The sequence below is a fragment of the Somniosus microcephalus genome, chromosome 1 (genome assembly GCF_052327205.1).
Source record: "Somniosus microcephalus isolate GS21.2 chromosome 1, FLI_Smic_1.0, whole genome shotgun sequence".
NCBI classification, from domain to species: domain Eukaryota; kingdom Metazoa; phylum Chordata; class Chondrichthyes; order Squaliformes; family Somniosidae; genus Somniosus; species Somniosus microcephalus.
In genome coordinates, this window is record NC_140987.1 from 386,253,571 (window position 1) to 386,325,659 (window position 72,089).

The 72,089-nt window shown below is 41.9% G+C and overlaps 1 protein-coding gene across 1 annotated transcript; it reads left to right on the forward strand.

Moving 5' to 3' along the window:
* The first annotated feature begins 5,610 nt into the window (after nucleotides 1–5,610).
* siah2l (seven in absentia homolog 2 (Drosophila)-like) lies at nucleotides 5,611–51,731 on the forward strand. Its single transcript, XM_085997045.1, has 2 exons — nucleotides 5,611–6,199; nucleotides 49,917–51,731. The coding sequence occupies exons 1-2, from the start codon at nucleotides 5,834–5,836 to the stop codon at nucleotides 50,466–50,468; spliced, it is 918 nt and encodes a 305-aa protein (XP_085853171.1). The 5' UTR covers nucleotides 5,611–5,833; the 3' UTR covers nucleotides 50,469–51,731.
* The last annotated feature ends 20,358 nt before the right edge of the window (nucleotides 51,732–72,089 follow it).

Below are 72,089 nucleotides of genomic sequence, written 5' to 3' on the forward strand. Positions count from 1 at the left end.
TAAAGGGCAGGAGGTTTAGAGGGGATTTGAGGAAAAACTTTTTCACCCAGAGGGTGGTTGGAATCTGGAACTCACTGCCTGAAAGGGTGGTAGAGGCAGGAACTCTCAACATTCAAGAAGCATTTAGATGAGCACTTGAAACGCCATAGCATACAAGGCTACGGACCAAGTGCTGGAAAATTAGAATAGACAGGGCTTGATGGCCGGCGCGGACACGATGGGCCGAAGGGTCTCTTTCTGTGCTGTATAACTCTATGACTATGACTCTATGGTTCTGCTTTTTAATTTAGTCCCTAGCTGCTCATACTCCCTCAGCAGAACCTCTTTCTTTGTCCTACCTATGTCGTTGGTACCTACATGGACCACGACAATTGGATCTTTCCCCTCCCACTCTAAGTTTCTCTCCAGCTCAGAGGGGATGTTCTTTACCCTGGCACCGGGCAGGCAACACAGCCTTCAGGACTCACGCTCTTGGCTGCAGAGAACAGTGGGATACGTGTCTGCTATAACTTAAGCTGTAGGCATACCCAAGATTCCAGTGAATAAACAAAAATTACACAAAAGTGCAGTTGGCAATACTGGTGATTTGGAAATTACTGAAGCGGATTTGAGTGCTGAAAGCATGAGATTTATTTTCTATGGCTTCTGGGATATGACACCCAGAAAGTTTTGATTTTTTTACACGTTGGTGCACTTTTCATCATTTTGATGCCTACTCTAATTCTATCTTTCAAAGATAATGGCCCAGAAATTCGGGTCGGAGGCTTCCCGTGGGTGCAAGCCTTCGACCTGCACTTACCTAGCGTGCCGGCTGTTGAGCTGTGGGCCCGCGTGGGATTCCGATCCTGGGCCTCCTCCAACTGCCGGCGCGCAGTGCTTGCGTATCCCAGGGGCGCAGTTAGTTCAATGCGTCCCCTGGGATCACATGGGCCATGGAGAGCCAATGGTAGCAGGGATTGCCCATTCATAAAATTGACAGGAAGAGCTGTCAAAACCATAAATACTATAAGCCCCAAAACATCACTAAAACTTCAAATAATTTTTTTTTTAAATCACATTTTTAAAATAACTATAAATTATATAAAATAACTATTTTAAACAATAATTTAAATTTTTGAAAGAATTAATTACATTTTCTAACAGGGCTAAAAATAAACTTACTTTTCTTTAAAGTATTTAAAAATAATAAACCTGTGGAAAAAATGTTTTAATTTTAATTAATTCACCGCTTACCTTGTTAAAAGCAGGCTTTGCGCCTGCTTTTTATATGTGTAACTCCAGGAGACTTACCCTCCCGGAAAAACCTGGAAAGAAAACGTAAGTTCAATGCGCACGTGCTGCCTCTCCGGCGCACGCGTTCCACCTCTGAACCCCTTCTTTCAAGAGAACGGAAGTTTCGGTTTCCCGCGCATGCGCAGTGCATGCACGAAACCGGTACTTCCATTGGGCCTACGGGGTGAGTACCCCGTGCGTACTCACCGTGGAGACCCAAATTTCTGGGTCAATTTCTCTTGGAAGGGTTACAGTTACTTTAAATATGCAAACAAAAGTAATCGCATTGAATTCTATACAACTTCATAAGATAAAATTTAAATAATCAGATTAGCATCTCTTATTAGAATCAGCCGTGGCTCAGTGGGTAGCACTCTCGCCTGAGTCAGAAAGTTGTGGGTTGAAGTTCCATTCCAGAGATTTGAGCATAAAAATCTAGGCCGACACTCCAGTGCAGTGGTGAGAGTGCTGCACTATCAGAGGTGCTGTCTTTCGGATGAGACGTTAAACTGAGGCCCAGTCTGCTCTCTCAGGTAGACGTAAAAGATCCCATGGCACTATTTCAAAGAAGAGCACTGGAGTTATCCCAGTGTCCTGGCCAATATTTATCCCTCAATCAACATAACAAAGACAGATTATCTGGTCATTATCATATTGCTGTTTGTGGGACCAGTGACTATACTTCAAAAAGTACTTAATTGGCTGTAAAGTGGTTTGGATCGTGAAAGGTGCTATAGAAATGCAAGTCTTTCTTTTATTAAACTAGCAGATAGAGGATTGTCAAACAAACATGTTAAGCGTTCATACGCTATTATCACCAACAACATTTATTTCATTGCACTAGAACTAAAATTCATTGCACATTGCAATTATTTTTAAAAAGTACATGAAATTGTGATTTGCTACAACAGGCATAGCAAGCATACTGCCGCAAGTCTAAGGTTTGCAATCTATTGTATTCTTCTTGGTTATTAATGTTGCATCTTACATTTCCCAGTGCATGTTGACTGCTCTGATATGGATGTTGCAGGCTTTCTTCCGTCTACTCCACAGTAACAAAGAGACATGCAAATGTGCATGTAAATAAACTGAAAACTGTTTTCAAAGTTCCAGAACATAACTGTGACTCAACAACAACAACTTGCATTTATATAGTGCTTTTAATACAATAAAACATCCCAAGGCGCTTCACTGAAGTGTTATCAAACAAAATTTGACATCGAGCCACATAAGAAGATATTAGGATAGGTAAAAGAGGTAGGTTTTAAAGAACATCTTAAAAGAAAAGAGAGAGGTAAAGAGACAAAGAGGTTTAGGGAGGTAATTCCAGAGCTCGGGCCTAAGCAGCTGAAGGCATGGCCACCAATGGTGGAGCAATGAAAATCGGGTTAGCACAAGATGCCAGAATTGGAGGAGTGCAGAGATCTCAGAGGGTTGTAAGGCTGGAGGAAATTGCAGAGATAGGAAGGGGCGAGGCTATGGAGGATATAAAAACAAGGATGAGAATTTAAAAATTGAGGTCTCACACACAAATAAGCTAAAAGTCTGCATTACACATCAGTGGTAAATATAGGGACTTTTGTATATTTTTTTTAATTTGAGTAAAACTCATCATCACTCAATATTTTATTTCCAACCCCTAGCAATTCCACATGTGCAATAACAGGAATATTGAAATAATAAAGCCAGTTAATGCACTGACACTAGACAACTTCCTTCTTATCACATAAAACAGCTATAACTAGTTTTAAAGAAAATAAACCTTCACATCAGACTCCAGCCAGATATAGCCCAGCAAGTTGCTTTGAGGAAAACTTTTTTAACTGCTGTTTAGTGGCTAATTTGTTATATATGATTTCGAGGACAAAAAGGAAATCTATTCTCAGAAACCATCAGCTCATTTCTGACTCTTACGTTCATGCACAACCAGTGATGGGAGAAAGTAATATCTGGTTGACAACTAACAGTGGTCCCCCACCAAACTGATTTTTTTCCACTGGTATTAGAAAAAGACTTGGATTTATATAGCACCTTTCATGACCACCGGACGTCTCAAAGTGCTTTACAGCCAATGAAGTACTTTTGAAGTGTAGTCACTGTTGTAATGTAGGAAACGTGGCAACCAATTTGCGCACAAGCAAGCTCCCACAAACAGCAATGTGATAATGACCAGATAAAATGTTTTTGTTACGTTGATTGAGGGATACATATTGGCCAGAACACTGGGGATAACTCCCCTGCTCTTCTTCCAAATAGCGCCAAGGGATCTTTTACGTCCATCTGAGAGGGCAGACTGAGCTTCGGTTTAACATCTCATCTGAAAGACAGCACACTCCGACAGTGCTGCACTCCCTCAGTACTGCACTGGAGTGTCAGTCTAGATTTATGTGCTCAAGTCTCTAGAGTGGGACTTAGAAACCACAACCTTCTGACTCAGAGGCAAGAGTGCTACCCACTGAACCACAGCGAACATAGAGGTTATCATTATGAACAAAAAATGTTCTTAGAAAATACTGACAATTGATATATGATTTGAAACTAACTTTCAGGGTGGATAAAGGGGAACCAGTGGATGTGGTGTATTTGGACTTCCAAAAGACATTTGACAAGGTGCCACACAAAAGATTACTGCACAAGATAAAAAAATCATGGGATTGGGGGTAATATACTGGCATGGGTGGAAGATTGGCTATCTAACAGAAAACAGAGAGTTGGGATAAATGGTTCATTCTCGGGTTGACAATCAGTAACTAGTGGCGTTCCGCAGGGGTCAGTGCTGGGACCCCAACTCTTTACAATCTATATTAACGATTTGGAGGAAGGGACCAAGTGCAACATATCCAAGTTTGCTGACGATACAAAGATGGGAGGGTAAGCAGTGAGTGAGGAGGACATAAAAAACCTGCAAAAGGACATAGACAGGCTAAGTGAGTGGGCAGAAATTTGGCAGATGGAATATAATGTTGGAAAGTGTGAGGTTATGCACTTTGGCAGAAAAAATCAAAGAGCAAGTTATTATCTAAATGGAGAGAAACTGCAAAGTGCTACAGTACAAAGGGATCTGGGGGTCCTGGTGCATGAAACACAGAAGGTTAGTATGCAGGTACAGCAGGTGATCAGGAAGGCCAATGGAATCTTGGCTTTTATTGCAAGGGGGATGGAGTATAAAAGCAGGGAAGTCTTGCTTCAGTTATATAGGGTACTGGTGAGGCCACACCTGGAATACTGCGTACAGTTTTGGTTTCCATATTTAAGAAAAGATATACTTGCTCTCGAGGCAGTTCAGAGAAGGTTCACTCGGTTGATTCCGGAGATGAGGGGGTTGACTTATGAGGAAAGGTTGAGTAGGTTGGGCCTCTACTCATTGGAATTCAGAAGAATGAGAGGCGATCTTATCGAAACATATAAGATTGTGAGGGGGCTTGATCGGGTGGATGCGGTGAGGATGTTTCCACTGATGGGTGAGACTAGAACTAGGGGGCATAATCTTAGAATAAGGGGCTGCCCTTTCAAAACTGAGATGAGGAGAAACTTCTTCACTCAGAGGGTAGTAAATCTATGGAATTTGCTACCTCAGAGAGCTGTGGAAGCTGCGACATTAAATAAATTTAAAACGGAGATAGACATTTTCCTAGCTGATAAGGGAATTAGGGGTTATGGGGAGCGGGCAGGGAAGTGGACGTGAGTCTAGGTTCGGATCAGCCATGATCCTATTGAATGGCGGAGCAGGCCCGAGGGGCCGTATGGCCTACTCCTGCTCCTACTTCTTATGTTCTTATGTTCTGCTTCAAAAGCTAATGGCTGACATACATGTATACATTTTGTTGGATAAGCACGAGAACCACAATATTTCCAAATAGGCTCCTTTTACATTTTAAACAGCAATTATTGGCAATCGAATCATTCTTTTATACTTCTTTCACTTTGTTATTTTATAAGTTAGATTGTAATTCCCCAAAAGGCCAAACAAAGTTATCTTCAAATGCAGTAACACTAACTGACGCATGATTTCAGTGAGAAAGGGCCAGGTAAATGCACATGACAACAAAGTTGAAACGTGGGGCAACCACAGCGCTGATTCCATGCACTGTGGGAGTTGGAGTCCTTCCAATTCCGTTCCCAGAACCAAATGAAAACAGACCAGCTCCCGGCGAACTATAACTCCCGGGAAGCTTTGCGCGTTGTACAGGCTGACGTCTCCCCCTCACGTGATGCAGTCAATACGTAAACGACCCACCCCCCACTCCGAGCCAATCAGCGACACTGTTGTCCAGCGAGGCCGACTCTGATTGGCAGTAGTAACCAAGGGAATAAGCCCCACCCCCCTATTCGGTTACACGATGAAGCGCTGCCGCCATGTTTACGCACGGTCGTGAGAAGGGACGTTGGCTTCGGAAATAATAATAATAATGGCGTTAATAACAAGGAAAAGACCAGGCCGTGCGGCTGGCGGCGCGATTTAGCCGGGGAAATTGTTGTTTACCTTCTGAGAGTAACTTCAGTCTTCAAACTAAATTTAGCCGTTATTTTGAATGCGTTGCCTGCTGGAGCTTCGTTCGCCATGAGCCGACCCTCGTCAGCCGGCGGCGGGAAGACGGGGAAGCACACGGCGACGGCGGCGGCTGTGGCGGCGGCGGCCGCAGCGGGTGGAGGAGGGAGCGGCAATCCATCAATAGCGGCAGCAGCAGCGGCGGCCGCAGCAGGAGGATCCACCCCGCCGCAGCCCGAACTCACTTCCCTCTTTGAGTGCCCCGTCTGCTTTGATTATGTGCTGCCGCCCATCCTGCAGTGCCAGGCCGGGCACTTGGTGTGTAACCAATGCCGGCAGAAACTTTCCTGCTGCCCGACCTGCAGGGGCCCACTCACCCCCAGCATCAGGAACCTGGCCATGGAGAAGGTGGCTTCCACCATCCCTTTCCCCTGCAAGGTGAGTCCATGCTTGCGCGGGGGAACGGCCGGCAACTTTTGTTAAACTTAGGCAGTGCATGCTGGACTGCATCAGGTGTGTTTCTGGGCTCCTGTCGTTTGCAGTCAGATAGAAATCCTAAATGTTTTAATACTGTAGTTCTCTATCTGGCCATCTGTGACTACCTATTCTAGTTGCATATATGGTGCATGTGCTGTAGTTTAATGTATTAAGCGATTCGATGTATAAGCCCATAATATCTTGCTGTATAACCATGTTGGTGATAAATGTAGCTTGGCTTGTAAACAAGATCTGCAGAAGAGAGCAGTGTTAAGATTTCGACTTTGTCAAGTTGAAATTTCCCCCCTTCTGATTCTTTTGTGATTTATATTAAAACCTGTAAAAGTGTATTCCCAGCATTGATATGGCATCAATTACTATCACAGTGGATGGAGCTGATGGTTGCCTGTTCTGAAATTATTTGGAGTTCGATATATTTACGTGAATCCAGTGTTTTCTACGGACAGCTGCATGGATTTGACAGTTTGAGATTTTGATGCCAGAGTAAATTAATTATCCATCAGTAATCCTTTGTCACTGCTTGTGACATGCTTGCATTGGCTGTTGCAGTGGACTTTTTCCTGCTTTCTATATTCTTTGTTCCTCACGACTTGCTTCCACTGCTTCTTTCCTGGTTTCTGCTTTTCGCTCTCCTCTTCACTGATTCTTCGCATTATGCCTTGTTGATCTAAGTTCCTACTAGTGCTGCCATCGCAGACATCTGTCCCTCCTGGGCATTCAATTGACCTCCCCATCTACAGCAAGGGCATTCTTTGCTGCACCACATGGTGCTAGCTTTATTCAAGCTGCCTCATTTTCTTCTTCCTCCTCAACCTCTTGCATTGGGGGTGGGGTTAACTTTCCCACTCTTCAACCAAACCTCCCCTTATCGCTATGTAAAATATCCACACTATTGCAAGCTTGACACTCCCCATCCAGAACCTCATTGTGAACTTAATATTGCTGTTTTTAACAATATTAGGAGAGATAGGGTGGCAAAAATAGGAGTTGGAATGGCAGTGTTATTAAATAATTCTATAACAGTGCTAGAACGCAAGGATACTCTGAGGGTTGTACTACAACAGAATCCTTTTGGATAGAGTTAAGAAGTGGGAGGGAAATGGTAGACTTCTCATTACAGGCCACCAAACAATGGAGCTGAGGGTGATCTGCAGACAATTCAGGGAGATCTAAGAATAGCTGGGCAATACTATTGGATAATTTTAACTAGACCCAAGAGAGACTGGAATAAAGATAATACAAGTGGGGAATACTTTTCTGAATGTATCAAGACTTCTGCTTAGCTCAGCACGTTTCAAGCATTTTGTTTTTTTTATTAGGAAACGATATGGGGCAAATAACTGATGAGTAATTGGAAAATAGGAACCAGAACATTGTTATGTTCAATGTAAGAAAATAAAAAGGTTATTGAGTAAAAGCTAAAGGCACTGGGTTGGAAAAAGGCAAAGTTAAAGGATCTGGCCCAAATTAACTGAAGGGGGCCATCAAAGAATTGAGTTCAGTGGACAAATAGAGAGAGATGTAAACTAAACAAACTTAAGTGATAAAATTAGGGCTAACAACACTAATGAAAATCATGAGGAATATACAAAGTGTAGTGCGGGTGAGAAAAGGGAGATTAGAAGGGTAAACAGGAAATATAAAAAAGACTAGCAGATAACATCAGAAGACTATTCAGGGCTTTAATAAGCATGTCAAAATAGAGGGTAGGACTACTGGGAGATGAAAGAAGAGGATTACTTGTGGAGGATGAAAAGGGTAGTAGAAATATTAAATATTTTACATCTGTTTTTACAAATGATGGTGGAAGTGAGAATGTAGGTGTACTCGGAGGATACAATTGTTAGAGATAATTGTAGAAAAGGAATTCTGAAGAAATTGGCAGAACTCGAGGTGGATAAGTCACAAGGCCCTGATGGCATGCACCCTGTTTAAAGGAGTCAGTGAAGATAGAAGGGACATTGGCTACAATTTTTCAGTCTTTTGTTGGATATGCAAGTTGTGCCATGGGACTGGGGAGTAGCGAATGCAACACCTTTGTTAAATTGGTAAGTATAGACTAGTTAGTTTAATGTCAGTTGTGAACAAACTCTTAGAATCCATAGTTCAAGATAAAATTAGTGAGCATTTAGAAATGCATGGTTTAATCAAAGACAACCAGCATGGATTTGTTAATGGCAAGTCATGTTTGACATTTGCTTTTTTTTGTTGAAAAAGTAGCCTGATGAAAAAGGAATTGCGGTGGATGTAGAGTATATGGATTTTCAGAAGGCATTCGATAAGATGTCTCGCGAGGCTTGTCAGAAAAATTCAGGCCTGTCGTATAACTGGGAATGTAGCAGCATATATAGAAAGTTGCTGACAGCAGAATTTGGATAATTGGATGTTGCTTGGATAGGAGAAGAGCTTTGGGAATGGTGTACTCCGGGAGTCAATGCTGGGTTCACGTTTGTACTTGGTGTATATATAGATGATTTGGGTTTAGGGAGCGTAATCTTAAAGTTTGCTAATATAAAAGTAAGTGGTTTTGATAAACAGCGAGGAGGACTATAAAAGACTTCAGGAAGACAAATGGGTCAGCAAGATGGCAGTTGCAATTTAATGTGAACAAGTGTGAGGTAATGCATTTTGTGAGGAAGAACCAGGAATGTGAGTATCTACTGAACAGAAAGACATTGATATGTTTGATACAGAAATCATGGGATTCAAATCCTTTAAAGTGAAACTGTAAGTACAAGTAGATAAAAGCATTAAAAAGGCCAACAATGTGTTGGATTTTATAAATGGGGGACTCGGATACAAATTTAAAAAATAAGTAATGATAAATTGGGAGAAAACATTGGTTGAGCAAATGTTGGAGTACTATGTACAGTTTTGGGTGCCTTGTTCTAGAAAGGATATTAAAGCAACTGAGGAGGGGCTCATCAATTTAAAATTGTCACTGAGAAGGAGGAGAGAGCTTGGGAGACATTTCTTTATGCAGAGGGTTGTTGGAGCGTAGATTGCTTTGTCATGGGGAGTGGTTAAGGCAGAGACCATGACATAATTTAAGGGGAAAATGGATAAGTTATTGAAACTGTGAACGATACAGGGCTGTGGAGAGAGAGCAGGGCAGTGGGATTAGTTTTGGATTGTTCCTGCCATGAACTGGCATAAATATGATTGGATGAATGGCCTCCTCCAATGCAGTATACTTCATTGGCCCCTCTTGTTATTTCTGTTCCACTGATTTCTAACCAGCCCACAAAACTAACTTTGCCTTAGCCACTAATGATATCCTGGTGACTGCAGCTCAGTGTCCCTTCCTGCCGTGCTCGATTTCTTCAATACTGTAGACAAACTGTGCTGGCCCACCTCTGCTGTTCAACTCTGGCATCAGTTTCTTGTAGTTCCACTCCTAGCTGCCCCAGTCCGACCCTTTATCTTCCCAAATACTTTCTCCTCCTCCTGGTTCTGAGCAGTAATATACAGTACTCCATCCTTAATCACCTCCCATTTATAGAAAGAGAAAAAAGAGCTTGTATTTATATAGCACCTTTCCCAATCTTGGGAATCAAAACACTTCACAGCCAATGAAGTATTTTTCGAGCATACTCGCTGTTCACTGTTCTAATGTAGGGAAATGTGTCAGCCAATTTGTGCACAGTGAGGTCCCACAAGGGAAATGAGATACATGTCGATTTAATCGGGCTGTATATTCCGATCCCTACGGGTGTGAATGCGCTGTGTACACACCCGTAGGGGCATCGGAAATGCCGGTTTCAGGCATGCACCGCGCATGCGCTGAAAACCGGCGTTTCCGGATGCATGCCCTAGAGTATCTCCGCCCACAGAAAACCCTTAGAAATCTTACGCCTGGTAAAAGCAGGCGTAAGGCCTCCTTTTACCAGCATAAGAGTTGAAAAAAGTAAAAAAAAAAAAAAATTCACTCATTTATCATTTAAAAATACTTTTTTTTTAAAAAAAAAGGTAAGTTTATTTTTAGCCCTGTAAAAAACTTAAATTATTTTTCCAAAAATTTAATTTTTGTTTAAAATATTTAATTTATTGTAATTTCAACTCATTTTAAAAACGTGATTTAAAAAAAAAAAAAATTATTTAATGGTTTACTGTTTTTGGGGTGATCTCCATTCATATATTTGACAGGTCTATCTGTCAAGTGTATGAAGGGAGTTTCCCTTCTCCTATTGGCTCCCATGGCCCACGTGATCCCAGGGACGCTTGCGAACCGTATGTGCCTCTGGGATACGCGGGCCCTGCTCATTTCGAGTTAGAGAGGCCCAGGAACGGAAGTATACACACCTCGGGAGCCCTCGGGTAAGTCCGTAGATTTTTTTCCAGATCGGAGGCCTCCGCACGCAGGAAGCCTCCGATCAGAAAATACGGGCCAATCTGTTTTAGTATTGCTGGTTGAGGGATAAATGTTGGCCAGGAAACCGGGAGAACTCCCCTGCTTTTCTGTGAATAGTGCCACATGGGATTTTTTACGTCAACCTCAGAGGGCACGTGGGACCTCTGTTTAACGCCTCATCTGAAAGATGATACTTCCAACAGTATCGCACTCCCTCAGTACTGCGTTGAAGTGTCAGCCTAGATTATGTGCTCAAGTCTCCGGGGTGGGGCTTGAACCCACGACCTTCTGACTCCGTGGTGAGACTGCGACTACTGAGCCAAAGTTGACGCATTAAATTTCATCTGCCATTGTTCTATCTACTTAACTATTTTAACCAACTTGTTTTGTAATTTCTGATCTGCTTCCTGGTACCATAGACTCTGTTAGTTCGGTATCATTTGCAATTTGGCCCGTTCACTTGGATGCTGTTTCCATTTTCAGTTGCTCTTGATTTTCTGGACTCTGCTGGTCAGCTGGACCACCTGGGACTCCTCTGTTGATGGGACTGTGCTCTGTTGCTCTTTGATTCCTGCCTGCCATCAGAGGTTTCTATATTGACATACTGGCTTACCCACAACCATGGGCTCTCCAACCACTGTGCATATCATTGGATTACTTTTCGACTTTCCCTTGGCTGTAATATAGTTCTTGGACTACACTGCAGCTACCATGCAGACCCTGGCCACCGTTTCATTATTGTTTTTTTACGATCCCTGGGTATTCCCGATCTTAAAACAGACGCTGGACTTCCCGATTTGCATCCACACCCCAGACTTTCTGACCACTGTGAATCCTGGACTGCTCTCCAACCCACCTGCTGGCTGAAGTATATCCCTATCATGTTCTTGTACCAGAACTCTTCCTGCTGGAGTTCAGTGTTTAATGCCTTAATCCTGGTTGCATCTGTCTTCATTGCGCATGCAAAATGACTTCTGTCCTGGAGCCAAGGTCTTCTGCTTCTCCAACCTTAATCTCTTTGCTTCACTCTTGCCGTATCTCTACTCATCCTACACATAGGAACAGGAGTAGGCCATTCAGCCCCTCGAGCCTGCTCCGCCATTCAATGAGATCATGGCTGATCTGCGACCTAACTCCATACATCTACCTTTGGCCCATATCCTTTAATACCTTTGGTTAACAGAAAGCTATCCATCTCGGATTTAAAATTAACAATTGATCTCGCATCAATTGCTGTTTGCGGAAGAGAGTTCCAAACTTCTACCACCCTTTGTGTATAGAAATGTTTCCTAATTTCACTCCTGAACGGTCTGGCTCTAATTTTTAGACTATGCCCTCTAGTCCTAGAATCCCCAACCAGCAGAAATAGTTTCTCTCTATCTACCCTATCTGTTCCCCTCCACTCAACTGACCACCTCCATTCCACCTTGCTCCCTGGCCCACTTGTTGCTACTCCCCTGTTAAACTCCATTCCTTCTGCTACTCCAGACTCTTATCCCTGCTGGACATGCTTATCTTTGTTGAGGATTTTGCTAAAGGGTGACTGCTGGAGCAGAGCCAAACTACCAATGCCCCTTATCCCAGCATGTCCCTTGCCCATCTCGCTTCTCTGGCGCTAATCCCTTGAATTTCCTGTCTCTCCAGGTGTCTGCTTGATTCAGTTAGTAGCACACTCGCTTCTGAGTTAGAAGGTTGTGGGTTCACTCATTCAATCTGCACTCCAGGATGAGCACATGATCCCAACTGACAATTCAGTGGAGTATGGGGAATACTGCATTGTTGGAGATACTGTCTTTTGGATGAGATATTTAACCAAGGCCCCATATGTCCTCTCGGATGTCATATCCTATGGCAATATCTGAAGAGGAGCAGGGTATTTCCCACAGTGTTTTGGCCAAATTTCCACCATCTACCAACACCACCAAAAATAGATTACTTTTTGTGGAATTCTGCTGTGTACAATTTGGTTGCCACATTTGCCTACATAACTATAGTGACTGCACTTGTACAGCACTTTGTGATGGAATGGAATGTTAATATAAATGAAAGGTCGCCTTTCTTCACTTTTATTCCCCTCTCCAAATACGGCTTTTTGTCCGTGGGCTCATCCTGGAGGGATGCCTCGACATCCTGGGCTAAGCAGAAACACAGGATCACAGATGGTGACTCCTCCTCCTCACCAAGGCTGTGCCGCCTGGTTTCATGCTCCCCATATTCCCATCCCAACAATTCTCACAGTTTAGCATTCCTCTTCAAATAGCACTTTTCGCAGCCCTCTTGCTCTATGTTCAAAAGCCTCTCCTTCCTTCCCCCGTCATCCTTCGTGTTAACTGTTGTCTCTTTTTCAGCCCCCTGGCACGCACACACTCAGCCACCTCTTGACCATGTTATACATGGCATCGAAATCCCTTGGGTCTTCAACCGGGTTTTCTCTGGTCTCCTTTCTCCCTACTTGCCTGTCATCCCTGCACCATCGCCTTTTGTGGTAGGAAAAAGCACACTTCTCCCTGACTTGCACTCCACCACCGCATAACTTTCTTTATCTCAACGATTGAGACTCCTCATGGCTGCGATGGGGCCAGGACACAGGCCAGTATCCTGCGAGCCCTTCAAATTTTAGCAGGACTCTGCTGAGATTAATAACTGAGAAGGGGCGTACTCCAAGCCGGATGAGGGCAGGCATTTAAGACAAAAAGTAAGCAGGCGGCCAGGTTAAGCAGTCTGGTACACAAATTAAAGGAAAGAATATTAAAAATAGTAAAGTTTTAAAAAACTCACCAGTAATTCAGTGTAGTTTGTGCCCACTGTCGATTTGTAACAAGGATTGAGCTCCTGTGAATTGATATTTCAAGCTGCAGTGCCACAAGTGATGGTGGAGCTGGGAGATGCCATTACTGAGGCACTACAGCACTGCCACCAGTTGGAGGGTGTAATTACAATTTGGTAAGTTTACATTGGGTATTTCCATTATAAGTGTGCACGTAGGAATTTGCACGTGCAAAAGGGTGATACAAAAGTGACTAAAAACATAACAGATTTAATAGACAGAAAGTGTGTATAGACATGAAACTTTTGAATAAGAGATAGATCTATTTATATTGAAATTATCAACCCTGCATACTTGCCCACTTCTAATGATCTGAAGATGGTAGGAAAAGCAAACCGGAATTTCCACTTATAGGGCACGTTTAATGTTCTCGGGATTTCCCAAAGTACTTCACAGTCAATGGTTTCCATTTGCACAGGCAAGTATGGCAGCCAATTTGTACAGAGCACAGTCTCTCAAACTGCAGAGACTGATGATCAGCTAGTCTATTCTAGTGGTATTGATTGACAAATGAATGTAGGCCAGGGCATGGGGAGAACCCCCTGGTTGTCTTCGAATAGTGCCTTGGAATCTTTGAACGTTCACCTGAACAAGCAGACGGGACCTTGGTTTAAAGTTTCACTCGAAAGACAGTACTTCACAATGACGCACTCCCTCATTGCTGCCAGCCTTAATTATGTTCTCCAAGTCCTGGAGTGGTGCTTGAACTCAACCTATTGACTCAAAGATGACAGTCCTACCACAACCAAGCTGAGACCCAGTCTGTGGAAACCATGTGACTACCAAACCTCTGTTACTTATCTGGTAACATTTTGCTGCTCATCGGGAATGACTGCTTGTTGGACACTTTAACGCTATGTTTGTGTAATTAGCAGCCTTTTCTGATCCCACACCTGAGCTGCTCCTGGACCAACTCCATGCCTGGCCCCTTGCTCTCCGCCTAACCTCACTCTTCTGGGGAAGTGCCTAGCTTGACATAACAGCTCAGCTCAGATCAGGAAGGGAATGACGTATGGATATATGTAATATAGTCTTATCCTTATGAACCGTGTTTCCTTAGCAGCAGTCTTGGAATCAAAGCTTGCAGCCCAAGTCTCGAACATTTCAAGATTCAAATAAAGTCTTCATGCCACACTTTTTGAGAGTTGGAATGTAGACTTTCTGAAGCAAATCTGTGGAGATCTAAATTAAAGGAGTTTGGATAATCCCCATTTTAAAATATGAAGTCTCAGGAACTTGTATAAATAGAGCAGAAATTCTGCTTGTGGTGCACATAGATTGAACAGGGATGTCCAAGGCTCTTTCCTAAAAGAATTACTGGTTAATTATGTAGTGTGGCAGCACAGAGAAATAAAATTCATGGTCTTTGTAATATGTAACATATCTTAGTATTTGTACTTAATCCTATTCATGCAAAGCATCATGCTGTGGTGGCTTTGCTGTTTTAACAACTTGTTGCCAAAGTGTGCTGATGATTCTTTTTCCTGATATTAAGCAATGAAGCATTTCGCTGTATAAATATTGGGATGCTTGCAACTTCAAGTATTTTTGTGTGCTCTAAATTTTAAAAGTGCTCTAGTAATTTGAAAGCAAATCTCAAAACTAATTTGGTGGTTACTTGTTATAAAATTCCTACGGTCCTTGGCATTACGATGTCAGCTCCAACACTTGAACATAAACTGTGGGCTGTATGTTGTGCAGTGTCCTCCCACGTGCTGCTCGCACATTGCTTGCTGGATTGTTTCCAGCTTGAAAATCGTACTGGAACTTGAGGACATTCCAACAGGTTCAGGATTTTGCAGCACTGAACAAGGTACTTTATAAGTGGAAGTCTTGCTGGAATGTCATTGAGGACAGTAACTGTTTTTGAAACAAAGAAGTAAAACTATGTGGCTTTAATGGAGTCATGAAGGGTTAGAATGCACTTTTATTTTCCTGGGAATTTCCCATCTTCATTTGATATCATCTGGGTGGAACTGAGCTTTTAAATTGAATCTAGACCTAAAGCAACACAACACTTTGTTAGCCATGTGTCTGGCATGTGCAGAAACTGTCGCTATGCTTGTGTCTCTAAACCAAGTTGCAGAGATATTCATACAAGTCGAGTTTTTGTTTGTTTGATGTGGATTGCATGTGCACTCCCTGTAGGGACATATTCCACTTAAAAGTCCAGAGTGCTTAGGCGCAAGATGGCACAGCCAAGTCTTTCGTGACACTTGTATTCTTGTACCTGGCTGAAATAAATTCGGAGAATAAAAACAAATCACAATTCAGCAGATAGGATACCTGCCAGTAAACCAGCAAAGCAAAAGAAAAACGAATTGACCTCCGGATATGCCATTTCAGTGGAATATGATTTTTGTGGTTGCAAAGGGAATGGCCAGATTGCGCACATTAATAGCAGAATAATACATTTGGCCGTATTTTGCGACCCCCCCGTATGGGGTGTGTACGCGCTCGTAGGAGCCGCGCAAGTTCCGGGTTTTGCGATCTGTCAAGAATCTTCTTGGCAGATCCTCCGTATCCCCGGGAGATGGGCCTCTGCGGGTGGAGGCTTGCGCTATTTGCCCAGCCTCCGCCTGCTGAATGCTCGTGAAATTCTTACGCCTAGTAAAAGTGGTGGAACGGAACTCCCATAAGTATGAATGGGGATTCCCTTCTTTTATTGGTTGCGCTGACCCATGTGATTCCTGGGGCGCTTGTGAACCGCATGCGCCCCTGGGATACGTGGGGCTCTGTCCGCACATACCCGGAGAGGCCCAGGATCGCAAGTCTCCGGGCCACCAGGTAAATGTGTAGATTTTTTTTTACAGGTCGGAGGCATCGATCGCAAATTTTGGGCCATTGTTACGTGGTCTGATGCGCTTGTCATTCTAGCAGTGTATCCTCCAACTTACCATGAGTAATGCCATGGGTGTGGCACTAGCAAATTATAGTACAGTAATATTTATTTCAGCTTCACTAGGAGCTGGTCATATGCAAATGTAATCAACAACCAAATTTGGAAGCTGCTATTGTGAAACTGAGCCTTGCAGGCCAGGAACATTTTAGATTTGCTGCCCAGTTTTCAGTCGAGCTGATTTCAGTAATGCTGTTGTAAGTAGCTTCAACATTCCTGAGCTAGAAAGCAGAAACGGGCCAGATTCCTTCTCCTGATTGCTGTACTGTGGCTCTTGCTTGAATGTGCATAGGTGTTGGGTGAGACCTGAATTGTGCTTAATTATGATGTTTAGTGGTCAACTAGCCAGCTGGCATGGACTGTCTAGGTTGACGTGAAGAATGCTTTCCTTTTTGTAGTACCCCAGAGGATTGTACGGAACTGTACCCTGGAATAGTACTTGAAGTGCTACATTGGAGGATCAAAAGTGCAATTGTGAGGCTGCTGAAGAGTTATTGTAGAGCGGGACTGCATTTCTAAACTGTGTACAGTATAATGAAGCCAAAGTACTCTCTAATGCTTGAGAGTTAATTAGCTAGAGGTTTACTTTGATTAGAATTTTTGCCAGTTTTGACTTTTTTTGTAAAACAAATGTTACAATAATTTGTCATGTTAAAATTATTCTAAATACTTTTGGAGCAGTTCTAATTTTAGATTTATTCAAAAAGCATTGCTGTGGATGGAAGAAGCAGGCAAGAAAAGCTTGGAAAGCAGCCACCCAGTAAAGAACATCACTATGCCAATGATCTTTTTGTAATTCTTTCCCTTTTCCTCTTTTTCTTTTCTTGGAGACTTCTGTTTATCAAATTAAACCAGTCTGTTAACTGTTTTACAGGATAGGCTCGGCCCTTTGATTTTGAGTGGGAGTTGATGGTGACTTTTTGATAGGGTTTGAGATGGGTAGTTTGTGTTTGACAGCAATTGGGGTTGGTGTTGGAGGGGGCGGGGCTCGTGTTGGTGGGCAAATGCAGAGCCTGTGTCTTGAATGCCACAAGTGTTGCCTGGTTTGCCTCCAGCAGTCCTCTTGCCATCAGAGATGACACTGTAAGACAAATCATCCTTGGCTGTGTGCAAGTAGAGTTCAGATTTCAGTGGTAACTGTAAAATTATTTTGAGATATGTCATCTGAACGCTATAAACTTCTCTTGAATGCGCAGGAAAGTGATTTTGAACAGTGATATTGAGGGGATTACTAGAATTTACAGCACAAAACAGGCTGCTTAAAGTGCCTTTAAAATACTTCATCCAGCTAAACCTGTCCTGATTTAAATAGTGTGATCAGTGCTAAGTCTCAATTTATGTTCCATAGGATATTGAGGAAATTCCTATTGCTTTATATTATATTTCCGGTTTGATTCAAATTGTACCTTGTTTAGCACTGCAGCAAATATAATCATCTTGTGCCTGTGTCGTTTGGTACCACAAAAATGAGTGGTTTCTTGATAATGTAAAAGGGGTATTACATAACCAAGTTTATTTGTCAAATTTATCCTGCTTATATTTCAGTGAGATTCAGTGACGATGAATAATTATGCATCTACAAATTCCACATTTCTGGCTTTGCCAGTCTGGAACTCTCATTTTTCTCGAAGATTTGTGTAGACCAGCAATGCATTGGTGACTTGTACAAGTGGGCCTGGGACCAGATGCAAAATGGGAAAACATGACCTATGTACCACTGATGGCAACTATTTATATTTGAGGGTATTTGTGCTGTTTATAGTTGAGTGATTGGAAACACTGGTGAAAACCCTTTTTATGGTGAGCCTGTGTCTTGAATGCCACAAGTATTGCCTGGTTTGCCTCCAGCAGTCCTCTTGCCATCAGAGATGACACTGTAAGACAAATCATCCTTGGCTGTGTGCAAGTAGAGTTCAGATTTCAGTGGTAACTGTAAAATTATTTTGAGATATGTCATCTGAACGCTATAAACTTCTCTTGAATGTGCAGGAAAGTGATTTTGAACAGTGATATTGAGGGGATTACTAGAATTTACAGCACAAAACAGGCCTTTTGGCCCAACTGGTCCATGTGTGTGCTCCACACGAGCCTGATAGTATGTCACAATGAAAACCATGATCCAAAATGTGAGATCTTGAAATTACATTATCTCTTCCCGCTGTCCCCACTCCAACCACATTATCCTTGTCCCAGTGGTGGGGAAAGAGAAGCAGCAAACAGGAAAACTTTCTGGGCTTATATGCTTTATGACCAGCCTCTAGAAACTTTCAGCATCCTATGATCTTTTTTGTGGGTATGTACCTGTTTTCTGACAAAGTGGAAATCAGGAATTTATAGAATATTACAACACAATAATGGCACATTTTGGTTTATAAGCCTGTATTAATGTTTTTCTAAATGTGAGCCACCAATTTAATCCCACTCTCCTGCTCACATCCCTTCTGTCTGTCATTAAAAAAACTATGTCTGTGTACGCTTTCTGTCTACAAACCCTTACTTCCTGTTGTTGCACTCTCTTGTGCTTGTTACCATTATAAATTCTAAATACACATTAATGATTAAAACTGCCCATGTGAACTAGTCAATCTGGCCACTCTGTGGCGCTGTTTCACCCACAAATCACTCCATATGCTTCCTGAAAATATTTCACCTGAAAATTTTTGACTTGCTATTTTTTCTCAAGTCCAAAATAAAAATTGTTCAAAGCTACATAATTTGTAATAAATTCCTCCTTTTTCTGTCCGCTCCTGCCTTCTGCTGCCTCCCACCTGACGTGAGCTTATATTAAACTTTAAGACCTCAGTTAGAGTGCTGCGTGCAATATTGGGCTCCACACTATAGGAAGGGTATTGAGGCTTTAGAGACGGTACAATGTAGATTCACTAGCATGCTGCCTGGTATGATGAAATACAACTACAAAGAAAGACTTGGAAAAATTGGTTCTTTTTTTATTAGAACAATGCAGATTATGGGCCGATATGATAGAAATGTTTAAAATTACGAAAGGATGGGATGTGGCTGATAGTACTGGCTGTTCCCAGTAGTTGAGGGGTCAAGAATGAGAGGCCATGGATACAAGATGTAAGAAATTTAGAACCGTGGGCAGAAGTAACGTCTTCACACACTGAGTTGTGAGCATGTGCAATTCACTTCCAGGGTTAGTGATTAAGGCAGAAATTATATCAACATTCAAGATTAGTTGGATAGGATAGAAAGAAACGGTGCTAAAGAGATGACAAAAGTTAAAGGAGAAGGCCATCAATACCTTCTTGGGGCAACTATAGATAGCCAAAAAATGCAGTCTTGCCAAAAACCTTTCTTTTTAAAGGCCATACTCACGGAATGACGGTCATCAGCTAAAATTCCAGACTCCTGCATTACCATTCCTGTGCCAGTGGCAGAATAAATCCATTTAATATTCTCTCTTTCAAGCAGCCAGCAAACTCTCTCTTTGTATCCTTTCTATAATGGGGTGTCAAAACTGCGATGTAAGATTTTATACATAACTCTGTTTGGGTTAACGTTTCAGGTTGATGACGAAAGGTCATCGACCTGACATGTTGACTCTGTTTTTCTCTCCACAGATGCTGCCTGACCTGCTGACTATTTCCAGCCTTTTCTGTTTTTATTTCAGATTTCTAACATCCGCAGCATTTTGCTTTTGTTAAGCATTACCTCCTTTTTTTTATTCTGTGCTTCTAGATACAAAACTAAAGATTCCACTTGGCTTGTTTATGATATCTACTTGTTAATGTCCTGCATATATGTGCCATACTGCTCGTCTACTTCATTTCAAATGGTAACATTTGAAATGTGTTTTTTCCCCTATTCCTACTTCCAAAATATATTTCATATTGTTTAACTTTGAACTTCATCTGCCACCTGTCTGCACATCCTGTTAGCTTACCTATGTCCTGCAATTAGTCGCAATCCTTATCATGGTCCCCAAAGTGGTGTCATTTGCAAACATTGATATTGTTCCTGCAATTCCTAAGTCCAGATCAATTGTATAAGTACCAGTTTGGCTCAGTGGTGGCACTCCTGATTGAGTCAGAAGTTTTAGGTTCAAGCCCCACTACAGGGTTGAGAACATAATCTGCTGTAATGAGTGTAGAACTGAAGGCGTGCTACTTTGTCAGCTGTGCCTTCTTTCAGATGAGACGTTAAACGGAGGCCCTGTTTGCATAACCAGGTGAGTGCCCATGGTACTAATAGTTTGCTCAACATTCCTTCCTTGGCCAGCACCACCAAAAACAAATGATCTGGTCATTAATTTATTTGCTCTTTGTGAGATACTGCTATGCGGACAATGGCTGCCATATTTGTCTACATAACAGAAAGATAGATTATGTAGCAGACATGCAGGCAAGTACAAGAAACTTCGTGATATCCGGCACCGACGGGACTGGCGTGATGCCGATCTATGAAAACTTCCGGACAGACCAGCGCTAATGTTGAAGGATACGGAGGTTTTCATCTCTGTATCTGACAACAAACACTGTTGCTTAGCAACAGCTTGTAAACAGTCGGCCCGTACCGTGGAAGCGTTTCTGTAGCTTAGCAACAGCTTCAGAGAGGCTTTCCAGAGACTGACTGTTTTTAAAAAAAGAAAATGCTAGGAGAAGAAAAAAAACCTGCTAGAAGAAAAAAAACCTAACAAAACAGCTGCTGATTTCTGCCGTTAGATCGAGGTTTCCGGCCATACAACCTCCGGATAAACCAAAGTTTCCTGTAGCTTGCTGTAATGCATTTTGGGACATTGAGGTGTGCTGCATAAATGCTCTGTGTTTTCTGTCTCGCTCTCACTTTCATGCGTGCTCACTGCTGCCCTCTGTGCTGACCCAGATTCTCTCTATACAGGAAGGTTGGGACCTTAATTACCAGCAGCTGATATGAGGGCATCAAATATCAACATAATCCACGTAATGGTGTTTTCACTGCCTGATTGAACATCAGTACGAGTTCAGGTCATTCTGATTTACTGAGAAGGTGTATTACAATGCACCGATATACTATCTAATTTTTTTGTTATCTAGATACCATTGTTCTTTTACTTTTTGGAAGACTGGTGGTTCCAGTAGAACCACAACCAGTATGGGCACGGCCTTCTGTTGTGGGCAGGTTTGCCAGTATGTGTTCATGGGTAGGTTACATTATCCAAAGCAGCTGGTTACAAAAGTGTTGTATGAAATACTTTAAATAGTCGCACCTTTGACTATCTTGACTGGGAAATTAGAACATTGTCAGCATTTCTCCTCCTTTCTGCTTCTAGTTATGTAATGATGAATGGAATGGTGAGCTTGAGAAGGGTTATTATTCAGAAAAGGCTTGTTTTTTCACACATGTTTGGCAGTTTTGTCAGTGAGTTAACTTTTATATTTTCAGCTTAATTTATTCCCTGAACTGCTAAATACTTAACTGCATGCTGTTACCTAAATAGTTTGTAATGTAAACACAATGTATGATTAATCAGTTCATGGATATAGCACATCTAGATGCATGTCAGCTGAACATTTGCATATTTTGGGGTCGATTTTCATTAAGCTGTCTGGAAGGAGGCGGGACTACAACTTTCGGGTTGTAGTCCCGCCTACATCGACGTCCGGCCAATCCACGCGATTTTCCCTTGATTGACCTTGTTGAGCCCACCCAGCGGGCTCAGCAGGTCAATTAAGGGCCACCCGGCAACAGGTGACGTCACAAACTGAAATTTCATCTGTCAAGAGGTGTTGACAGATGAAATATCAGTGTTTCACAGCTGTTTGAAGCTGCCAAACACTGACAGTCTGACTTCTAACCTGAGTCCTTCTACACAGACTCAGTTAGAACTGTCACCGGCACTAAAAGCTGAAGGCTGTCACTTTTGACAGATCGCGGCCATTCAGCTTTCAGTGCCGGCTGAGTGATGGACTCCCGACGCCTACAGGAAGAAAGGCTGTTAAGCTAAGTACAGGTAATTTAAACTTCTTTACACACTTTAGACACGCCAAACACACTTACCTTTGCACTTATGCACCCATCACTCACCTGAACATCGACATTGCGACCCCTCCAAGTCCTTCAACCCGACGGCTCGACTGCTCTAACCTGGCGTGGTTTGGAGCCATCGGGAATCCCACACAACACCCCTCAAAATAGGGATTAGGCTAAAAACTGCCTGTTAACTACCTGTTAACAGGCAGTTAATTGGCACTAATCCCTTCCCGCCTCGGGTCGGCGGGTCCCAGTGCGGGGCGGGTACCCGCCTCCCCTGAAACTTACGTGGAGGCAGGTTTTGGGCGGGATGGTGTCGGGACCCTCGATTTTGGGATTTCCCCCCCCCCCCCCCCCCCCCCCACTCCTGAAACCCCGCCTGACAGCTCCAGGAAAATCTACCCCTTTTTTTTTGGAGGATTGTTGGTGTAAATATTTAAGGTTGTTGCTTAAACATTTTGCCCCAATCGCAAACCATTATTTAGTTTTCATCTGTTTTAAAATTTTGTCCAATGATTCTCTAATGCTCTAAAATGGCATTGGCTATTTCAAGGTTTCAAACATTCAAGAAGCATTTAGATGAGCACTTGAAACGCCATAGCATACAAGGCTACGGACCAAGTGCTGGAAAATGGGATTAGAATAGATAGGGTTTGATGGCCAGCGCGGACACGATGGGCCGAAGGGCCTCTTTCTGTGCTGTATAACCCTGACTCTATGACTAAGGTTTTGATTTAAGATTCGTGTTTCATTGCCTTATGGCTTCTGAAATGGGCTGAATGCAGCAAGGTAGGCAGAGCAAAAAGCAGGTGATCAAATTGTAAATATGGTGTTGGACAGTTGCCACATTTACAAAATGTATTGCGGAACGAATGTTGAGCAGCTTTAGATCTGTTCGAATGCTGCCATTCACCAACCTACGCTGTGCTTCTAAGTCTATTTTCAGACTGAATTCTCTTAATATAAACAATATTCTTGTGTTCCTCTTCCTTAAGATATTGCTGAGCTTAGAGAGTTGGAATTGTCTTGGCGCTATACTAACTGACTTTGGTAAATAAAAATGGGGGTGGCGTTCTACATTGTATCACTGTGATGTGAAGTTTCAACCCCTCAGTCCACGATTGTAGAGCAATATCCAGGCCCAAAGTCACATTTTTGTCTGGCTAATAAGATTTTTAATGTAGATTTATATCGATTTATAGCATGATGTTTTATATTTTATAAACTGACAGCAGTCCACTTTTGCTGATCTCTCTCCATAAAACACAGATTTGTATGTGGAAGTAAATTTTCCATCAATTGGCAAATACGTATAATTCAGAAATTCAGTTTAATTTGTCACTAAAACTGGTGCATGTTTAGCCCTCAATCTGAAATATGCTGGCGCATTTGTTGTAACTTAGCTAGTGCTGTATGTGGTAGTCACTGGTATTAATGATGCAGTAGTTTGATCCAGTTTTAGTTTATTAATTCTCGCCTCTAGGTTGCATGCATAGGTTGTGATGTGAACCAGGAAATAGCACACCAGGACAAATATCTACGGCTAATTGCTGATTTTGGGCCTTCTCCCAACACACTTACTTGTGCTCGTGCAAAAGGCACGCCTGTGTGAAGCTCTGTAGTGAATGGATGTAGCATGCTTCTCTTTTCCAGCTGGGTTATTACAGGAAATTGTATGGGATGCACATGCTCTGCAATAGGTGGGAAAACGTTATGCTAACAGACCGTACAACTCTGCTCGAACAGCACACCAAGATTTTGTACTGAGTATAAGCAGAGGAGAAACATGTTTGTTTTTAAAAGTTGCTTTAATCTCTCAAATGTGCAGGGGAGCTGAAAGAAGGTGGAAGGTAAGTAATGGCTTAAAATTTTATGGAAAATGAATAAAGATAGCAACAGTTTAAATTAGTTAGGAAAATCTAAAGTTTTAATGGACAGAGAAGTGGGGGGATGAGAAGGAAATAAAAAAGTGAGCGGATTTATGGAATGTAAAGTTAATATTACAGTCGTTTGAGCGTGTGTATTACAATGATGTTTTTAGTATCCCGCATGTGAGAGCTGTTGAAGCTTTTGCGTTTGTGAGCTTCTAAGGCATGTGCCATTTGAGTCTTGGGCACGTGCAAAGTTTAAAGAAATGTTCCCATTAATTTGCATATATTTCAAGTTGCTGATACTAACAGTGGTGATTTGATTAGGATTTATCCACTAATGAGGCAACTGTGCTAATAACTACCTTTTCCAAACCTCTATGGCCATAAAACTCAAATGGGACAAAATTAAAATAATGCTTTAAACGTTAGCTTTCATAAGGAATAGGGCACAAGTGGGTTTGTTTGCATTGTATAAATGGTAAAATTGAAAGGAACTTTCTAAAATGAAATATATGGTATTTATAAAGAAGCATTTGAGGATTTCAGGGCACTGACTAGAGGGCCAATGTCTTGTCACCTTTTAGGAAACTCCTTAACTGCCAGTAAAAATGGAACTAGCCAGTTTTTGATATTGGTCTAGATTTTTCAGTCAGCGGTGAATTAACGCTGCTAGCAGTTCATTACACTTACAGTTGCTTGCAAACTTTCAGTGCGGTACCCTCTACAGGGGACCTGGGACCTCTATGAACAGGCCAAGCAATGGTGTGTCTCCTTAACCAATCGGATTGAAGAATCCTTACTGAGTCATGCCGTCTAAGCCAGGAAGTATAAGTTGGAATATGTAATTCAATGCCAAATCATGTACAGAAAGTGAAATAAAGGGGCGGGGGAGGAAGATGGGATTAGGGGAAAGAGAGAATAATTAAAATCTGAAGGAATGAGACTCCACACTTTGAGAGTTAATTTTCAGTGCCAGAGAGGTTGTTTGGCAATAATTAAGACTTCTCATGCCGTTAAAAATTCACTTGCACTAGAGTGGACAAGCCCTAACTTTTTCTGGCGAGCTTAGTCGGTATCTCTCGCATAAGTACCGCAACTTCACATCCTTCCATATACAGGAAACTTTTTTTTTTACCGGCACCTAAATAACCGGAAATCTCTCTTAACTGGCAAAATTCAGGAGTAGGTTCAGGTAAGTTTTACTTCGTATTAGTGGCCGTGTAACCGGGGTTCCTGGATCTGTGGCCGTATAACTGGGGTTCCTGCACCTGTTGCCATGCAACAGGGACGCCTGGATCTGTGGCCGTGTACGGGGCTTTCGCACCTTAGTAAGTATACCTCTCTGTAATCCGGACTTTTTGATCAACCGGCACCACGCCGGTCCCGTCGGTGCCAAATAAAAAAGAGTTTCCTGTATTTGAATACCAAGTCTCGACAAGGTACCAATATAGTGAAGCTTCAGGAGGAGATGGGCAACTCGGACAGCAACTTCCTGATTTCTATGTTTAACTGTGCATGTGCAGATGTCGGAAGTTGCTGTCCAATTTATTCCTTAATAATGAGCGCTGATAGCCTCACCATTATTTCTACTGCAAAATCCAGGCCATTATTGTCTTATGCTATGCAATTTATTAAAGGGTACTCATAAGCAAGCCAAGTGGTGGTGTCAGAAATAACAACAGAAAATGCTGGAAACACTCAGCAGGTCAGGCAGCATCCGTGCCTGACCTGCTGAGTGTTTCCAGCATTTTCTGCTGCTGTTTCAGATTTCCAGCATCTGCAGTATTTTGCTATTGTGTTGTTGTCAGAGATCAACTGTGCCTTAGTAAACTCAATTTCTGTCCAAAGCTACAGTGTAATCTGTGAATTGCATCAAAGAAGACTGATACTTATATTGAACTTAATTACTTAGCATCCCTTATTGCATGCAGAGCAGTGAGATTGAAATTTCTGAATTCAGCACTTGATTGACAAGTGAAGGAAAGGTCACTTTCACAAGAATCTCTTGAGGGCATGATTGCAACAGTTCTTGTGTGCACCAGTATTTCACCAAGCTTAGTTCTCTGTTCTTGTGTTTATCATACGGAGGCATTTTTCAAATACATTTGGATAAAGTAAATGTTATTTAACAAATCTGTTTACAAATGAGATGTCGAAGCTTCTTACTTTTAGTGATGTTTGTCCGATGCACATTGTGAAATCATATTTGTGATCATTTAATTGAAGACTGGAGCCTGACTTTCTTGTGGCAATGCTATTAGATTTTGTTTCGGTGCCACACTCGCTGGCAGTTTCATTATTTCTGTTGCCTTGCAGCAGGCAGATTGAATTTAGTTTTATGGAGGTTTTGAATTTGGCAGACTTTCAATATGAAATTTAACTTAGTCTAACAATTTGCTAAAGGAAAGTGAAATATAATTGAAGATCTTCAATACTTCCAACAGCAAAATGAGTATCGAGATATTTTCTGACTGACTTGCATTTTACTGTAAACCAAAACGATCTAATTGTTTAACCTTTATTAGAGATTGAAGAATGGTGGTGTGGTATGGCATGACTTCATTCTAAAAGTCTCGACCACAAACTTCTGATGTTGAAGCTAGTTACAAAAGTGAGGAAAGAAAAAACACATCTGCTACATTTCTCTTTATTCCCAACCACTTTGCTTTATTTATTTTGGCTGCAGAGAGGGAGAGAGCTGAATTTGCATTTTTTTTGTTTCTTGTATTTAAAATGTATTGTGCTAAAGTAGAAACTTTAAAAAATGATAGCTTGTTACATTGAAATATATGAAGTATTTTTTCCATTTCCCAGTTTTCTCATTTCTTCTTCCAGCTGCTGGGGCCTCACCTGTTCTGTTCGATATATATAACCTGAAGTTACAGTCTCCGTGCCAATTGAGACCCAACTGAGAATCTCTCCGACTTTGACTGGGTTTAGGAAACATAGGAACAGGATTAGGCCATTGAGTCCTTTGAGTTTGTCTGCCATTCAATCAGATCACCTGGGCTGATCAGTAGTCAGTCAAGTTTAATATAGACAAATATATACTGCATATATTGGAAGTAAAAATAGGAGGCATGTGTATTGATTGGGTGGGATCGAACATGTCGAGCGGGGGCAGTTGAGAGACCTAGGGCATTAGTTGACTCCTAACTCGCCATATCTAAACCGTGTGAGGTGATAATAAATAAAGCAAATAGAATACTGCGCCAGGGTAGTGGGTAGAGGGTGTAGATTCAGGTTAAGGGAAAATCTAGGACCGATATCCGGAAACATATGATCAACAACAGGACACTGGACTTGCTCTGGAAGCAACTAGATCCCGTAAATGTAGAAAACAATAGTGTTGGTATTCTGCAAGGGTGTGATCAAATGAATTGGACAGATGATTTTGTCTGATCCTATCTTGTTATCTTTCATAATGGCATTGTCTCATACTGGATTACATTTCCCATTGTTGGCTGTTCTCTGGTATGTTGCCCAAGCTGTGCACTGTATGGTGGTGCAGGATTTTCAACTGTGCTAAGAGGAGCATAGCCCAACAATGCAGTTGTTTTCTTCTGCCTCCCTGTTCAGTGGTGTCACTTCCCAATGAGATACAGATATTTTACACCTAACAATGGTGGTTTCTGGCTGACCGGATGCAACACACCCAGCAGCCGGGCAAAATTTATTCCAATCTAGGCAAATGAGATGTTGTACATTTTCTCCCTCGTTAAGACTCGGGGCCCATTGGCTGACCATTTGCTTTAGTGAATCAGTTGTGTGTGTAATTGGTTTGAATTAAGTATATCGATTTTATTATATATAAAGGAATGTGAGCACTCCTTTTCCAAATGGAACTTGTGCAATGATCATTGCTTGAAATAAACGCTACATGAAGGTACTCACTAATTGCAAAGCCCTATCCTAAAATATCTTTTTATTTCTAAAATGGACATTTGCTTTGGGTAACGAGCAGCAGTTATTTAAAATAAATGTTGATGTCAATCATGCAATTTTCACTGTTCATTTCAAAGACTATCAACCAAAACCATGATAGTAAGGGCTAAATATATTCTGACATTGATGAAGTGTCTAGTTTATTGCCTGATTCTGTGGTGGATGTCCCAGTGGGTAAACCTAGGACAATCTTTGCACAGCATCAATAACTCTGCCCTCTTGAAGTCGGGTGCTTTGTCTCTTAGAGTAATGATTGAGAACATAGTTGGAGCTTGTTGTTTAAAGATGGAAAACCAATACCTCTGTCATTTGTTGTAAAATGTTCAGTAAATCTTGAGGCTTTCTATGATATGATATTGACCTTCAGCATCTCTGCAATATCACAGTTTCCTCTTTAGATGTTCACTGATAGACCTTGGGGGAGGGAAATTTTGTATGTGTGTGTGTGTATATATAATATATAATAGTGTGTGTGTACTGCAGTCATGAGTTGATCAGTATTCTGTAAATTCAAGCTCTTTGCATGTAGTACCAAAAGAAAATAACAGCTGCAGGGATAGTGCATTTTACCAGATTTAGAACATCCAGGTAGCGAATCTTGGATCAGGAAGGCTGAGTCTATGAAAAATCCATTTAAAAAGCGGTTGTATTTTAGTTAACTTTGGCAAAATGAAGCCCTGATTTTATAGAGAAACGTATATCTAATGAGTGTGGATAAAATAGATTCCAGTGTGGTTTCAGGAGTTCTGTGACTTGTTTGGTCACGAGGAAGGGCGAGAGCAACTTGCTCTGACTACTGCTTGGCTTTTGAACCGCTTTAGTGGATTGGTTTCAATTATATTTTGCTGGAAATCTTTTTGGGATGAATAGCCAAGCATGTCTGTTAAAAATTTGAGTCTGACGTAGTTCCCTTCTGATTCAGTGGCATCAGCGGTCTGAGCATCTTATTTTTAATCAGAGTTTGCTCATTCTGCTCTTTTTTTAGTCACACAGTAGTGTAACCCAGGAATGTAACCGTACCATCCTCTTTGTGATACAGGCTGGATATTTGTGTCTTTCATATGAATGCTTCTTCAATCTCTCTGAAGGTGGACTGAACAAACACTTGGTGGGGCAAGGCTCGAGACAAATTGATAAGCTGATTTATTTCACAGTGAGGTAGACATGGAACAGCAGATATGATCGGACTCAGTTCATTTAAACAGTACAACTTATCTGCATAATGATACAAAATGCAGACCACACATCCCTTCTCCACATTTGTGCAAAAGACACAAATGCTGGAGGAACAGTTGGAAGTTATCCTGATTTAAACAGGATGACTTCAATTCTAACTGCCCCGCCAACATTTCTGACTTCTTAGTCTCGGCAGAAGCCCTCGCAGCTTTTTTTAAAACCTGACTGCCGACACATAATCGTTGTTGGTCTCTGCATCAGAAATAACTTGGGCCCATTGTTTATTTGTGCATCTTGCTGGATAGAGCCAACGTGCTTGTACAGTTTGAGTCAACGACCTGAAACGTTGACTCTGTTTCTCTCTCCACAGATGCTGCCTGACTGCTGGGTATTTCCAGCATTTTGGCCTAGAAATTCAGTATAGCCACGTTTGGGGCGCTACAGCATGGCGTTCGCTAACTTTTGCGCCCGGCGCAACTTAGCGCCACCTTCGCCGATATTCAGTTGCATCGCCCCAAGAGGTTGCTGCTGCGCTAAAGCAGGCGATGCACGACTATCATTAGGCGCTAAGCCGGCGATCCGGGGCGCAAACACCGAAGGCGGGCGCAGCGCAGGTGCGGCGAGTTGCTCATTGAGGGCAGACAGTCAGGCGCCGGTCAGCACTTAAAGGGGGAGGGTGGAATTGCTTGGCTGCCACGCCCTGCACACTGCAGCCCTAAGGCAAGGCCTGAACACTGCTTCTGGAACAGCTCCATGCCCAGGAGAATGGAGAAGGCGAGGGAGAGAGTGCAGTGCTTCGGCGAGGGTGACCTGAGGCTGCTGGTTGGCGCAGTGGACCGCAGGCGCCATATCCTCTTCCCTGAGGGTGGCAGGAGGCCGCTGCCCGCCAAATATCGGAAAGCATGGAGGGATGTGACAAACCGGGTCACGTCCAACAGCGTGGTTGGCAGGACAGCAACCCAGTGCCGGAAAAAATTCAACAACCTCACTCGGGTTGTCTGGGTGAGTACCCTTTCCAGTATCCTCCTCATCCCTGCATGTGCACCTCACTTTATGGCCAAACAGGTCTGAAAGCCCTAATGGCCAGCCCTCATCCAGCAGCTATGGGACTGTCATGAAAAGCACTTGCGCAATCAGGACTTTAGACACTGTCAGGGCTATTCAACCATGGGAGGCAGTGCGGGCAAGATCAGGGCTTGACACTGTCCGGGCTATTCGACCATGGGAGGCAGTGCGGGCAAGATCAGGGCTTGACGCTGTCCAGGCTAATCGAACATGGGAGGCAGTGCGGGCAAGATCAGGGCTTGACACTGTCAGGGCTAATCGAACATGGGAGGCAGTGCGGGCAAGATCAGGGCTTGATGCTGTCAGGGCTAATCGAACATGGGAGGCAGTGCGGGCAAGATCAGGGCTTGACGCTGTACTTGGAGGCGGTCCTTTCTCTTGCAGGCCAAGCTGGCACATAACAGAAGACAGCAGCGACAGACCGGGGGAGGCCGTCCTGACCTAAAACAGCTGAGCGACCTCGAGCAGCGAGTGGAGCGGATCATGGCAGGCCGGCTGAGTGGCCCCGTCGCCACTGGAGATGCTGACCCTGTTCTGGGCACCAATGGTAAGGTCATCACCTTTTTGACCTCTCCCTTTCCACTTGTGCCTCACACCAGCATCCTTTGCCACTATTGAACCAATGCAGTGCACAGCAGCACTCATGCCTCCCTCGCTGCCGCCCTGTCCTCGCTCTAAAGCAACTCTTGTGCCTCCCTGCTTTCAGATGGTGACTCGCCGCCAGGTGAGGAGGCGGCCCCTCAAGCTGGCACTGTGTCCGAGTCAGACATAGAGGAAGAGGAAGCCAGCCCATCAGGGACACCCTCAGCCGAGGCAGCCCATGGCCATGATGGTGACACGTCTTCCCTGGAGGGGAGCAGGGGGGAAGGGTCGGAGGATAGTGGAGCTCCGGGGACCAGCGGGCTGCAGCAACGCGGGAGGGGTGGGGAAGCTCGGCAGCCTTCTCCCCGGAGGGTGAGTGCGACCTCCAGTCCTGCTACGGTGAGCGCAGAGGAGGTGCGGCTCCTAGCGGAAATGGGCGTCCAGGCTGAGCGCAGGCACACTGAGCTCATGGCTGCAGTGGCAAGGATGCCTGACTCCATAGAGTCACTGGCAAGGGGTGTGCAGGAATTCGGGGCAGCACAGGCCAGGAGTCTGCAACAATTCAGTGCAGCACAGGCCAGGAGTCTGCAGGACATCGCGGCAGCACAGGCTAGGAGTCAGCAGGACTTCGCTGCTTCACAGGCGGCTTCTAGCCAAGTGCTCAGTCGTGCCGTGCATTCACTGGCTGCTGTCATGCAGACACAGACCAGGGCCACACGGGCACTAACTGCTGCCACACTCGCTGGATCGGCCAGGCATCGCCGGGGCACTCGCTGTGCCGCAGCAGCCCAGCAGTCTGTGCCTCAGCAGATTGCTGCGCATGCTGCAGTGCTGGCCCGTGCGCGTGCCAATGTATCAGCCGACCAGGGAGTGCCTGTGATCTGTCAGGTTAGCAGCATTCCTGCAGCCAACACTGTCACTCCTCCATTGCAGCTGCCACCAGCTGTTGGACAGACTGCTGCCGCCCAAGCAGAGTTGGAGCAGTCAGCAGCCGGCTCCTCCAGGCCCAGAGCTGGTCCAGGCCGACCCCCAAGGGCATCTGCCGTCTCACCATCTGACCCTCAGCAGCCTTCCCCCAGCCTTGCTGCAGCCACTGGGGTCCCATTGAGGAGGAGCTGCAGGGCGGGTAGGGGCCAGTCACGGAAGCGAAACGGATCACCCTCGCAGGGGAAAAAGTAGAAGGTGTGGCTAAATGTTTTGTTTTACTTATAAAAGCCGAGACTGGTGTATTTGTTTTGCTTGTAAAGGCCGAGACTGGTGTATTTGTGTTTTTGGGGGAGGTTTCTCCATTAGTTTGTCATGTGGGAAGGGCACAGAGGTATCATAGTAAAACATTTTCTTAAATCGCACTGTCCATGCTTTCTTTTGGATGTCCTGGTTGCCCTGCTCGGATGAGGACTTGTGGAGCGGCTACATTCATCTTCTGCCATTGGCACAAGCCATTCCCTGAGAGGGGGCCTAGAACCGACTTGCAATAAGCCGCCGACGGGCGGCCCTTGCACTTTCTGCCTCCCTCCTGTGCTGCTCCTCCTCTGGTGGTCCTCCAATGTCTGCTGGCAGTGGCTGAGTCCTGCGGATAGCCAGGTTGTGCAGCATGCAGCACACGACAACGAAATGGGAGACTCGCTCAGGCGAGTACTGTAGGGCTCCCCCGGAACGATCCAGACAGCGGAACCGTTGCTTCAGCACGCCGATTGTTTGCTCAGTGATGTTCCTGGTTGCTTGATGGCTGTCATTGTATCGCTCTTCAGCAGGGGTGCTGGGCACACGGAGCGGGGTCATCAGCCAGGTGCACAAAGGATAGCCTTTGTCCCCGAGAAGCCATCCTCGTGGGTGAGGCTGGGCCTCAAACATGTCTGCCACAGAAGTCTGGCGCAGGATGAAGGCATCGTGGCTGCTGCCTGGAAAGCGGGCATTGACAGCTAGGATGAGCTGCCTGTGGTCACACACCAACTGCACGTTGAGCGAATGGTAGCCCTTCTGGTTGCGGTAATCCTCAGCATTCTCTAGAGGTGCCCGCAAAGCCACATGCGTGCAGTCAATGGCGCCCTGCACCATGGGGAAGCCTGCTAATGCTGCAAAGCCCATTGCACGCTGTTGCTGCTTATCAACGGTCATGGGGAAGGAGATGAACTGACGTCTCCTTCTGAAAAGGGCATTGGCCACCTGGCGGATGCAGCAATGTACCGCAAACTGGGAGATGTTGGAAATGTCCCCAGTAGCAGATTGGAAGGAGCCGGTGGCATAGAAGTTGAGAGCCACCGTCGCCTTCACTGCCACCGACAGACGTCCTGCTCCTCAGCTGTGGCTGCAGATCTCCGCGAAGCAGGTGGCAGATCTCCGTGACCACCGCCCTTCTGAATCGCAGCCTCCGAACACACTGCTCCTCAGACATGTTCAGATATGAGAACTGCTGGCCGTATACCCTGGGTGGGTAAGGCCTCCTTTGCCGACGCCTGTTGCCCCTTCTCCGTCTGGCCATGACTGGCACTCTCACGGCGTCTCTGAGCCCTTTGAATGCAATGGAGAAGCCCAACGTTTCCACCCATTGCAGCCCCCATTATATGTTTCCAATCAATGCTATGACTCTGAAGTTAAAGACAAGTGCAAAGCTGTGGCCTGAAGCCACAAGTACCTGGTGCGAGTGTTGAGCCAAACCAGAAAGCTCTCTACCTTTGTGAGAGACGGATCTTTGGAGAAAGACAAAGAAGGAGTGGTGCAAAATGGCTGCCATTTATACTGCAGGAGGAGTGCCCTTTAATTAGCGCCCCCCGCGCCCCGCAGCGACTGGGAACCGTTCCCCTCTACCAGTCGCTAGGGGCGCCAGGCGCACAATAGGCCGACGCCACTGAATTTCCGGTTTGGGGCGCACAAAGGGCGTTGCACCATGAAATGACGTCAGGATCTGCGCGCGCAGCTGAGCGCGCGCAAAGGTTTTGCGCCGCCGCTAAATCTTAACTGAAGTTCGCGACAGGCGCAGATCGCGCTGCGCCCGGGCGCTAGCCGCTTAGCACCCCACTTCTCCTCCTCCTAAGGCGCTAGCGGCTGGCGCAACCAACTGAATTTCTAGGCCTTTCTGTTTTTATTACGCTCTTACTGTTGCAGGGTTTCTTTGGTACCACTATGAGGAGTATAATTTTAACTAGATCTTGCAAGTTTAATGGTCAGATAATGATTTTTCCTAATATTTTGGACAGCTTACAATATTGTGAATTTGGAAATATTTGCATCAATTTGGAAGCCCACTATGTGATTTACTTCAGTTTTGAGTTTCCTCAGCCCCCATATGTTCCCACCTGATTTGTAATATGGTACTTGTACAGAGAAATATGATATTGCTATTATCCTTGTGGGTAAGGGGGAAAGAGAGTGGAAGAGAATACCTAGGCCATTATTCTTTTAAGGAATTTGCGCTTATTCAATCAAGCAGTCTACCCTCAGTTCTCCATTTTAAGGAGTTCTTGTCTGTACTTTTTTGTTTCTGTTAGCACCAGCTCGCTCCCATTTTTAAAAATTTGTTCCCGGGATGTGGGCGTCGCTGTCAAGACCAGCATTGCTCATCCCTAATTTCCCTTGAGAAGGTGGTGGTGAGCCGCCGCCTTGAACCGCTGCAGTCCGTGTGGTGAAGGTACTCCCACAGTGCTGATAGGGAGGGAGTTTGAGGATTTTGACCCAGCAACGACTAAGGGATGGGAATATATTTCCAAGTCAAGGGGGATGAATGGAGACTAAGAATTTCCTTTTTATTTTAGCCTGCCAATTCCACTCCACCCTCGCTCATCCTGTTTCAAGGACGCAGGGAAATTGGATGTTGTACCTTCTTTCTTTAAATGTGGCACTTAAGCAGAAGCCCAAGGCTGAATTTTCAAAGGAATACAGCCCTATTTTTAGGCTGGGATGTGGATCTGCTATGCTGGATCCCTGCCCACTTAGCAGTCGCCCAATATTCAGCTGTCAGTTCTGGCGCATGCTCGAAGTGCTTGTCCTAAAATGACTCGGTTTATTTACGAGGCGGTAATGACGTGATAATGTCACACGTCATTATCACCTCAGCCAAGTAGCTTCTTAAAAATGATTCACCGAAATCTGGTTTGGATTTTTTGTTGCTGACAACAGCTTTGCCTTTTGTGTAACCTGCAGCCCCCCTTCATTATGGACACTAGCCCAGTTTCTTAAACATTTCCTGATAACTTGGGTGGTTCTTATCCAAGATTGTCAAGTGAGTTTTAAATTTCTATATTCCTGTCATTCCAGAAAAATCTAGTCCTAGTTCATGCCTTTACCAGTAACTAGACATAAATCCTTAAAATAATTCTCACATTTGCCTACAGTCAATTTTTAAACAGCTAATTGTGTTTTTAAATGTCAAATTTAGACCAGGACTGACATTAAAAAAAAATGTCTTTTCAGAGCATCAACATAGAGGTGGTACTGTGGATTGAGTACAGTATGGGAAAGTAGTCCCAATTCCCACAGTTGAATAAATTATGCAAGTGACAACACCGAGCAATAAATTTATTTAATAGTCTATACACTTATGAGCAGCATAAAAGCATAGTGGTAAGCTTCAGTAAAACAGTGACAGCTAGTTCTTCTTTCCATTCTTGAGCAGGGGTGCAATGCATATGACCTGCAGTTGATAAATTAAAGCTAAAAGGCTTTTGGAAGATGGGCAATGCAAAATTCATAAGATAATGGAATTTATAATCCATCACACTTGCAACAGGGAAAGGTGATCCTAATGTTCAGAATCATTTTAGAACAGTACTTCTTCCTTAATATGTTTTATTGTAAAATTAACTCTAAAATGCCATTAGTACTGACAGCAGTGAAGGATGTTTCTATACAGTAGCTGTACATTCTTAACCGTATATGCTGGCATACATGGCAGTTTATAATACAGACGCTGGACTGCAGAGTAGCTGGCAGCATTCACGATTCTGCAAAGCAATCTAAACCACATCTTCAAAATTATTTAATGGCGGTTCTGCAGTTGATGCAGCAGGTTAACTATTGCCACTGATGCATAAAAATGTCATCATAAAATATGATAGAGAAGGAAAATAACATCTGGGTGGCACTTGAACAACCTCTGGAAAATGTGTTACATGCTCAATAAATACCATTGTTAACTGTATTAAAAGCTAAGACTGTTCACTGCATCAAAGTAGAACAGCTTTTTTTTTAAATTGTCTTGACTGATGCATTGATAGATGGCAGTTAGTCTTTTGATGGATGGAAGATGTGATCAAGATTAAGCACTGTGAGCATAACACATTTCTGGAGCAGCAAGGCTGTTCTAACGAAACCTCTCCATCCACCTGCTCACTATTTCCTTAGATTTTTCCTTCTCCAGAAATCCACCACTGGCCTCTTTGCCAAGTAGAAGTCCTTGCTTCCCTTCCTACACTTGACTTAATTTTTAACTTTTGTCCTTGTTATTCGAACTCTTGCCACAGTGAACAATTTAACTTAAATTTTTTTTTTAAATTTTGATTAGATCTCAGATTCTCTTTTGCTAGAAGAGCTAGCCTAATTTCTTTAACCTTTCCTAATAACTTGAATCTTGTTCAAGATTGTCACGTGAAATCTTTTAAAGAGTAATATCGGTTTGTGTGATTTTTTTTAAATGAACAGAATTGCACACCGCACTCTATTTGGGGCCTGACTTGCTATAACTGCTTTTGGTTTGTTTTCTGTTCCTTTACTAATACCCTCCAGTCCCTTTTTTATTTGCCTTTTTTTTACTGTAGCAGAACACGGGTCTGATGATTTCACAGATTTATTTGCAGTAACCCTTGCACTTCTTCCCTTATCAGGTCATGGTCTCATTTAAAGCATATTTCCTTTTTTGTTGATCCCATAGTGATTATTTTACATGTTACCTAACAGATTCAAACAATTCTGAATCTGGTTGGATTATTTGCCATCTCTACTTCTTCAATTTTGCTGCTTTTGTAGACTTGCTTATAATATTCTTGTACCATTTGTGCACCTTAAATTAACAAGGGTCCCAAGCAACTTCTTTCCAGCTTAGAAAGTCTCATGCTGCCCTCTTGTGCTTAAACTAATCTATCAAATACCATATTTGATCGCCTCTCTGACTCCAAACTATAGTTGGTAATTACTAATGTGCAGACTTTCCAAAAAAAAATCTGAAAATCTTAATACATAACACTACATTGCTATTGTCCACTTCTCCTCCCTAAATCCTTGCTAGCTGCCCTTTTAACAGATTTTGCTGCACAGGTGTTCAGTCCTTCATCATTTCCGAGACAGATAAGAAATGAAGTGGAGTGTACATCTCCCTTCAGCAGAATCTAAATGATTAACTTTGTTATGCCTTGCAAGCTGTAATTCCTTTTCTGGTGTGTACAGCATGTATTGAACTTGGCATGGTCCATATGTAGTTTGGCTGCAAGATTAAATTTGTTTTCAGAATCTATTTAGTTAGCTATTTGTCGGCAAACAAAATTTCTAGTTATTTTAAATCTGAATTGGAATGTTAACTGATTCTTTTTATGTAACTAATGAAATCTAAATCCACATTGTGCAGGCGGCACTTCCCAAACCCCCGACCACGTAGAAGGGCAAGGGCAGCAGGTGCATGGGAACACCATCACCTCCAAGTAACACAGCATCCTGACTTGGACACATATCGTTCCTTCATTGTCACTGGGTAAAAATCCATGAACTCTCTACCTGGCATTGTGGGAGCAACTTCACACGGCCAGTAGTGGTTCAAGTAGAAGACCCAATACCACCTTCTCAAGGGCAACTAGGGATGCGCAATAAATGCCGGCCTTGCCAGTGACATGCCCACATCCCGAGAACGAATTAAAACCATCTCCCTTTTCTGTTAATCTGTCTTTATTTTCAATGCTGCCCCTTATGCCATTCCTTCTAGCTCCCTGATTCATGTTAAGTTTACAGACTCCCATGAAAATAATTGGTCACCCTCCAGCTTAAAATAGTTTTTAACAGGTTACTCTGATTAAATACTGTGGGTAGATTTCCTCCCATAAGTGTTCGGGTGGTTGGTGGGCGGAACGATTGTTCCGACTGCCCGACCAGGTGACAGCCGGTCCTTATTTGCATTTAATTGGCAGGCTGCACAGGCAGTGAGGTCGCTGACTGGCAGTCCGCACAACCGGGCAGGATTTTCACCTGAGCTCCACAGTATTTAAAGAGCGAATGCACCTCTTTGATAAGTGTTGTGACCCTGAGAAGAGTTTGTTCAGTGCCCCTGAAAGTTATGCTGATTAATTTTCTGATTTTTGAGAATTTGCTTTTTGTTCGATGAAGAGCAAGTTCTGCTGTTTTTCCACTTGCATCATTCCAGAATGTTCCCATCCGGCACCTTTGGGTTTGGATAGTGAGGCAGAGGGAGGTGCACAACATGATTCGCACAGCACTCGTGAGCAGGAGGCAGCCGTAAGTGAAGTCCAGGACATGGCTTGCCAGAGGGCAAGCCTGGGTCAAAGCTCTGCTACAGGGGTTTGAGATGCAGCCTCAGAGGTCCAGCCTAAAAAATGAGACTCTTTGACATGCACCAGCATTTGTTGCGAGTATTGGACAGCCTGCCTAGGAGTTGCCACAGGGTGTCTGAAACTATGGCGGATGTGCGCCATTCTGGCCAGTTACATCAAATTTCAAAAGTTTCCATGGAGCGTGTGATCTCCTTTGTGGATGCTGCCCCTTTAAATGATGTTCACTGTGCTGATTATAGCCCTTACCGCTTTGGGTTGCTGGTGGTCCTACTCCTTGACGTTAATTCTGTTTCAGGCAGCAAGGATAGTATTAGGGTTGTCTTTTCATCATAGGACCCCGATTTGCATAACTTTATTAGGCTACAGCTATGTTCAGGCAGATGTCCAGGCCATCTAAGCAGAGGACCCTGGAAAAATGGCGACGGCAGCACCTTCAATGGAAACAGGCTTTCCCCTTGAATTGTGGGATGCCATCGCCCCATTTCCGATGGCGTGGAGGCCTCACAAATCAGCCCTGTACTTCCTTTTCAAAAGCAGTCACATTTTGAACATTGGTGTTTCATTTCCACAAGTTGTATCACATCAGCAACAATTTTAATTGCATTCTGTTCTCTGCACCATGCAAGGATAACTTCATCCAGTGCAACCTGCCCACCACTCCCTCTAAATGAACCACTTATCTGAATCATCTTAGCAGCAACACGAAAACATTTACACTTGAGACATGACGCATAAAAGAACATTGCTACAGTATAATTTGAAGCCAGAACCACCTTTTTGTTACTTCAGTAATGTGACTTGGCAGTAATGTCCTTCATATGATTAGTGTTGCTTTTGCCACATAGCACAGTAGTGATTGCTACCTTATTCCTGTATCATGATTTGCTGATTCCCTTGAGTAGTGATGATGCAAATATTGAACATTGGGCCACACAACCCACAATCTGGAGAGCCAGCAAGGTGATCTTTTCTCGCAATGTACTATTTCCTCAGATGAAAGTTATAATTGTCATTTACTGATAAATATGAATAATTCTGGAGAATGAAAAAATGTTTAAATCTTGGGCGCTCTATCATTTTGCTTCATGTTCTGGATGTGGCAACTTGGCTCTATGTAGCTGGCCATTACCTCCAGGTATAGAATTAATCCTAGAATAATACAGCACAGGAGGCCGCCATTTGGCCCATCGAGTCTGCTGTGACTACTTTTGAAGGTAAAGGAAGCATTTCCCCCCCCCCCCCCCCCCTTCCTCAAGATAAGACTAAAATCCAAAGCTGTAATATGTTTAGCAGTAATGTTGCAACTCCTTGGTTTTGATGCATTTCTGTATCTGGTAGCATTTGATTGACCAGTTGCTGCAACAAAAGTATACAGTATTTTGTTGTGTAGTTTTCTCATCTTTCTCCCTCCCCCCTCAAATGTACACACAGTGTAAAAGCGTGTGTTGCCATGTAAGCATTTTGAAATGACTTGAAGGCAGTTGTACAATATCTTCCTAACTTGTGACTTGTTTTTCATTTTGGTATGCTGACTGTGTTGATTGTAGCTTTCATTGATTATATTCTAGAATGTGTTTCAATGAGCGTTACTCATTTAGACATTGTGTGCAGTTGGAATGCTTGTTAAAATGCAGTGTATATTATGCTGTAAGTGTTCTACTGATTAACACACATCTGTAATGCTAAGCTGTTAAATCCCTTCAGTTCAGATTCAGTGGGGTTTTTAATTGTCTAATGCAATAGTAAATAAATTTTGCCTTCTGGTTAACGCCCTAGTCAACAAAAAAAGACAGACATTTTAACCAAGTTACTATTACATCTGTTCTATCTCTTTTCTCTTTCACCACCCCCCCCCCCCCCCCCCCCCCCGCACTATGTTAGAACCTCTTGCAGTTTCATAGATGGAAGGTAATTCAGCAGTTCCAGCCGTTGAAAGTTATCCCTAGCATCAGTCCTTTGTACCAGTGATGGTATATCAGTAGAAATCCACCTGAATTGGAGCCAGTTCACTTGTGTGATTAGTCTGAGGTCAGGATTCAACAGTGAATTCTCCAGGGTGTTCTAAACATCGCGTTTAAGATGGGAGGTCTAATTGGATGGTTTTTCTCTTGAAGGGTTGATCACATGACTGCATCATATTGCACTCTCGATTGGTTGCCTTGCCGCTGCAGATATATTCCAATCTCTACTTTAAATACAGGGAGCTACAGCAAAAGTATGAGGATACTGTTGGGGAGGGAATTGTGAATCTTTATTTAAGAAACAGTGTATTGAAACAGTAAGCTGTTCTTTTCTTTTGAGCCTGACTATTTAGATGGTTGTGATGTTTTGCTTTGCTCAGTGTTTCAATCTTGTGCTGGATCTTATGCATTTACAATGTCAGTTCAACAAAACAAGGCGATCGCTATCATCCTCGGCACGGCATGTGTGTAGAGTGCATCCAGAGCACAGGCATATGGTAAGTCCTTGGGCAAACCAGTCATTGAATCGATGGTTTTTCTCGGGATTCTTTCACTACAATATTGAGCTTTCTTGTTTTAAATTGGTGCTGGGTGATTTGGGCTATGAAATGCATTCCTATCCTTGGCTCTGTCGCATGCTGGAATTACTAATGAAGTGTCATTAGCTAAAGAGTCATAACTAATACATATTACTAAGCTAACCTTTTGTGCGCTTCTGAGCTGTTTTGAGGGAGACACCGGGTTAACCCTTCTTCACTAAACAGTGATTAGTGGAGAAGAAAAATTTTATTGGCAAGCTTTTAAAAAAGGGAGATTTATCGTAATCATTAGCTTAATTTTTGTTATTGTTGAAATTAAGAATCCAGTTGAAGCAGTAGCTGCATAGGACTAATGTAGTCTGCTCAGTGAAAAGAGCTGTCACGTAAACTGGGCGTAAACATAATGTTAAAAAGCATTGCTTTTTCTCCAGAGACCTGTTCATCTTGCAGAATCACTTGGGAGTATGTTTCATGGGAATTTTTATGTAATTCAGTACACCAGTTAGTAAGCAAACAAGAAAAATAGACAATGTCTCCCTGTATGGAAGTATGATATTAAGTGTTGGACCTATTATGATTTGGAGGACATACTTTATTAAAAAGGCGTGGAAAAAGTCCAGGTAACAAGATGTGTTGTTGTATTTACAAATGCTAGGTACATTACTGTAGATTTTAAGTAACATACATTTTTATAATGCTAATATTTGAAAAATGAATGAAGTACTAGAAAATTCGACTTCAGTCAGGTAATTGGAAATGCTAAATGTTTTATAAATGAAATGTTTGACTAGAAACAACTTGTTTGCTTGAGTATTTTCTTTCCAAGCTTACTTTTACAGTATGTGGGCAAGCAACAGCTTTGGAGGAAACAATCTGTATTTCTTTTTCCTAGTTCTTTGGGACAAGATGTTGCATGTAGAGTATGTGTTGCGTCTGTCCTCACCAGGCCTAACTGTCTCTTGCTAGCAGCTAGAATTGTGGAGCTGCTTTCATCTAAAGTTGGTTTTACAAGCAAATAAGAATATTAAATCTTAATACATTGTTAGGTAAAATAGTAGTGACTTGAACTGCTGTGCTTCATAGGGGCATCATAGCTGCCTTGCTCTAATACTACAGTAAGTAGAAATTAATATTTCTTGGCTGCATTTGTTACCTATTAAAGACCCTTTTATTTAACTTAATTATTGAACAAAATCATTTGTCCCTTTCTGCACAGCTTTCTTCAATAATTTTTTTAAATTGAAGACGAGGGCAGCCTCCATATATTTAAAAAAACACTTTTGCTGTTCTAGCTATGATGATGCAAGTAGGTGATGCTGCATGTGAGATCTCACTCCTATATTGTATATTTAAAAAAAACAAGATCTGTAACATTGCCCCAGTTTGTTTACCACAGTGAAAATTTCTTGCACCTCACGTTGAACTTTTCTTTTTGTCACCAACTGATTGCATCAGTATATGTATTTCAGATTATTTTGTTGCTTAATCCAGCCTGTCTGGGCTCACTTTCTGCATTCCTAGGAGCCTAAGATGTTGGCACTGGGCAATGAGCCTTCTAAAGACATCATAATAGGTTGTCTTTTAAAGACTAGCATATACAAAAGAAGTAAACTAATTGGAAGCTGTGCCTAGTTCAGCCCTTTTTGGTTCCATTTGGGTCCTTAATTTAGTTCTTGTAAATAAAGTATCCATCAGTTGAATCTTTTCAGGCATGTGACAGTATTTCTTATGTGAAAAACTGCACTTAGCTTCCAAATAGGTTGGATAAAATGGCACATCAACACGTGATTCCTCTAATTATTCAAACACAAAAGAGTCATGAAGGACTGAACTTGTAAGCCCTTATTGTAAATCAGTTGCATTTCTGTGATATTCTTGAAGGATGGCTCTAGAGCTGAATTTTTAACCTGCCGTTGCTTCCTAGTTTGGATCAAGACATTGTTGCCACGTCATTTTAACTGCCTCCCCATAAGTCAGAGTTGGAACATCATTTCTAATGTGATACTTGTAGAGACTTAGGTTATTTTGTTTTCCGTGTAAAGCAATTTTAGGTACTGTTTACAATTTTTCTATTGTATAGAGATTCATAGCAACATTGTTATTAACCAGTGGGTTGCCAAATAACTGGTTGAGTGCACTGCTGCCATCTTTCGGGTCATTCCCCCTGTTCTGCAACTAGTTTCTAAGCACTACTCAAACATATTCCAATTAATGACCAACACATGGTGCAATGCTCACAGATTAACTATACATTATTACAGTCGAGACTTAACGACAGCACATGACAGTTTTTGGCAGATTGACCATGACAGCTGACATTACGGCGGCCATGCAGAGGCCTCCCATTCCCAAACTTGTATTATGGTATGCTTCTATGGAGTGTGGAGGATGCAGAATGAAGTTCAATTAATCTATTCTGTAGGGATATAATTCAGAATATTAAAGTTAGTTATACGACACAGGAATAGGATGACGTCCAGCACCGCCCATCACGAAAGTTGAAATTTTCATGTGTGTGCTTAACCTGTAGCTTCACAGCAATGTCAAGCTAGGCTTTATTGCTATGGTGTGTGGAGAGTGCATATTCCTGGAAGAAGGAACACTCTACCTAATAATAGGTAACTTTTTATGCATATTAATTCATTAAAAAAATATTTTCTCCTCCTACCAAGAAGCATCTTTTAGATCAGATTTTTGACCTGACTAGGATATGTTTATTGAGGTTCCCATTTATGGTGTACTCCTTGTCAATAAAGCAATTACAGAAAGTGGTTGTCAGGGTCATGTTGACGTTGGGAACAAATGAGTAGAAATTTCTGATGTGTCCTTGCCTGGGAATTGACTAGGACTTTCTTATTGGTAGTAGGAATCATGATGTTTTTACTTCTTAACTAATTCCTTTTTAATTTTCTAAAGTTAATTTACATACATAGATGGTTTTAAGGGGGTATTACTTTAGTGAAAATGTGTCATTCTTTGCTTTTAGTGCATAAATTAATATCAATCTTTTCCCCTTCTAACACATGAATATTCTCAATCGTATTGTCATTTTTTAAAACTATTGTGTGTCTTGAAATATGCCTTTATTCTCTTTTTAAAATCAAATCACTTTCCATACATTGTTTTCTCTGTTCCTTTTTCCCGTGTTAATTTTGGTAGTGTTAAACTAAGGGCTGGATTTTATGAACTGTGGTGGGCGACGTCAGTGGCGGGTCTCGACCCCGCTGCTGTCTCCATCCCGGCCTCTGAAATGAATTTACTGTGATTGGGCTTGTTAAGCCCGCCCAGCACGTTTCCCGGCCAATTAGAGGAAGCGGATCTGATGATGTCATTTGATGACGCGTCATCAGCCGGATTCCTTAAAGGGACCACGGCCAACTTTCTTTTGACATTTGTGAGGTGCTGCAAACACTGACGAGCACTGCACACAGGTGCAGGGCTGCACCCAGGCTCTCCCATGACTCCCTCCATATGCTTATGGAAGGAGTCACAGCACACAGGGAGGTCCTCTTCCCTTCCCATGGGCAGAAGAGACCTCCCTAGCAGATCAATACAGCTTACATTTCGTTGTACTGCACTTGTGCACTAACAATGACAATAAAAGTTGATTTGATTTGATTGCAGAGGAGGGCACAAGCAGGGATGTTGTCAGGACCTGGGTGCAGTGTAGTGATCAGTAGATCACAAAATTAGTACAAAGCCACACTCAACCTCATCTTGCTGTGCCTCTCATCACATCCTCATCACTCATTCTTCCCTACCCTACTCCTGCACATCTTTACTCCACACCAACTTACCTTGCACCTCCACCCATCCCCCTCTATCAACATTATCACATCCCCATCTCACTAGCCACCCATCACACTCACCCTTATGCTAGTGCAATCATACCAACTAACAACACACAAGGGTAGGCACTTGGGTGTTTTATGCCATGTTCATGTAAAGTTTCTGTTACTGTGGTGTCAAACATTGAAACCTTTATTTCAACACTTTGCGTTCTTGGACAGATTTGTGTGCTTAGTGAGTTGCAGTGACTGGTGAGACATAACGGTATCCCCCACAATGGTGATCAGACTCGACATTTGGTAAAGGCGCATGGCGGCGAGTTCACAGCGGGGTCCCGCCCCGCTGGGGGAAGAAAACGCTTACTCACGCGACCCGCCACCAATCGCGCCCGCTGACCGCCTGCAAAATCCAGCCCTAAGTGTCTTTGCCAAATTTTATACTGGTTAACTTTTCCTCACTTTTAAAGACACTTGTTGTATTTACTGAACTTGAAGTAACTTTTCTCTATGCATTCTAGTCTTTGTCTCTATACCAGTAAAGTTCAAGTAAAATACATTTAGAATGGTTACAGCACAGAAGGGGGCCATTCGGCCCATCAGACCCGTGCCGGCTCTCTGCAAGAGCACTTCAGCTAGTCCCACTCCCCCGCCCTTTCCCCGTAGCCCTGCAAAAAAATTTCCTTCAGGTACTTATCCAATTCCCTTTTGAAAGCCACAATTGAGTCTGCCTCCACCACCCTTTCAGGCAGTGCATTCCAGATCCTAACCACTCACTGCATAAAAAAGTTTTTCCTCATGTCGTCTTTGGTTCTTCTGCCAATCACCTTAAATCTATGTCCTTTGGTTCTTGACCCTTCCGACAATGGGAACAGTTTCTCTCTCTACTCTGTCTAGACCCCTCATGATTTTGAACACCTCTATCAAATTTCCTCTCAACCTTCTCTACTCCAAGGAGAACAACCCCAGCCTCTCCAGTCTATCCATGTAACTAAAGTCCCTAATTCCTGGAATCATTCTCGTAAATCTTTTCTGCACCCTCTCTAAGGCCTTCACATCCTTCCTAAAGTGCGGTGCCCAGAATTGGACACAATACTCCAGTTGAGGCCGAACCAGTGCTTTTTATAAAGGTTCATTATAATTTCCTTGTTTTTGTACTCTGTGCCTCTATTTATGAAGCCCAGGATCCCGTATGCTTTTTTAACCGCTTTCTCAACCTGCCCTGCCACCTTCAACGATTTGTGCACATATACCCCTAGGTCTCTGTTCATGCACCCTCCTTCGAATTGTACCCTTTAGTTTATATTGCCTCTCGTTCTTCCTACCAAAATGTAACACTTCACACTTTTCTACCTTAAATTTCATCTGCCACGTGTCCGCCCATTTCAGCAGCCTGTCTGTGTCTTCTTGAAGTCTGTCACTATCCTCCCCACTGTTCACTATACTTTCAAGTTTTGTGTCCTCTGCAAATTTTGAAATTGTGCCCTGTACACCCAAGTCCAAGTCATTAATATACATCAAGAAAACTAGTGCTCCTATTACCGACTCCTGGGGAACACTACTGTATACCTTCCTCCAGTCTGAAAAACGACCGTTCGCCACTACTCTGTTTTCTGTCACTTAGCCAATTTCGTATCCATGCTGCCACTGTCCCTTTTATTCTATGGGCTTCAACTTTGCTGGCAAGCTTATTATGTGGCACTTTATCAAATGCCTTTTGGAAGTCCATGTACACTACATCAACTGTATTGCCCTCATCAACCCTCTGTTATCTCATCAAAAAACTTGATCAGGTTAGTTAAACACAATTTGCCTTTAACAAATCCGTGCTGGCTTTCCTTAATTAATCCACACTTGTCCAAGTGACTGTTAATTTTGTCCCTAATTATCGTTTCTAAAAGCTTCCCCACTAGGGTCATAGTCTAAGGATAAGGGGTAAGCCATTTAGGACTGAAATGAGGAGGAATTTCTTCACCCAGAGAGTGGTGAACCTGTGGAATTCTCTGCCACAGAGGGCGGTGGAGGCCAGTTCATTAAATATATTCAAGAAAGAGTTGGATATATTTCTTAAGGCTAAAGGGATCAAGGGATATGGGGAGAAGGCAGGGACAGGGTACTGAATTTGGATGATCAGCCATGATCTCATTGAATGGCGGAGCAGGCTCGAAGGGCCGAATGGCCTACTCCTGCTCCTATCTTCTATGTCTATGTCTAAATTGAATGGTCTGTAGTTGCTGGGTTTATCTTTACACCCTTTTTTGAACAAGGGTATAACATTTGCAATTCTCCAGTTCTCTAGCACACCCCCGTATCTAAGGGGGATTGGAAGATTATGGCCAGTATCTCCACGATTTCCTCCTTAACTTCATTTTTGTGGAGAGTTTTTTTAGCTTACTTCTGGGAGATTGCATTCGTATGCATTTGAGAACTTCTTTCATTTTTCTTGGAAAAATTGATTCAAATTAGTATAAGAATTATTGTATACTTTATTTTGTATTAAGTTATTAAATGGCTTCTAATACAGATTAATTGTCAGATTTTGAAACAGCATTGCTGTGAAGAAGACACTGACACAGTTGTGCGGATGTATTTTAAAAAACATTAATATAATTAAGTCTTGGACTAATTCTGTCAGTAGCAAAAAACAATCAAGTGTCACACTTCTGTGGCTTGAATAAACAACTTAACCACACTGAGTTGATGAAATGTATCAACAATGATTCCATAGAAAATCAACACTTGAAAGGTTGCAATTTCAACCAATCTTGGTTTTTGCCTAGTTCCAATTGCTACTTTTACTCATAGCTCAATATAGAGATTTAACTTCAACAGTGAAGTGGAAATTCTTTCTACCTTGAAGTTATTTTTAAGAATGTGATTCATGATGTAAATGAATCTGAACTGAATGAACCATTTGAGCACAAAATTCAGGCTGACACTCCAGTGCAGTACTGAGGGAGTGCTATACTGTTGGCGGTACCGTCTTTCGAATGAGATGTTAAACCGTGTAACGTGTTTGCCTTCTCAGGTGGATGTAAAGGATCCCACGGCACTATTTCGAAGAAGAATAGGGAAGTTCTCCTGTGTCCTGGCCAATATTTTTCTCTGAACCAACATCAGTAAAACAGATCATCTGGTCATTATCTTGATGCTGTTTGTGGGAGCTTGTTGTGTGCAAATTGGCTGCCGCGTTTACTACATTACAACAGTGACTACACTTCAAAAGTACTTCATTGGCTGTGAAGTGCTATGGGATGTCTTGAGGTCGTGAAAGGCGCTATATAAATGCAAGTTCTTTCTTTAGGAAAGTACTGGGTAGTGTTGGAAGTGGAGGAGAGGAACAATTTGTCACGGTTCCTGCTCCTGATCAATTTTAGTAACTTCTGGTGTAAGTGCGTATGTATGAACATCAGGTGAGGGCTAGATTGGACTTGGCTCCCTGTGGTTAAATGGCCTCCCAGTCCTTTCTAGGTTCTTGCATGACTAATGGAAAGTACTGAAGACCTAACAACAGTGTTTATGGAGCCATACTCTGCCATGAGTCACTGCCTTTGATGTGGGGCGCTCTGTCTTGTTCATCGGGGCTTAATTTACTTTGGGTTATATTCGATCTTTAACTTCTCATGGGTGTAGTACCATTTTCATTATGGTTCAATCCCAAACTTCCTAAAACAGTCATCTTTGGCTGGAAAAAATCCAGTATCAAATTGGCACAATTTCAGCTCTCCTCACAAAAGATGGATGTGAAAAATAACATTAAACGCTATTTGTCTTGTGAAAAATAACATTAAACGCTATTTGTCTTGTGAATATTGATTCTTCTGAAAAGAAAAGCAAAGTCTTGTGGTTTTTCTGTGCATAATGTATGCAATGAAAACAGTTCAAGAAATTGTAAACTTAACTTTCTCACTTATTTGTAATTAGAAATGCAGGTACGTTAATTTATTAATAAATCACAAGATAATTACAAATGAAGGTGGCCGTTTGGCTCATCTTAATTCATTCAGAAAGACCCCACGATATCCCCCACCCCATCTAATTGCTTCTTAAACAATTCCTGGGGTCTCCTCTCCACTGCTTCATCTGGAAATCCATTTTATATGTTGATCACTTTGTGTGGTGATGAACTTCCTGCTATTAGTCCTAACTAAAGTTACCTTTTACTAGTTTGAACTAACTAGCAAATTATTTTAAAATAATATTGCATATTTACCTTTTCCATTTCCTTAACTATCTTGCATACCTCTAAGATCACCTCCTGGGCAATTCTGTGCTAAGCACAGATTTCTTCAGTCTTTCCTCAAACTCAACCCTCTTGACACTTGGATCAGCCTTGTGGCACTTCTCTGCACTGCCTCCTAAATGTCTTTTTTTTGTTGTTCACTAGAACTGAACACATTTTTCAAGTCTGAGTTTGGGTCTGAGGTTGCATTGGTAGATGGTGCATTGTAGCTTTAAATAGTAACATGCTAATTTTTAAGGCCGTACAGTTTCCCATTTTGTCGTACTACTTTGGTTTTCATTTTTATGTGAACATTGAACAAATAACCTTGAAGGTTGAGCAGATGAAGGTATTAGATTACCAACTGTAGTTTTGCTTTTCCTCATTCTTTTAATGTAGTACAACCTCTGCTTACAAACCTCTCTTCCTTTCCTTCCAACCCTTCATGGTCTTTCTTGCCTGGTAAAATTTGTTTTTTGCTTCAGATTTCCCTGTTCCTGTTGGGCCTATTCCATTGTCTATACCAGTTACAATTAAGATGTGGCTCAGAATGAGGCTCCTGTGTACATTGGGGTTCATGACAAAGATGGGGACTTCTGGATGCAACAATTCTCTTTGGTGCCGTCCATTTTTTTGATGCCAAAGTATTTGAATGATTGAGACTGTATCTGCGTGGGTAGTTTGTCTACCTCGTAGTGCAACTTTTCCTCAGCACTCATTCCCACACTTAATTGACCATGTAAAATATATATATATAAAAAAAATTGTACTTCACTAAAATGCTTATATCTTGTTACTTTATTTTAATCACTTGAAAATGGTGTACTGAAATTTGTACAGAGATTGTAGGTTTTATATTTTTCCGTAATGCACCTTTAAAATGTATTTATTATACTAATTGCAATTTTGTTTCTCTCCTCCTCTCTCTCTTTCCTCCCCCCCCCCCCCCCCCCCCCCACCAAACCATGTAGTATGCCTCGGCTGGATGTCTCTTGTCATTGCACCATACGGAGAAACCAGAACACGAAGAGGTGTGTGAATTTCGCCCATACATGTGCCCTTGCCCAGGAGCCTCCTGCAAGTGGCAAGGATCATTGGAGGCAGTCATGCCTCACCTCATGCATGCGCACAAAAGCATTACAACTCTGCAAGGAGAGGACATAGTATTTCTGGCAACTGACATCAACCTTCCAGGTGCTGTGGATTGGGTTATGATGCAATCCTGCTTTGGTCACCACTTCATGCTGGTGCTAGAGAAACAAGAGAAGTACGAGGGCCACCAACAATTCTTTGCTATTGTTCTTCTAATAGGCACACGTAAGCAAGCTGAAAACTTTGCCTACAGACTGGAACTGAACGGAAACCGTAGACGCCTCACATGGGAGGCCACTCCAAGGTCTATCCATGATGGGGTTGCAGCAGCAATCATGAATAGTGATTGCTTAGTCTTCGATACCTCCATAGCTCATCTTTTTGCAGATCATGGGAACCTGGGTATTAACGTTACGATCTCAATGTGCTGAATTGCATTGTTATAATACAGCAGTTTACATGTAACAATAGAATGTTTTTCGATTCAGAGGATGCAGTAGGCAGAAGAATGCAGTTCTATATACTTTTAAGCACCTTGCCTGTGTAATTGGTGCTAGCCCATTTGACTGCTCCATGCGTGCATGTGATGGAATGTAATGAAGGCATGCTCAGCACGTGGTTCCAAGCCTGACTAAAAGAAGATGGAAACAAAAACACCAAAACAAATCCAAGTTGATGCAGCTGTTTTATAAATGAAAAGTGATTCAATCCTTTTTTTTTTGTCATTTTTTTCCTGCTTTGTGTCTCATGTAAGTTCAAATTACTTGAGGCAAATTATTCAAGATATATTTATATACGGGTCCAGTGTATAGAACTACATTATGCGCCACATCAGTACTTAAAAATGCAAAGCCAGTAGACGCTTGTGCCTATCTTAAATATGCTTCAGGAGAACAGTATCTTAATAGTTATTTATGAATATCAGTAATAGTGAAGAGCCATGGAATGAGGTTATTCTTTATTCATTGCCATGACAAATGGGTTTTGTTGCAATTTTCTTTTGGGTGAAAAGGTGGGAACAATGTTGCGAAGAGCAGCAATGAGGATTCCCTTTATACTTAAAGCAGTCATGGATAAATCTAGCTTCAACATCATCCTCTGCAGTTTTTTTAAACTTTATAATCCCTATTGTACCTTTATGCAGTTACTTGTATCGGATTAAGTTCTATTCAAATTATTTTTTATTAAATTGTCTAATCACGTGTAAATGTTGACTGCAGTCTCACATTTTGAGTAATGTGTTCATTATTTGTATCCTAAACAAGAGAAGTTGCTATACCCCATAAAGTGTACATGGGCATATTGCCCAGCTTCGTGGCTGAACTGCACAGCCAGGTTCACTGATTCAATCGTAACTTTTAATTAAAAAATAATTGAAATGCTAGAAAAATTGTGTCAAGCCGGTCAGTATTTATTAATGAATAACAGCTGTTGGCTATAACGGGCTTGCTGACTTCTAAATGATATTGAGCAAAGCAAGGTTTAAATGAAATGTTTAAGTTAGATTTGAATTTAACCAATATGCTAGCAGAACACTAAAGAACCAAGGACATGATAAATTCTCGGAAACATGAGTGATTTATCGACGTTAGTCAATTATGCCGAGTAGTTGGGGGGCAATTTTCAATTATTTTTGTAAATGTAAAAAAGAGTGGCTTTGTGGTAAAATAAATTATCTTTCTGCCCCCCCCCCCCCCCCCCCCCCCAACCACCCCAGGATTAAAAGAAAAACAACTTTTCACAATACTCTACATCCAATGGGGTAATATATCACTTTGAGACTTTTGATCTGGAACACACATGACCTCACCTTAATTTACCAGCTCTCATCTCCTCGCTCTCTGTCTCACACACACACACTCACACACACACAACCACCACCCCCCCCCCCCCCACGCACATGGTTGTGCTTTAGCAACTCTTACAGATTATTAAAATTACGGGTTATCGACCAACCTCCTTAATATGCCTTGAATCACTATGGGTGCAGTTTTCATTGGTAGTGAACCCAGATACTTCAGTCTCCACACACATCTGTTGCCATCCACATCCCATCACCTAGATTTCAGAAAAATCCTGATTCAGATTTATAAGTGAGTGCAGATGTTTTTATTCATTTCAAGGTGAAGGCATGGAGACTGGGGAAGCCTGCTCTTCTAGAGCCAGTTTTACATTTAAAATAAAGTAATTTCCCTGCTCTATAATGACCAAGTAGAACCGATGTTGAACCTGTTAACTCCCGTAAAAGGGAATTTAGATTAGCCAAGACCAAGCAAAGGGGATTGTCTGCCTTCATCTGGAGAAAATTTCTGCAGGAGGCATCCTGCTCTGCCTTCCAAGATTGGTTTTGAACAGTTGGGCCTTTCTGCTAATTCTTTGAATTTGGACCTGGAATAAATCCATACTGATAAATCCCCCACACAGCATACAACTAAAGAGAAAATATAATTAAAATGTGAAATATAGGGCATATTGATCCAAACAAGTCTCATGGTATGAAACTTTTGTAGCTTCATTGATATACAAGGCACTGAGACTTTGCCATCCCGCACACTGTTCTAGCTCAGAATATTGAAAATACTCCTGTTCAAAACTTAATGGCAGACCTAACTTTTGTGGTGACCAAGCAAAGGGGATTGTTAATCTCTTAAACACCTATTTTCAGGTAGCTATTAGGAAATGATGTGCGGCTTTTTAAGTAATAGGCAAATGCTTACATTTTTCTCCAAATGATACACACATACCTGTGCTTCAGAAGTACCTTTTTATTTACTCTATTTTAATGACCAGATTAACCGCTGAATCCAACTCCAGTCATGTCCTTTCAAAATGCTGCATGTATGGCTATGTATCCCCATTAGAAAGTGTCAAAATGACACCCTTGTCAGGGTATCATTTGCTTAGGTTCCAGACAGCTAGCAGGAACCAACTTCCAGGGTCCTGTGACTAATAATGGTACTGCCTCCGTAGCCCCAGATGTGCTGCCTACAGGGAGGCCATTACAGCTCCCGAGTATTGACACCGTACTAGGAGAAGATCCAAAGAAGGTGACTAATGGATAGGAAGTTATAAATCTATGTACCAGCAGAAGTACTCTTGTTACTTTGTTTAGTGTTGGAGTACTACTACCATTCCTCCTTCAGGGAACTCACTTTCAGGGAAGACCTAAGCATGTAACCGTGGCAGCAATCCACATAAACACAAACCAGCAAAATCCAGAGCAGTGTAGCCTTTTCAGCAGTTGTGGTTCATGCAGTACCAGTCTCTTCTTTGAACAATGCTTTAGCAGTTTACCAGTTTGAGGCGGGAGTTTGCAAAGAGAAAGATTAGGTGCATAGTTGAAGACTGCTTCGATAGGTTGAGGATAAGGCTGTGGTGAAGAAGGTACACTCACTTTAACATCCCAAGATCTGGCTTTTTTTTTAAACAAGGGCACAGGATCTTTCCACCAGGAACATGACCTTCTCCCTTTGCTGCATACATTTGCTATCGGCTGGCAAAGAGCAGTCTGTGCAGTATTTGCTGCCTGGGCTAGTTTAAGGCAGTTGATGCTCTGAGATATCTCCAGGGCAGCAATTAGCAATAATTCATATACCTTCAAGTTCCATTTCTTAAATATAATTGCAAAACTGCAACCTTCTCTTAGTAGAGATGTTCTGCACCATGCCACTGTCTATTCTTTACCCCTTTGAGGTATAATGTGGGAGATGTTTTAAATAGTGGTGTAAGTTTTTTTGATTGAAAATACATTCCACATTTTTCATCCTCCCCTTGGAACTGCATAATGGAAATTTTCTTCTGGTGTTTTTACCTTCAAGGTATATTTCTCTATACAGTTTTGCAGGATGGCAACCTGTGCAGGCATGGTTCTGCTTTTAATGGATATTTTCCAGAGGTTTCAATAAACTGCTTTTAATACACTTTTTTTAAATCCATTCTTCCTGTGAATTTTCAAATTTTATGGACTATTTTGAATTTAATTAAAATGTTAATGCAGTTTGATACCTGATCTTTAGATTCCTTTCCAGTGTAATCAAAGGGATGTTTATCCTATCCTCCATCTATCATACTTAAAAATAGGACATTGTGGTTTCATCTAATGATGAGATGTGATCTTTAATGGTCACCTACCTGAGCAGGCAATCTTGTAAGAACAATAAGAGAATGGCAAGTGTGTTCAGGCTGAAAAGTCTTTCCGACAGGACTCTCTGATTTTCCCCCCCTTAACCCCACTACCAGTTGTATGGTTTAGCTTGACTCAATACTTGAAATGCACCTTCATTTAAAGAATGGTGTCCTCTAAAGTTAAGTAAATCTACCCTTCCAGGCACTGATCAAGAAGAATCCAACTAAGATGTGAGTGGATCTATTATACTTTTTAATTAATCTTCCTCACTAAAGCAGACTATAAAAATAGTAAATGCAGCCTATTGCTTGATCCATGAAAACAGTTGGTAAATCAGTGCTCAATTTTGATCTAATAACATTTTGAGACTTATGGGTGACCTACAGAGTTCAGCCATTTTTAAAAAGATAAAGCTGAACTTAACCAGAGTAAAAACATAGAAATGAGAGTATGCTTAGTACAGTCACATTATACTCTGTTGCAGCAGTACATTGAGTAAATTTAGTCAATAAAATCCCAACAGGGTGACTGTTGCTTTGAATTTTGTCAAAACATGGTAGTTTATACTGTATGAGTTTTTAAAAATTACTTTTGGTAATTATGCTAATGTGCATTTTTGAATTCAAATTTGGATACTGTGGATTTCCTGTTGAGCAGGTGTTAACATTTGTATTGTATGCGGTTTTTTCTGTTTTTGTTTTATATATTTGTGTTTCTGTATTGCTATGTTTTCTTTCTATGTATGTTTGGTTGTACTGAAAGAACAATTGGTTCTCTGTTTAAAAAGTTGTTTAATTCTTTTCACGAATGGCTGTTAAAACACAGTAAAACTTTAGTTTTGAAGTGACCACTCTTTAATCAGGAAAACTGTTCTGTACTAGTATAAAATAACCTATTTCTTTATTTGCTCTGTATCCAAATTGCAATTAATTAATTAAAATAATTTACATGGATATTACACATGAATAGTTTTTATTTATTCATAGCTATGAACAGTATTTTCCTAGGTTTCTTACTGAAGATACTTAATCTTTCTATTTGACTGACACTTTAAGGTGATAAAGTTGGTGGGGGAAGCTTGCTGATGGCACAGCAGGTTTATCCATAAAGTAGCTGAGACATACAAGCCAGAATGGTCCCAGGTTGCATCCTCTATCTTCTTGATCTCTGCTAGGATGCTAGTAGGAGTGCTACAGTTTACCTCAATGTATCTGAACAAAGGGAAACATTTGCCCGGGTTCCTACTCCTGATTGCTGTTCAGTGGCCCCTGCTGAAAGTGCCCTTGTCGACAGAGGACAGAATTGGGCATACTGTGATGCTAAAATACCTGACCACTTGCTATCGAGATTCATGCATGGATATTTCAGAAACATTTACTTGGTTGTTTCTCTGATCAACGACCTAAATTACTGTGGCTTATGCTGCAACAAGAGTGTCCACAGCAGATTACCTGGCACAGGGAACCCAAGAACAATATGGCTCTTAAAAGGAAAAATAAATACTGCAGCGTCTGGAAATCTTAAAACAAAAACAGAAAAGGTCGGAAACACTCAACAAGTTGGGCAGCATCAGTAAAGAAAGGGAAAATGTTGACGTTTTGATGAAGGGGTATACCTGAAATGTCATGTCTTTTTCCTTTTACAGATGGTACCCAGGGTTTGCCAACCCTCCCGGATTGCCAGTGAGTCTCCCAGAATGGAAGATTGATCTCGCACAGCACAGCAACCTGGGAGAAGCAGCTGCAGTTGGCGCCTGCACACAAGAGCTGCTGGCGCTGAAGTGGAAAATCTTCCCGCTTCCTGACCCTGCAGCTGTCTTCAGCGTCCAGCCAATCACTGCCTGCAATTTTATGAAAGAGCCTGGAATTTCCTGGTAGCTGGTCTCTCCCTGCCGCCATAACTTAGTAGGAAGTGCGGCGGGCGGAGCGGCACCAGCTCACCACGAGAAAATTCCTATTCAACTGTTCAAGTTCTGCAACTAGTAAGTAAAATCTGGGCTCATTATCCTCCACATTATATAAAGCCTGCCGTTCATGGATTGTGTACTGCTCATTTGTATGAATCCAAATTCTCAGTTATATTTAAAATATAACTGAATGTTTTTAACATTTGAAGTAGTGATTCAATCATTTTGTTAAGCTTAACTAAAGTAGTGGCTGAGGCCCCGACCTCTCAGGAATTGTTTACTTTATATAATCACTCCGCCTACACCTTTTCCTCTAGACGCGCTTCTCTCCAATCCCGACTGAACATCCCTAATGTGAGCATGATCACAAAAAGTTGTGTTTCATTGAGCACTTTCCCCATTCAATGGAGGTGCGCCCTACCCAGACTGCTCTGCATGACAGAATTCGCCCTATTTCTATTAGAGGAGTGTCCAAGTACAGAACCTTTTGCAATATCGGTGATTTTCAGGGTCCTGTTCTTACTCCAGTATTTGTTTCTTTTCTCTTCCAAACTCTAAGTCATAGGGGTTTGGTTTCTCGCTCTCCTTACTCTCTATTGTAAACACCATGTGATCACACTTCCAGGAATGCATCCAATCAGAGTTGGCAACCCTAACTGCTTCACTTTTTTATTCATTCCTGGGAAGTGGGCGTCGCTGGGAGGGCCAACATTTATTGCCCATCTCTAATTGCCCTGGAGAAGGTGGTGGTGAGCCACCTTCTTGAACCGCTGCAGTCCGTGAGGTGAAGGTACTCCCATAGTGCTGTTAGGTAGGGAGTTCCAGGATTTTACCCCAGCGACGATGAAGGAACGGCAATATATTTCCAAGTCAAGATGGTGTGCGACTTGCAGGGGAACTTGCAGCTGGTGGTGTTCCCATGCGCCTGCTGCCCTTGTCCTTCTAGGTGGTAGAGGACGCGGCTTTGGCAGGTGCTGTCGAAGAAGCCTTGGCGAGTTGCTGCAGTGCATCTTGTAGATGGTACACACTGCAGCCATGGTACACTGGCGGTAGAGGGAGTGAATGTTTAAGGTGGTGGATGGGGGTGCCAATTAAGCGGGCTGCTTTGTCTTGGATGGTGTCGAGCTTCTCGTGTTTTTGGAGCTGCACTCATCCAGGCAAGTGGAGAGTATTCCATCACACTCTTGACTTATACCTTGTAGATGGTGGAAAGCCTTTGGGGAGTCAGAAGGTGAGTCACTCGTCGCAGAATATCCAGCTCTTGTAGCCACAGTATTTATGTGGCTGGTCCAGTTAAGTTTCTGGTCAATGGTGACCCCCAGGATTTTGATGGTCGGAGATTTGGCGATGGTAAGTAATCCCGTTGAATGTCAAGGGGATGTGACTAAACTTTTGTTGGAGATGGTCATTGGCCGGCACTTGTGTGGCGCGAATGTTATTTGCCACTTATCAGCCCAAGCCTGAATGTCGTCCAGGTCTTGCTGCATGTGGGCACGAACTGCTTCATTATCTGAGGAGTTGCGAATGTAACTGAACACTGTGCAGTTGCTGAGTGTTCCCAGCATTTTCTGTTTTTGGCCATTGAAAGGTTTTTAAAGCTAGGCTGCAAGAGCAAGTTGGCTTTCTGGAATGCATATACTACCAAACAAAGACATTTGACTTGTGTTGCTATGGTCACTGGATGTGATGTACCAGCAATGTTACTGTAACTACAGATGTGCCATGATTATTTCCTCATCCATGTTACTGTTCTTTCTGTTGCTCATCTGTGCAAAACATTCGATGCTGTTCCTGGGACACTGCACTTAGACAGTGTGGCCATTCACTATGTCTCCATTTAGGGATTGATTCACACCATTTTAAATGAGTTTATTTTTTTGGGACTTAATTTGGCATAAGTCGACTGCATGTGGTAATGGTAAACCTATTGGGGGGGAAAGAATTCGGTTGGTTAGCGTCTCCTGTTAGCGCCTCCAGGGGGGCACTAATGGGGCACTAGGATCTTGGCGCCCGAGTGCGGCGATTTTAGCACCGCTCACGAAATTGACCAGTTATTTTGCTGCGGCGCTAAACACTACTGCCACGATCTCCTGCACCCGCAGATCGTGACGTCAGTCAAGCGTGCAGCGCCCCGGACCGGAAATTGAGTCGCGCCCCCTGCCTTAACGCCTGCCGCTAGGAGCAACAGGTAGAGGGGAACGTTTTCAAGTCTGGAAGGGGCTGGGGGAGTGCTATTTAAAGGTGTGCGCTTCCTGCTTTTTCTTGTCGGCAAAATTTTTGGTGTACACGTGTTGAGAGGGAGAGAGACGTCTGGAGAGATTTAACGCTGCCCTAAGGAGTTTTGGTCCTCTGCACCACTTTTGAGGTTCCTAAGCGCGAGCTGTTTCCCTGGGCCTATCCATTAGTGGTTCCAACACAATTGCTTTAGAGATCTCTCCGGGCCGAGATTCAAGGCTGCAATGAGCAGGGTGTGGCTGGCCAGCAAGATGGCCCCTCCCCTTTAAGAACTGGATGGCGCCAGTCTGTCTGACTTCCATGGCACCTGACATCGCCTGAGCTTTGTTAGTGTTCTGAGGTAGCGCCTCGCTCCCCGACATTAGCGCCTTAAGACAGGTGTGTAGCACCTGATTTAGTGCTCAAATCACCTCCAGGGTCGATTGAAGCGAATTTTGCAGTTGGAGGCGATAATTACTGCCGGGTGCTAAACTTTGCATCCGGACGATTTTAGCGCCCCAAAATGGGCGATACCCAAATTTTCCCCCATTTTATCTTACTTGGCATGCAGTCCTCAAGCCCCATTATTTCATTTCTGCTGTGCTTTTCTTGTCTCAAGAAATTAGGCTGACCCTTTATCTACCATCTCCTGTTGCTTCACTTATTCAATTCACTCAACTCCTAAAGAAATATAGCACCTGACATGAATCTTGTCATTCATGTGGCAATGACTTATGAAATAATACTGGGCAGCCTGCTGGTGGCGCTGTCCAGGGAGAGTATAAATACGCAGGTATGGGCCCAGCTTGCTCGGAACATTCTTTAACAGGAACTAGTGAAGGACACAACTAGACTTCCATGTTGTAAAACAGTTGATTAAAGCTTTGTTTAACGCTTAGACCAAGTGCCCAGTAGTTTTCTTATGTCAGCGCCTTTCCTGACCTCGGGACGTCCTGTATCGCTTCACAGCCAGTGAAGTCGTTTTGAAGTATACCTACATTTGTAACGTAGGGAAACACAATGGTCAATTTACACACAGCAAGGCCCCACAAACAGCAATGTGATAAACGACCAAATATTTTTGTTTTTAATAATGTTAGCCAGGGCAACAGAACTCCTGTGCTCTTCCTCAAATGGGGGCATTTACATCCACCTGAGTGGTGCAGACAGGGCCTCGATTTAATGTCTCATTTACAAGGCGGAAGATAAGAAAAGCTCTATATTCTGCTGAAGTGCCAGCTTCGATACTGTGCTCAAGTCCTTGAGTGAGGCTTGAACCCACAACCTTCTGACTTGGTGGGGGTTAAATTTGGGAGCGCCCACTTTTGGGTCCCCCCTGCTCAGTGTTCACACCTTGTGCTCTAATGGTGAGTCCAAGGAGCTCTGAATTTTGGGCCTCTGCCCTCATCATAATGAAGGTGGCAATGCGGTTGGAGGCTGCGCAGGTAAGGGCTCCCTGTCTGCCAGTTCCAATTTGAAGAAGCACAGGGAGGTCTCCAATGTCTTAGCCAATATTCTTCCCTCTACCAACACCTCCACAAACAGATTAATTAGCCATTCACATCATTGCTGTTTGTGGGATTCTGCTGTGCAAAATAGCTGCCACCTTTGCCATTATAATTGTCACCTTTGCCATTATAGCTATCACTGCACTTTGTACTAATTCATTTTATGTGATTAATGTTGAGAGAAGTGAAAAAATGATTATAAACGTGTCTCGTTATTCTGCATTGTTCATGCTCAAAAGACTTGCAGTTCCTCTGTGATCTGCATACCAGTGTTCACTTTTATACAGTCTACACTTTTTATTTAGCTATCAACTGATCATTTTACAGCTTGAATAGTGCATGAAAAACTTTTTGGTAAGTTTTAAAAACAATTACAATAAATGCAATTACATTACAACAGAAGATAGGCACAGAAGAGGGCATTTGAAAGGCAGCGAAGAGATACAGTTAGGATCGGTAGGTCTGTGCTCAATCTTTTAATGAAGAATTAGAGCAAGGACAGATAAGCCAATCCTCCACTGATGATATGGTATTGAATGGAAAAGGTAGTTGAATATTATACTGCACCATAAAGCAGCACGGAGGATAATAATGAAATGGATAATCAATCTCTTCTGAAAATGGGTGGGGGAAGGCAGTGGAAACAGATGAAATTGCCACATCCAAGTCCTAGTTTTAAAGCCAGATGAGTAAAACAAAAGGTATAATTGATATATACCGATCTTAATAAAAACAGCTGTAGAATTATGATTTGTGCCTTTACCATCGATTGCTGTTTCATTTAATTTTTTTTAAAATTCTGCTTTATTTACTTCTAAACTAATATTTAATTAAAACCTAGGTATTCCGATCACGTTCTATTCTTTTAAACAGTTTGAGTCATGTATGATTAATTCCCTTGAATGGATGAATTTGCACGATACTGGACTTGTGAATTTATATTACTGAAAAGCCATACTAAAATTCTGAGCTTGGTACAATATTTGATAAGCCAATGATGTATTATGTTGTTACGCCTCTCACTGCTCCAGATTTTCAGCAGGTACAGTACCAAGTGTTCAGTAAAAGATGCACTTTATCTGCACGCTTATGTTCTACAATGTGTGATGCAGGAGTGAACTATTGTCCATCTTTGGCAAACTGCAAATCAATCTGCTATTTTACCATGATCATTTTTTGCCCTCTGAAGTAATATTTTGGGGAAAATTAAAGTTAATACAATTTACTTTTTTTAAAATTTAGTCATCAAATGAAAACAGTACTTCTACAACCCTTAAGCTAAAAAGTGTTCTTGTAATATTATCTGTAATATTTTCTTTTTCTACTCTGAATTGTAGACCAGGAATTCATAACACCATGCCACTACAGAAGATGGTAATATTACATAGTTTATAGCACAGAAACAGGCCATTCGGGACATCTGGCCCATGCTGGTGTTTATGCTCCATACGAGCCTACTACCACCCTCTTCATATAACTCTATCACTATTCCTTTCTCCCTCATGTGTTTATCTAGCTTTCCCTTCAATGCATCTATGCTATTCGTCTCAACTACAGGAAACTTTCTGGTATCCGGCACGGATGGGACCGACGTGGTGCCGGTTCATCAACAATTCCGGATAACTGAACGCTATAGTAAAAGATACGGACCTCAGAGCTCCGTATAAAGCAACAAACCCTAACAGCTTCAAAACAATCGGCACAAGTTGCAAGCGTCTCTGTAGCTTAGCAACAGCTTCAGCTACACCCTTGCACAGCAACAAATCAATTTTTAAAAAAAAGTAACTAAAAGTAAAAAAAAGTTACCTGAACCGACTCCTGAATTTTGCCGGTGGATAGAGCGTTCCGGTTATTTAGGGGCCGGTTAATCGAAAGTTTCCTGTATTCCTGGTAGCAAGCTTAACGTTCTAACCACTCTTTGGGTAAATAAGTTCCTCCTGAATTCCCTGTCGGATTTATTGGTGACTATCTTATATTTATGACCTCTAGTTTTGGACTCCCCCACAAGTGGAAACATTTTCTGTACTTCTACTCTATCAAACCCCTCCATAATCTTAAATGCCTCTTATCAGGTCACCCCTCCGCCTTCTAGAGAAAAGAGCCCCAGCCTGTTCAGTCTTTCCTGATGGGATAATACCAGAACTAAGAGGGGATAATACCAGAACTAAGAGGTTATACTTATCACTACACTCAAGCTTGGCTCAGGCTCCCATTTAACAAACTAACTTTTTGTACAGAAATTAAGCAAGTCAATCACAAACAGTACAGCACTAGTTTTGGTATAAATGACCTGATCTTTTTAAAACTACCTTCCAAATAACAGTAAATGTAGAGTGCCTCTTTGAGCATCAGTTTGCAACTTTCTCCAGCACAAGCTTTTGGTTGGACCATCTCGGGGTTCCAACACACTCTTGTGGTTCAATCCTCTTAAATCCTACATGCCAGAGGCTTAAAGTACTATTTGACTTTTGATTTCCCTGCAGTTCACAGTGGATTTTGGGTAAACATAAAATAATGCAGAGTGATGTCTTGCAAAGTTTGATTTGAAAAAGGTTTAATTAATTACAATACTTCATGAAAAGCAGACATCCCAAAGAGTGTAAGAGAACTGATGATTAAAATGCTTAAGTAACTGCTGACATTGAATTTAACAATCATCCTATCATGACTTCCAGTAAATACTGTATTGGTTAATTGATGTACATACTATAAAATTAACCTTAATAAAGTATAGTGAATCAAGCTGGATAGCATAAAACTAGAAAAATGTATTTTTTATTAAAATGTGTAACTTCTAGCAAATTGTAAATTCCAAGGCTAAAGTTGTGTTGGCCTGAAATATTTGCCTGTCTTCCAATATCCATGAAGTTTTTACTTTACTGCTTACCAGAAGCACTTTCCTCTTATTTCTATCTCATTGTTCAATTTGCACTTTCCCTTAAGGGAAGATAGTCACAGTTTTGTTGTCACATGTTTAATTTGAATTTGTTTTCATTGCAGAATATTAGGTTGAGAAGCAATAATTCCCAACTCTTTAAACTGTAAAACACAGATGAAGTAGATGAAAGTGAAATATTTCGCTTGGACTGTCAATGAAGATCTAACGGCTTTAAAATTAACAAGCTTCATGCAATACTAAAGATTTAGGGGTTTCGTGATGCTTGGAAGTGTATGAATACTTTCTACATTTAACGTCTTTTGCAAATTTTCTTAAATGGACAGATTTACGTTTAAATGATGCCATCTTGTGGCAACACAATAAGTGAAGGATAATTACAGGATAAAGCTTTGCTGGTTGTGTATGTTTTATTTAGAGATTAACATTTGCTTACAACAAAGTGTTTAGAATAATAATACAAAGATGAATGGAGCAAATAGTTTGACTAGCTTACTGATTTCCTTAAAGCCAGGTTTAAACACCACTGACCTGGGTGGAATTACTCCAAATAGTTCCACTTTTTAATGTAACTTTTTGTTCAAATTCTGCCTTATTTCCAGAGTAGTGGAAAATCATGAAACCATAAGTTTATAGCACAGAAGGATGCCATTTGGCCCATTGAGTTTCTGCCAGCTCTTTATCAGAGCGATACAAAACTAAAGCAACTTTACTGCTCTCTCCCTGAACCCCTGTATTCAAATATGTATCCAATTTTTGTTTAAAAGATGCAATGGTCTTTGCTCCAACTACCATCTATTGAAAAGTATTCCCTGCTCTCTCAACCCTCTGTGTAAAGAAATGTCTTCTAACCTCTCTCCTCACCCTGTTAATGACTATTTTAAATTGATAACCCCCTTTATCAATGACTCTCTAACTAGAGGAGATAGTCTTTTCCTATTTACCCATCCAAACCCTTTATAATTTAAAAAATGTCCATTAAATCTCCTCTTGACCTTTTCTACTTTAATGGAGATTATCCTTGAAAAAACAAACCATTTACATATACAGGAATAGGTGAGTATTTAAGATCAGGGTGGCTTTTTAGCCTATTGTGTCAGTGCACCAAATCTCTGCAACCTACTTTTTATACTTTATCAACAGTTTTGTGAAATGGACAATTCTGTGTCAAGAACATTTTGACCCATTGTAGACAAGGTGTCCACACCATGAAGTATCCATCATTTGATGCAAATTGGGACTAAATTAGCAGTCTCGCCTGGAGTGGCTATAAAGACAGATGATGCAGAAAATGGAAAAGTTTAAACTTTGCAGTAGTTGGTGCTATTGTGAAAGAGGAGTTAAGGGCATGTTGTTAGGCCAAAGTAAATGCAGCATTACTCGGCATTCCTGACCTTGCATGAAGCCAGTATGCCATCTGACTTTGATTAATGTCAAATTTAACAAAAAATGTTAGTAAATGATCAGATGCTAAGTAATATTGCATTTACTTTGCCTAACAACAATCCCTTGTGTCCATATTCAGAATAGCACCCTGCACTGTACAGTGTTGCCATTTCCCACATCACCTATCTTTATAGCCACTCCATATGAGACTGCTAATTTAGCCCCAATCTGCATCAATTTTGGATCCTTTTGTGGTGTGGACACCTGCTCCCACAATAGATCACAATTTAAGAATTGTTTCTGCTTCATGTAATTTCAGATAGTTTGTCTAGAAGGATTCAGTACCAAATATGAAAGAATGTGTTGTGAAATATTTACTCCCAATGGTTCTATCAATAAACATCAACAGTTAGGTTAAGAACCAGAAAGACAATTCATCATCTTCAAGTAAAGAACATTTACCACTTCCTGAGCTGATCTTCTGGATAATCTTAGCCATGGCTATAGAACAGCAAATGCTTGAATTGTGCTCTTGGACAGGGAAGACAGTGTATAACAGAGGGCTCCCAAAAGAGGAGGAGATTTGAAACCAGGTCATGGTACAGTACAAAACAGCAGATTGTTTGCTACATTACGGATTACATACATAGGTTTATACAGATAGGACATTTAGATCACACTGCTGATCAGCAAAGTAGAGGTCTTGTTGGACATTAGCTTGAGGTAACACGAGATGCCAGCAAGGGAGCTGAAATAGGCCTGTTCAGTTACTATCTGCTAGACCCAATTTCGGATCTATTCATCCTCCTGCCAACGGGGCAAGGAACATGTACTTGGCTTGGCTTTACCACTAGCATCAAGAGAGAACATAGTGGCTGCACCTCCAGCAAATATACAAGTAAAGGATCTATGGGATATCTGCTATCCGAGCAAGTGATGCACAGGCAGCTCGAGGAGCTAAAAAAGCAACTGGAAATATTGGCTTCTTTCCCATGGGCCCACCACCCACTCACACCAAGTACCCACGTCAAAACTGATTTAAAGACCCTTTGGCACAATCCCATTTTGAACCAGATGTTTTGCTTTGTTTTAAAGGAGTTAATTATTTTTGCTGGAGCCTATTCCCCATATTGTATGGGGATAACATTTCTTTTACTCCTTCTTCACTTCAGGCTTCATAATTTGTTTTCATTTTCTAGAATCGTAGTGTAAGTTAAATAACCTGCTTATATATACTATCCATTTCCCTTGTCGTTTGAAAGACGTGAATCATGTCCCTTCTGTGACTCTCTTCACAATTTAAGTTTTGTCCCAGAATCATCCATTTTGCTCTTCGCTGAACTTTCTTCAAATCTTCAATGTCCTTTTGAATGTGGGGTAGATAAAATTCCACACTAAATGTGTTCTTCTCAATGGAAGTTTAAAATAACCTGTTTGAACATATAATCAAATGTCCTTGAGATCGGTCACAAGACTTGAGTAGCAAACTGTGTGCCTTTCATATTTTTGTAGATGGAATTTTTTATGTGAGTACTGAGCTAGATTTTTGCCAGGAATCATTACTGATATTACTTCCAAAATCTAGGTCTCAGATGACTTTAAAAAAAAATGCTACCTTTAATGTTCAAGCTCAAAAATAAAATGTATCAGATGATCTGATGTTGGAATTTTTCCTCATGAATAATTGATTGAAGGTTTTATCAGCCCTCCCTCTCTTACCTCGTAGTAATATAATACAAATTTTCAAGTACTTATGAAACTATTTATGGTTAAGGAAATGTTCATCTTAAGAGTTACTGGAAAGTTTCCAAAATTCCATTATGGAAAATCTCATGAAATCAATGGAGTCCCAGTTGATACCAATTATTGAATGCTTCTACATGTAATGCGAGGACTTTGAGGTCTGGGTTGGTCAAAAAGCCAATAATGTAAATATTAAAAATAGCTCCTCAGCATTTTAAAGCTTTGTGCACTAAGGGGTGAATTAATAAAACAATTAATATAATAGTGTATACTATAGGCCACCAAGGAAGAAGATATAGGAGAAAATTTGCAGGCAAATTACAGAGCAGTGATAACGGGGGACTTCAATTATCCTAATATAGACTGGGATAGTAATGGTGTAAAGAGCAAAGAGAGGGAGTCATTCCTGAAATGTGTACAAGATAACTTTCTTAATCAGTGTGTTTCCAGCCAAACGAGGAAGGAAGTAGTGCTGGATCTAGTTCTGGGGAATGAAGTGAGGCAAGTGGAACACACTTCAGTAGGAGAGCATTTGGGGAACAGTGATCAAAAATAATCAATCAGGTTTAGAATAGTTATGGAAAAGGACAAGGTACAAACAAGTGTAAAAATACTTAACTGGAGGAGGGCTAACTTCAGTGAGTTGAAAATGGATCTGACCAAGGTGGATTGGAATCAAAAATTGCTAGGCAAAACAGTAATTGAACAATGGGAGACCTTCAAAGAAGAGATGGCTCAGGTACAGAATAGACACATTCCCATGAAGGGGAAAGGAAGGGCATCCAAAGCTAGAGCTCCCTGGATGACTGAAGATATAGAAGTTAAAATGAGACAGAAAAAGGAGGCTTATGACAAATGTAAGGTTCATAATACATTAGAGAACCAAGCTGAATGTAGAAAGTACAGAGGAGATCTAAAAAAGGGAATAAGAGAGGCAAAGAGAGAGTATGAGAATAGATTAGTGGCAACATAAGTGAACCCAAAAGTCTTTTCTAAACACAGAAACAGTAAAAGGGTAGTTAAAGAAGGGTGGGGTCAATTAAGGACCAATAAAGAGATCTTCTTGTGGAGGCAGAGGGCATGGCTGAGGTACTAAATGTGTACTTTGGCATCATCCTCTTCTCTAGGAGACAGATGCAATGTAGCAGTAAAGGAGGAGGCAGTAGTGATACTGGATAGGATAAAAATAGATAAAGAGGAGGTACTTAAAAGGTTGGTAGTCCTCAAAGTAGAAAAGTCACCTGGTCTGGATGGGATGCATCCTAGGTTACTGAGGAAAGTAAGCGTGGAAATTTCAGAGTCTCTGGCCACAATCTTCCAATCCTCCTTGGATATGGGGGTGGTACCAGAGGACTGGAGGATTGCAAATGTTACACCCCTGTTAAAGGGGAGAAGGATAAACCTGGCAACTACAGGCTAATCGACCTAACATTGGTGATGGGGAAACTTTGAGACTATAATCTGGGACAAAATTAATTGGCATTTGGAAAAGTATGGGCTAATAAATGAAAGTCAGCATGGATTTGTTAAAGGCAAATTGCGTTTGACTAACTTGATCAAGTTCTTTGATGAAGTAACGGAGAGGGTTGGTGAGGGTAGTGCGGTTGATGTGTATATGGACTTTCAAAAGGCGTTTGACAAAGTACCACATAATAGACTTGCTAGCAAAATTAAAGCTCATGGGATTAAAGGGAGAGTGGCAGCATGGATACAAAATTGGCTAAGGGACAAAGTAGAGTAGTGGTGAACGGTTGTTTTTTTAGACTGGAGGGAAGTATACAGTGGTGTTTCCCAGTGGTCAGTATTAGGACCACTGCTCTTTTTGATATATATTAATGACCTGGACTTGGGTATTGAGGGCAGAATTTCAAAGTTTGTAGCTGATACGAAACTTGGAATTGGAGTAAACAATGAGGAGGATAGTAACTGATTTCAGGAGGACATGGACAGACTGCTGAAATGGGCAGACACATGGCAAGCTGAAATTTAACAGAAGTGTGATGTAATACATTTTGGTAGGAAGAACAAAGGAGAGGCAATATGAACTAAATGGTACAATTTTAAAGGGGGTGCAGGAGCCGAAAGACCCGGGGGGTGTATATGCACAAATCTTTGAAGGTAACAGGACAAGTTCAGAAGGCTGTTAAAAAAGCATATGGGATCCTTGGTTTTATTAATAGAGGAATAGAATACAAAAGCTAGGAAGTTATGTTAAACCTTTAAAAAAATACTGGTTTGGCCTCCGCTGGAGTATTGTGTTCAATTCTGGGTACAACACCTTAGGAAGGATGTCAAGGCCTTGGAAAGGGTGCAAATGTGATTTACTAGATTGGTACCGGGTATGAGGGACTTCAGTTATCTGGAGAGGCTGGCATGTTATCCTTAGAACAGAGATTTTGAACACCTCTATCAAATCTCTTAACCTTCTATGAATAAAGACATTAACATGCTCCACCATACTGAACCCAAATGCCTTCCTGTAATTCCCCAGACTGTCTGACTGAGGCATTCAGCAGTAGTGCTGCACAGCCCCAAAAGAGAGAAAAAAGTGAATGGTGAGTTAATCTAGAACACCATTTTATACATTATTGCTAGCAGTCCAAGGGCAATACTGGTGGAGGCCTGGGAAACTGATCACCTCCCTGCACTCTTGTTTGGTAGAACCTTAGTCAGAAGAAAATGATTTATAAATAAGATGAGAAATAAAAAGCCACGGAAATGGTTTGACTCCTGCTTTATTTCGCATTACCGGTCTGTCCTATGCCTAGTTTGGGTGGAATATAACACATGAGAGTTTGGCTGGGGGTAAAAATATTGTGAACTGTTCAGACTGAAGTTGTATCTTCTGTGGGGATTAACATGCCAAGGAGCTCTGAGGGCAGCACTTGCATATCTTGCAAAAGGGTTCCATTCAGAAATAAAGTAAACTTTTGGCATAGGTTAGGGTTATCATTCAGACTGCTTTCAGTTAGGTACATGGTCGCCTTCATCATCTGCAAGCAACAATGGAGAAAACCTTGGGCTAGCATAGGAACCATGATGGATCTCCAGTCAGCAATTTCTATGGTAATGGCTAGCAACACAGATACAACAAGGATTGGCTCAAACTCTCTAGACCAGGACACCCTGATGCCCTTTTCATTCACAGGGTTGAATAGGGTGCTGGACACAGCTGAATGACAATGAAAGGAGACACAAGGAAATTAAGTTGACACTCGACATAGCCCAGGATGTAAGCAATGTTGCAGACCAGTTCAAAACATCATATTGGAAGCAATCTCAACAACATACGCTTGTTTTGGCAAGTTGACTGCACAATTAATCAAGGTCATTCGAAATATTTCTGTTTCATCCAAGTACATCCTAATTTACTGGCAGGCATATTGCAAAAGGTGCGTATCACTAATTCTGGTAACGATTCATACGCTTCTGACCTGCAATGGTCTCGCACTACAATCCATCATATTCCATTAGTAACTAATAACTGCCAGAAACAGAAGTGGCCTGCTCAGCCCAGCATCTAAAGGGAAAAGAGACAGCACTTAACAAAATGTAAATGTAGTATTGTATAAGCTTTTCCAAGAAGACGGCCTTGAATGTTGCCAATTAAAGTCTATCAAGGAAGCCCACTTAATGATTGCTTACCCAGATCTACTTTTCCAAATTATATCAGCCTAGTAATGGTGGAGACGGCCATTGCAGAAGTCCCTATAGCTTTTATAATAGAAGCTCACAGCAGTGCACTTGTCAGCTATGTAACCAATCCAATGCCCTAGAACCAAAACAAAAAAATAGAAGTGAAGTGAAAGTTTAGTGATATTTTGCAGATGAATATAAGGATACAACTGACAGCAGAAGAGAATGTTTGTGGAGATGCCTGTGTGCCTTAGTATAGTGTATAATTCATTTTGACCAGTTATTCTGTAGTTTTGTTAAACATTTCAATAATACTCTCTGGAAGACTAGGGATTTTAATTATATACGGAGATCCCTCTAGGAGTTCATAGTATAAAATGATAAAACTATTCACTGCAGTTAATCAGATACTATCTATATACAGATATTTGAACAGGATGTGGAAGACATTTGTAGTCAGATTTAAAAAGTTAGTAAAAATGCTTTACCACCAAAATTGACAAGTAATTTTCTTCCACATTCCTCAGGAAATGGCAGGTGACATCACAGTGAGATGGGAATAGTATTGCTGGCACCCAGTATTGTGCCCCCATTGTAAGGCAAAGGTGCAACAATAACACCCTTGCCACTATTTTCTGAGTTATTCTCCCCTCACCCCCAACCTATTTTAATAGTTATAGGTAATTAAATGTTATGGCACCAGTACCACATTCTGAGGCAATGTGAACAGTATTATTGATAGTATATAGTACTGTATATAATACTGTCCCTTCTCCCTTGTATAAGGGTACACATTTACACACACAATTCTTTACCACGTTACATTTCTGCTATTTGTCTTCTTGCCAAAGCTGCCTCTGGTAGAAGAAGCTCATGACCTCCATCACTTTCCCTCAAAATTCACACTCCTTTTTGGGGAAAACATTTTCAATATGATGAACAGACCTTATGTTATAACAGATTCTCCACATATGCATAGAAAACACTGTCAAGTTTAATATAAAAAGACAAATGCCTGAAGTCTGTCTGAATTTACTATAGTCATTGTACATGGAGAGATTTTGCATGGTGCGGAAACCCAGCTTTCTCCTGGTATGCTGCATAGCAGTGCCTTTCATCAGAGAACAATCAAATCAAAGTACTAATCAGGTCAAGGGTCATTTAGCAATATCATAAAAGCATAGCTGTGCACAGTGCATGAAATATCATCTTTACAATCAGTGGCAGATTGTGGTTCTTCCTCATTCTGGTTGTTCGGATGAATGATCTGTATATTTTTCTATTTTACTCATTAACCACCCACCACAAAAATAACATTTAAAAAAACCCAGAAGAGTACCTATTGCAAATGTAATTTTCTCCCTTTCTTTTCAGTCTTGACCCCTCTCCATTAGTGTTTCCAACTCTGGTTGTACATATTCCTGGAGGTGTCATCGCATGACCTCCTGCCTCTCACTGCCCCTCCCCCACAATCCTCCTCAAATAATTTTTTTTTTTAAACATAATTTTTTTATTGCCCCTATGATTCTTCTCCTGGGTCGGTCGCAGCAGTGTCCGAGAGATTAGTCTTTAGCCTGGAGGGTTGGCAACCCTACTTCCCATGCGCACAGTGCGCCACTTCTAACTGTGGGTGTTGGGGGTTGAGGCAGTGTGTGTGTGGCCAGTAGCTGGTGCAGAAGAGCAGGCCGAGCTGATTTACCTGCTGAATTTTCCTTCCCTTTTTGAGGTGAAGTGATAGGCCTCTTTTAACCTCGAATAAATTTTAAATTTGCCACTTGTAGAGTCACAGGGCCAAGCCCACATCCCGCCATGCTGTGAAACAGTGCACTGGAGCATTAATGTAAAGTTACATCCTTTTCCCCTTCACCTGTCTGTGGAAATGAACTTGTCTCTCAAAGGATTAACAGCAGTGAACTCCATTATCTGTTGCCATGCTGCTTACGTGCTACTAATAAGAAACCGGTTTCTGATTCTTATGTTGACCTTTGGTACATGGCACATGCTAACTCATCTGGGCATCTGGTGCTACTCCCCAGAAAAGGGCAAAACATTGTCATTGTGCTTTATAGAGGCTTTTATAAAGCAGTCACAGGATTTAGTTGTGAAGTAAGAGCAGATTTATTAAATGTAACAGGGAAGACAAAGCTCCATATGATAGGCAGATTGTGCATTTTTGCTGCTGAAGTGCAAAAGTAAAATTTGCTGGAAGTTGTTGGGTTAACAATTCTCCACTTACTGGGTACAAGTTCAACTTATGCAAAATGTATCAAACATGCTAACTCAATAAGAGATTACTTATAAAAAAAAAACATATACCCTTACCCACAAGCAAACTCAAACACAGATCCACATGCCCCCCAACCTAGACAACAAATGACATTTCTTGAAAAGGCACCCACTAAAAATAAAGGACAGAATGTATACCTTTAAGTGGGGACTGAGTGTGAGTATGTTTTTATTGTATAACTATAATATATTAAAATCCTTGAGTTTTTTTGAGTTTGTCATGACTGTGATAGTTGATACATTGAAATCAATGGGTAACATTGTAATGGTCACACCTGTTATTCTTACGGTCTCCAGCGGTGGTGCTATAACCTCTCTCAGCCTGTTGTAATAAACATAGCTGGATGACAA

Excerpts from the sequence above, each read along its gene's own strand:
- siah2l (XM_085997045.1), top strand. The coding sequence starts at position 5,834 with ATGAGCCGACCCTCGTCAGCCGGCGGCGGGAAGACGGGGAAGCACACG. Across the intron at positions 6,200-49,916 it reads CCATCCCTTTCCCCTGCAAG|TATGCCTCGGCTGGATGTCT; the intron begins GTGAGTCCATGC and ends CAAACCATGTAG.